The 72,089-nt window shown below is 39.0% G+C and overlaps 1 protein-coding gene across 1 annotated transcript; it reads left to right on the plus strand.

The window, feature by feature from the left end:
- The first annotated feature begins 2,742 nt into the window (after positions 1–2,742).
- Positions 2,743–43,784, plus strand: ADGRA3 (adhesion G protein-coupled receptor A3). Its single transcript, XM_054391553.1, has 19 exons — positions 2,743–3,020; positions 13,752–13,823; positions 15,964–16,035; positions 17,362–17,433; positions 18,309–18,380; positions 19,981–20,141; positions 20,937–21,150; positions 22,092–22,256; positions 27,792–27,993; positions 28,810–28,959; positions 31,552–31,713; positions 32,002–32,205; positions 33,282–33,495; positions 34,198–34,406; positions 38,923–39,047; positions 39,572–39,695; positions 40,782–40,927; positions 42,282–42,377; positions 42,542–43,784. Exons 1-19 carry the CDS (start codon positions 2,743–2,745, stop codon positions 43,782–43,784), a joined length of 3,981 nt encoding a protein of 1,326 aa, XP_054247528.1.
- Positions 43,785–72,089: the final 28,305 nt, after the last annotated feature.

Below are 72,089 nucleotides of genomic sequence, written 5' to 3' on the forward strand. Positions count from 1 at the left end.
AACAGCTTGCTTCCCCTTTTGCAGCTATACCAGCTGCTCTAATAAAAGACACTGCCTTCCTCTACAAACTTTGTCTTTCTTGAAGTTAGATAGGATCATGGAATCACAGAGTACTTTGCTACCTAGGTGGGAGGCTCCACCTTCCTTCACACCTTCCTCCACACCTTCCTCCAGCTCTTTTAACTTTTCCCTTAACTGATTTAACTAACAACCTGTTTGAAAACAGGTGAAGAACAGTAGGCCCTGGATTGAGATTCAATGGAGAAAATGGAGGAAAACAGAGAGCTACGATAGTCTATAATCAGAAGCACCAAAACCAAAAGTTCACCACCTGAAACATCATCTTTAGACCATATGGAACTCTCAATAATACAGCTGAAGACTGATGGGGTCAAAACGCACACCATTCCCACAAATACAAGACAAGGGAGAGGAGCAAGTAGCTTCAGAAAACCATGGGAATGTTCCCTTCAGTAGCACTGAAGTGCAATCTTGATTAGCTATGCTGAAACTGTGGTGATGCCAAGCCAAAATTCTGCTGGGATCAATGGTTTAAACTAGCATAAACTGGCTCTGCTGCCAGATGAGGCAGCTGTATGCTCCATCTCCATGTTAATCCTTAAGGCAGCACAAATATTTTGTGTAGTTGGGCAGCAAACTGCATCATGTTATAGATGTAGCTGAAGGTTGTAGGAAGAAAGTAGCAAAAGAAACAAACTGTTTAACCCAGCACTACCTCTGGATGAAAAAAAAAAAAAAACAACAACCTTGGGCTGTGGCTTGATGTAGTCAAACAAGCTTTACATCTCCTGGCGCCAGATCAGAAATGATGGGGCTCCACAATGCAAAGCACTGATCTAATACAAACTTACTCTGCAGTTTGAATTTGTTTAAAACAAAGCCCAAACCAGAAGAATTAACTTTACACTGATGAGTTTTATGCTAATAAGATCTCTCTTCTCTTGCAGTTGGCACAACAGCAGCATGAGAGGACAAAGACATTGTCAACTGTGCATTTTGTGTCCTGACCTAATTTAGTTCAAGTGTAATAAGTGGCCTTGCATCTCATCCAGATCAGGTTGGTCCTGCTGAATGACGCAGGGACACACAAACCTAATATTAAAGTTCAGGGACCTGTATTATCTTTGCATTCTGGTCAACAATTTCAATATGCAGGACAGATTCCATCTTCATTTGTAAGAGGCCACACAGATGAGGAGAGAAAACACAATGGTGGGTAAAGGGTATCTACAAGATGCCCAGGTAATTGTGATGCTATTTTTGTAACCTTGTTCCGCTTGCCCTAATCCACAATTCCTCGTTTACCTATACTAGTCATTAGGTTACATTAAAAACTGGGTCACAACCTGATTGTTGGACATTATTCAAGGTTAAAAACTTTGTAAGACTCATTTTGGCATCTGTTATTGCCAATGTCTAAAATGGCACTGCTGTGTAGCGGCAGGTATTCTGTAGGATGTTATTTGCCAGTGCTCTTCTGTAAGGGTGGGCATTGTGAGTTCTTGATTAGGGACCAGAACTTCCTATGTGTTCTACAAAGCCTCTCTTAAATTTTTTACAGGACATGCTGCCAGTTCTTGTAATTTGATTGCAAGTTAGGTAACAGCTATTTTATTATTCTCACACCTACTACTGACAAAGAACGTATTGAGGATTTCAGCTGTCATTGGCACAAAGGCATTTGTGCCTGGCTGTCCTGACTGCAGAGAAATGTGAAAACATGACCTAACTATGCCCAGAAAAGCAGTCCCAATCCTGCAATGAAAAGACACTTTGTAGGCTGGTGGGGTTTGTATTATTTTTACATTTGAGATTGATGATACTCAAATAACTTTTTACCATCCTTTGCCTCTTTGGTTGTCAAGTAGGAATAACAGGGTTACCTCACTTTACAGGGATGACTTGAGAATAAATGCCACAGAAGCGCAAGATACTTGATGTTAAGAGTACTGGAAGGCATGCAACACTTTGGCAGGCGATTATCCTTTCTCCATGCTGCATGAAAGGCAACAGTTCATCCTGCAGCGCCAGGGATTTGAAACTGGGAACAAGAGGCAAGGCACGGAGTCAGTGGAAAGGGAAACCATTCCTGTGAGAGGCACAGGGCCCGTGAAGCACCAAGGAGTGCTCTTGGTTCTACAGAATGCTGGGGGGACCCAAACACACTAGCTATCACGGGCCTGGGCCAACAGCTCCCACTGAAGAAGGCCGGAGAAGAAAAGCCCCAACAGCTCGCGGTGTCGCTGCTGCAGGAAGCGGCTTTTAACCCTCCAACACTCTCAAAATCCTCCTGCCAGGGCTTTGCACTTCCCCGGCGCGGCCCCCCGGCCAGAGACGCGCAAGCGCGGGAGCGGCTACTGCTCGTGTGGCGCTTGCGCAGTGGGCCTGAGGCCCTGCGGGCGCGCTCGTTGCCTCGGGGCTCCGGCACCGGCGGAAGGCGGCGCTGCTGCCACCGCGCGTAGCTTGCCCGGTCCCGACACAAAGACGAAGGCGGCTGTGGCGGCCGCGGCCACGGCTCCTGCGTGTCCGCAGCTCCCACCACCACCTCCGCGGCACCACATGGCGGCAGCGCTGCGGCCGTGCCTGGCGCCGCCCCCTCGGAGTTAGGCCAGGGCGAACCGCGGTTGCTCTCCTGCTCGGTCCTCTCTTGCCTGGCCCGGCCAACCCCATTTTCCCCGCCGCCTGCGGGAGGAGCGGAGCGGGGCCCTGCACAGCCCCGCCATGCTGACCCCGGGTCGCCGTGCGCTCTGCCGCCAACCGCACTGCCGCCGTCGTCGCCCGGCAGGGCTCCTGCCCACGCTCCTGCTCCTGACGGCGCTAGGTGGTGGCGGGGGTGCCGCGCTGCCCCCGGGCTGTAAGTACGACGGTCGCCCCAAGAGCGCTGGCAAAGCAGCGGCGGCGGCGGCCGACGGCCCGGTGGAGGTGAAGGTAGTTTGCAGCAACCTGGAGCTCGCTCAGGTCCTGCCTTCTGAGGCGCTGCCTAACCGGACGGTCACCCTGTGAGTACCGTCCCCGTGGCGGGGGGAAGGGGGGGTGGCCTTGTGCGACGTGGACGGGGTAAGGGAGAATGCCTGCCTGAGGTAAAATGGGGTCAGACGGGGGCTGGAGGGGGGACATCGTGGTTGACCACCTCCACTGCTGGGGAAAGTCCAAGGAGCGCATATTTTGGCTCTGCTTTTCCTGCTTCCCCGTAGTTTCCCGGGATGGTGATTTTAGGTGGCGGGGAAGGAACCGTGCCGTTACCGTCGGGTCGGGACCGCCCCGAGGAGCTCCCGCGGAGCAGCATCCCCGGGCATCACCCACCCGGCCTTGCACTTTCTTTTCTCTTTGGGTTTCTTCCCATCAAAATGTTCAGGCCGGTCGGAAAGCTTAAGTGTTCGTTTATTAACAGCAGTTCTACAGTTTAATTTTAAAAGCTTCCCAAACTTTATTATTTTTTGATGTCAGGAGAAACTCTGCTTCGTTCTTTGCAGCAGTTTTAACAACTGAGTGCTAGCAGAGAGCTAGAGTTGCTTTCAGGCTCTCCCTGTGAGCTGCTGGTGGGCCCGAAGTTTCTGGTAGCAAACAACAACTTCTTTAGTACAGCTCCCGATAAAACCAGTTGAAGGGATTTATTTTGGTTCCTCTTTGGAAAAAAAGGTCAGTATACTTCCATGTAGCAGTAGGCGTGCTCTTTTATGTGGGGACAATCCTAGCTCATCCATTTGAATAACAAGTTTCAAACAGGATGTGCAACTTACTCCAAAGTAAGAAATATATTGCTGTATACTTAGACATGAGTGTGCGCATGTTAAGAAAAGATTTGCAAGTTGTTTTTCTTCATGAGACATTAACTAGTCACTCTAGCAAAGAAGCTCGTAGAATTATAGAATGGTTTAGGTTGGAAGGGAGCTTTAAAGACGTCAGCAGTGCTGGACTTCATTGGTGAGTAGTCCTCAAAATGTAACCCTGTCCCATCCTTACCAAGCCTTGAAGTGCTACTGTGGTAAGACTCAAGTGCAGCCAAGTCGCATACAAGAAAATCGATGAAAAGAAACTGAACTATTTGGTCCAGCTTATGATACTTACCTACTTAATTGGAAATTACAAGTTTGAAGGATCTACCAGTAGTCCAAATTTAATAAGCACAGTTCTGTCATGAGAACAATAACCAGTCTGCTGCTTTTGTGTACTTTGACAGCTCAAACATTAAGGAAGGGCTTACTCCAGAAAGTCTTAGTGAGGTGTTGACCCAGTCAGTGGCAGATGCATGGATGTGGACCTGTGAGAAAAGGGAAGGGGTTTGCACCTGACAATCAGCAAGGGTTGAGAGAGTATTTCTAAATTTCCTGTGAAAAGTGACCATGTGAAGTTTCTGAAGTAGAAAGAAAAGCTGAAAGTAGAACATGATGGCTGTTTGATCAACATATCCATTTTAGTCTTTCTTAGCCTCAAATGCTTTGCAACTGATTGTTAAAGAGATAGTAGTATCCATTAAAATTTTGATAAAAGTAGATGTTAGAATGGTTGATAGGCTGAAGTTGACTGTAGATGACTTTTGATTCCAAAAACTTGGAGTCACAGCTCTAATGGCTGTGAAAGACAAGCAGGTATCAAAACCAGTTGTGAATGGCCCTTTCTTCAATGACAGAAGAATTTGGAAGAATTATTCATCTTGATATTCATATACTTTCAGAGCCACAAAGATGATTAAGAGAGTGGAACATCTCCCTTATGAGGAAAGGCTGAGGGAGCTTGGGCTCTTCAGCTTGGAGGAGACTGAGGAGTGACCTCATTCATGTTTCTAAATATGTGAATAGTGAGTGTTGGGAGGACAGAGCCAGGCTCTGCTCAGTGATGTCCAATGATAGACAAGGGGCAGTGGGTGCAAGCTGGACCATAGGAGGTTCCATTTAACATAAAGAAAAACTTTTTCGCTGGAACAAGCTGCCAAGACAGGTTATGGAGTCTCCTTTACTGGAGACATTCAAAACCCACCTGGATGTGTTCCTGTGTGACCTACTCTAGGTGATTTTAGATATGTCAGGGAGGTTGGACTTATATGATCTTTCAGGATCCCTTCCAGTCCCTAACATTCTGTGATTCTGTGTGTTTTTCATTGTCTAGAGTGTATCTAGAGCGTATCTGCACACACTAGGTATTTTTTTTTTGTTAATTGTAGTGTCATAACTGTTGATACAAGCAATGAGAACACTTCAAAGTTTTACTTAAATATAAGCCAAAGATTATTAAACCAATGCTTTGCTGTTTCCAAGACAGTGTATGCAATAACTGTTGTGGTTCAGGATCTTTTAAGTTTGTTGTCTGTTGAGATTGGGTTTTTTTTTACTGAATCCATGTTAACCTGGTTAGAAAGTTTTGGTGATTTATGGTGTTTGATGCCAAGTGCCATTCCACTAACACATTGATTAGTAGTAGCTTGATTAATTGTTATCTAATCTTTTGCCAAAATTACCTTTAGTTTTTTCCAAGCTGATACTGAGTTGTACCACTTGGTGGAGAATGGAAGGTTGTTTGATTAGTCTCAAACTGCCCTGAGTTATCTTGAATCTTGATTCTTGTGGGATTCTTCTATTAAGATAAGTACTGGTTCTACTCTGTCTTCTTGGATTAGTGGATCACTGCAGAGATAAGTAGCTGAAAATAGATCACTGTTGTATGGATCAGCTGCATTTTAATTCAGTAAATTTTCTTCTATGTTCTCCCTTATTTTGCACAAGCCTATTTTAAGTATGAGGACCTGTGTAGTTTTATATAACATTTTGAGATCTAAAGAAACTAGAAATTACTCAAATGAAGTGATTGTATTATTTTGGAAATCCTGGTTCCATCCTTATCACCAATCAAACTCAGCCTTTCAGTAGATTGGCTGCTGTGTATTTAGCATTTGCAGTTTCTTGTTTTCCTAGTGAAACATTTTTGATAACAAAAGTCTCTAAAAAGTGAGGAAATGAGAGAATTAGTGGAAATTAAGACAAATGAGTAGCATTTGAGGACGCTGGCCAGGTTCTTTCATTCTTGCACACTGTTGTAGTTAGTGGTTAACAATGATTTTTGTAAACTGGGCAAGGTTATGTAATTTTCAAAATGCCTTGGCCTTTGTTTGCTGCAAAACATCTTATTGCTCTAGTCATTCAAGTTTGTATTATTTAGAATCTTTAGTTACAATTCAGAAAAAAAACTCGATTTAGATTGTGAAGAGACTAAGTTTGTTTATGATTTGAAAAAGGAAAGTGAATGCTGAAAGAAGAGAGGTGTCTATGGGACAATAAGTAATGTGTAGAATTTCTGGTAGTATTGCACACTGAGATTCCAATCCAGATAGAATTAGCTCGTACTTTACTGAGCCATTGGGTCAAATTCCAAGCTGAAATTAAGCTTAGTTATAGCTAAGGAAGGGACTTTTTTGTAGCCTTATGTAGTAAAGACTGATTTGGATGCAAATGAAGGGTGTGCAAATGAACACCATAGATGGCTTGTAGTTTAACCAGCCAGATGAGATGCTTTTGCTGTGAAGATAACTGGATTAATGTAACTTGGTGCTTTGTCTGGCATGCTCGGTATTTCAGTAGATACTCTAGACATTGCCATAATTCACATTTTAGTAAGGAATGCCCTGCACTCTTGTAATAGAGTAAGATATCCATTGCTGTTGTGTTTCTTGATGCAAGATGAAATGGTGATGTCATAACTTCTTAGGTATTAGCAATTACTTCATTCTTTGGAAGAGAATATGTAATCCAACTGAAGACAAGCCTGTGAAGTTGTAATCCTTGTTATTTGTTGAGAATTTTAGTTAGCTGTTAAATATGTATCCCATGGGAATCCAAATAAACAGAGAAAAAAAGCATGTGCATTTATTTGGTGGTGTGTTTCTGAACAGGGAGCCTGTCTGATCTGCAACTACTTTACTTACTCACCTATCTCTATAGGAACGTTTGAGTAACAGTGTTTGCACTTGCAAGTGTTAGAATTTACAAGTCAGAGCATAAGCCTGGATTTGTATTCAGAACTGTTCAAAGATATGCTTAATTGGGTTGCTGTAGGGAAACACTTTAAAATGTCATAGTTTTTATCCAGTACCTAAATATCATCTCAAACTACATCCATTAAGCAGCCAAAAGGCATATTTATTTGGCCTTCTAAAATTCCACCCAGCCTTTATGTTTGTAACACAAATGGGTAAATTCTGAAAAGCTTCAAAGCAAAAGGTCACTCATATTGCAAGGAGTTGCAGTGTGTGATTCCATTGTAATTACATAAATTGTGTGGTTACACCAGTAATCTCCTCCTTACAGATAAAGGACCCTTCAGAGTCCTGATACTTTTATGTACCTTTGGGTATTGCAAGAAAATTTTGAGGTTGCAATTTGAAGGTTTTCTGAATTGCAGTATTTTTTTCTATGTAATCACTTCACTTTGGAGGATGTAGTGTTACATTGCCACTAAAGTTCCACTGGGATGGCCTGGCAAGATTCAGAAGTGTTCTCTTCCTTCTGTTAGTGTTGCAAGAATGGCTTTAGGGTACATGATGTGGGTTGTAATATTGGGAATAGTCTTCATGCAGTAATGATAATGTATACTGATTTTTTTTAATAAAGTATTTTCTTCTGCATAAGCATTTTGAAATTGTTTTAGGTACCTTTCACAATGATATTGTTGTACTTTTGATTAAGTGTGAAGTAATTAGAAATATGGTATCTGTATGATGTATAAAACAGTAGGCAGTTGTTGTAAGCCTGGTGCTCAGATTTTGAATGGGAGCTATGTATTGATTCGTCCTGAGTTAAAAATAAGGGTGGCGTGCAGAGAGAAATTCTGCAAAATTCTGGAGAGCAAATTTAAGTTTTTGTAATGAAGACAATTTTTTTTTTAAATTTTCCAAGCCACAGTCTTAATATAGAGTTGCCCAATGCCTCTAATCCCATGAAGATATCCATATAAAAAGTGTCCTTTATGTGTTCATTAGCCCTTCAGTGAGTATTAAATATTCAATGTGCTATGCTGTATATAGCCTCAGGAAGAGAGATTTTCATCTTAAGGAGTAATACTTCTTTTATCGATTGGTAGTACTGGTTTTGTTTCAGCTTGGCAGAACTGCAGAATGTTTAACTCTTGCCATTGAAAGTTAATGCCAGGAGTTAAACAGACGTAGCATTTGTGCTGCAGTGATGAAGAATGAACAACCACGTTAAGTCCTGTTTGCTTGCAGTTTGTTCAAAGGCTATTTATGTAATTTAAAACAAATATGGAGCTGCATTCTGATTCTCAGAATTTAATGGTTCCCATATGTGCTTTGCATGGGCCAGATATGTTGCAGGTTCATGGATTTGTTACTACTGCTTTATTTAGTCCTCATCTTTACCATGATAGCCATCATAATTTTTGAATCTGTACAGTTTAAATGCATTCTTTGTACCAGTAGTTAATCTGTGAAGATGAAAAAGAGTTGACCATCCCTAGGATGGTGACTCTACCACCTCCCTGGGCAGCCTGTTCCAATGCCTGAGCACTCTTTCAGTAAAGAAATTTTTCCTAATATCCAGTCTAAACCTCCCCTGCTGCAGCTTGAGGCCATTTCCTCTTGTTCTATCACTAGTTACTTGAGAGAAGAGACCAACACCCACCTCACTACAACCTTCTTTCAGGCAATTGTAGAGAGAGTAATATCTCAAACTCTTGTTTTAGGACAACAGCCTCAGATGTCAACAGAAATTTAAATTAATTCATAAAATCCTGTGCTGATAAGCTCACTTATGCATAAGCTAATGTTACATCTCTCTGGTGGAGAAGGAAGGTCTCCTTCTACCCTTCTTTCCTTCTGATGGAGGGATGGGCAGGGTAGGGGAAAGGCTATCTCCCTCTCCAAGCATGGAAAGTTTCATCCACATCCAGCTGCCTGTAAAACTGTAGCCTGAACTGGAGTCTGGTGTGTTTGTAGCTTCACCTTCCAGTCTCTCACTATGTGGGTGTGTTTTTTTTCCCTCTGTTGCTGCTGTACTAGCGTTCGTCTGGCTCTGTGCCTAGTCAGTTCAGGGAGCTAAACTATCCAAAAATCCTTCTGTAGGATTAGGATATAAATTTTTGTGAAAATGTATCCTCGTGTGCCAGCAGTTGACGGCAAGTCCTTGCTAATGTGTCTAGACAAAGCACTTTCTAGAGAGCACATACACCCGATGGGAAATGTAAATACATGTGAGACTGGGTGTGACAGCATGTGCTGTAATTAATGCTGTGACACAGAATGGATTGGCTGTAACAGTTTAGGAGAGCCTCGCTAGGCATCTGTGTGAGCAGTGTTTCCTGTGAAGTGAGTTACTCTTGCATTTATGTATGTATGGAGGTTGGAAGGGTGGAGTAAGCTTCCACTACACTGCAAGTCTGTGAGAATCCCAAGAAGTGTACCTCTGGTGGGTAAGAAGTGGGAAACTCAGGAGGGAGCAGAAGAGAAGGGAGTAGGAGAGGAGCGTTCCTGCAGAAAAAGTCAATCATATCTTAAACAAATGCAAGAAGCTACAGATAAGAAGAGAGAAGGAGAAAACTGGGAGGAGGCTTCCCAGAATGCAGTGGTCAGACAGGTTGGGTTACACGTGCTTTTGGTTAGCTTTGGGAATGGCAATTCAGTGTGAGTGCTGGAACTAAGTGAATGCTACTGTGTCCTCTTAATTTTCTCTTAAGCAAGCTTTTCAACCTGGCATTCCCAGTTAAAAATGGAATGGTATAAATAGACACATTTTTAATTCTGTAATTTCATTGCTTCTCAGTGGTTTAGTTTACAATCTTAATATTGTTTAATGTGCATGGTTATGAAATTACACAGGAAATCTTCTGTGTTGCAGACTTCTATTTTCTAATGTTTCATTGCAAAGATTCCTCAGTTCTAACAGCTTTGTTAAGTTGGAAAATGCTGTCTCCTTTTGTTACAGGCTTTGGAAAGACTCCTATAGGATTCCTTGTATCTAGCTTAGAGAGTGTTTTCATTTTAGGGTTACTTTTAAGCAAACACTGTTCATGTTCTGCTCAGTCCATTACGTTTTCATTGACACTAGTAACTCACTAGAAGGCAAAATACTAACTGTTGAAAAATACTGGGTTTATATCCTTGTTAAATCACAGCTTCTACAAGATAAACGTCGAAAAATGTATTTCTTTTTGCAAGTTCACAGCTTTCAGCAGAAAGCATTTTTCTTGGTTGTACAGATGGCTATTTTAGTCCAATTTTTGCTGGTGGCCGCTTTCCCAGTCCTTAGAGTATACAGCCATCATCATGAAATGATCTGATTTATTTTCTATTTCCTGGCTCTCTGTTTGAGTCTCCTAAAACGTGTTCTGGAAGCTACCTGAGCATTCAGCTGAAAGTTACACTCTCCCAGTCTTCATACAGGCTTCTTGGAGGCCATTTTGACTATTTTGTAATAGTGCTGAAGGATGTGTGTGTATTTTTATAGCATCCTATGAAAGAATCCATTTGTGAAGTTTAGAGATGCATTCTAAATTCCTTCTGAGTTGGCTGCTCTCGTACTGATGGTTGTTTTATAGCTGACAAACCAAAATTTTTTTCATAGAACAATTTTTTTCCCTCTTTGTGCTTATCACCTTATTCTAATGGTATAAAAAAATAAAGCCTTTTTTTTTTTTCTTGCTCTGTCAGAAATGAAAAGACTGATTACTGGACCTTTAGTATCTATTGCTAAAACTTTGTGCTACAAAGGACAGACTCTGGGTTTGACTGCATGTTTTGCATGCTGGCAACTGGGCATCTATTGCTAAAGGTCTCGCCAGTAAGTTAGAGCAAGATTTGAGTTTCTTTGCAGACTTTTGCCAAATTTTTCTGCCACTTTATGGAGAAAAATGGAAACTGGGCTTTCAGATCCAAGCCATACTCATTAAAGGAACATTTTAGCAAGTTCTTGGAATGGGTAAAAAGCAAGAATGGTTTTGGTTTGGGGGGTTTTGTGTTATTTGGGTTGGTTTTGGGTTTTGTGTTTTATTTTGTTTGAGTTTTATGTACATTATTTCAGGTCGCCTCTTTCTCTCTGCAGCCATTCTGCTCAAAGGAGAGCAGTGTCTTGCAATATTGTCCGTAATGCTTTCTAGAACCTACTTTTAAGTTGCCTTTTCTTCCAAGTCTTTTGTGTTAATTCCTGTACCTGTATATTTGCATGTGGTAGTTTCACATTTTATTTTCTGTTATGTAAGAGCTTGAAATACAAAATTTATTTGTTCCAAGCAGGTACTGATTAAAAGAAAAAAAAATCTGATCTGGAGCTTGTAAGACACAGGGCTGTGGAAACCCCTTCATGAAACACCTGGATGCATTTTTTTATTTTGCAAAGGCACTTGTGAAAGAAGAGTTGAATATGATGGGGATGAGTAGCTCTCTGCCACTTTCCCTTTAAACTTCTCAATAATGGAAAAGTTTGTGTATTTTCAGAATTACTTGCCTCTTAGGAAAAATTATGATCTTAAACTAGTAGCTTAGAATTATTATTGATCACAAATAACTTTCTGTGACTAAGTGGTACGTAATAGTCCATCATTTCACTGTACATTAATGCACAGAAATTGTGAAAGTGACTATAAAATGTCTACTTTGAGGTGAATGCTTTATCGTGCTTTTGTCATCTTATGCCACATCCCTTAACAGTTCAAATAATGTATAGACTAAATATATTTATAACAAATTTTAAACTGCATTTTTTAAAGGATTACACTTACAACGGTTTGAAGTGTGAGGAAATGTCTTAGATTATATGGAGTGTTGTAAAAATCTATCATTTATTGTACTAAACCTTTATGGTTGAGCAACTAACAGCCTCTGCAGAGAAAATACTAAATCAGACTGACTATAATTTGTACATCACACTCTAGAGAGAAATTTGCTTAGTGCAGAGATATTCAAAGGCTTCTACTTTAGGCTTATTATTTTATAGGCAGTGTCAGAAAACTAATTTTTCTTTTTCTTTTTAACAGAACTGTAATTTTTATTTAGTTTAAATTTAGTTCAGTCAGTTATAGCTACTTTTGAAGTGGTTTCTGCTCTGTTTTGAATAGCTCCTTTCTCTGGAAAAAAGTACAGATAAAATCAATAACTCCTAAGATTGACTTGGATGTTTTGTGAACCTCATGGGTTTGAGGTTTTTTGTTTGTTTTTGTTTTGTTTTCTTATTTTATTTTTCATATTTTATAAGTCTGAAATTGATCTGTGTTTTTTCTCACTGCTGTTATGCTTTACGTTCGTTTTGCATTAACTATTAATGTGGCTTTTTATAAGGTCTTTCATTCATTTCTTTATGTATTATTATTCTATGTTCTTGCATACATCTCTGAAGCCAGGAAGGATATTGACATAAAGGTGTCCTTTGCTCTGGGTAGATTTGAAGAATGAATTCTGTACCTACCTTTTCAACAAATAATACTTACTGTTTAGGTTGAAACTTCTTTCTTTGTGAGTAAAAATGAAAGTAGTTTCAAACACTTACATTTTGCTAGTTTCAATTTGTACATCAGTTTTAAAAAAAAATGTGTTTCATTTGTTTGGTCCTCTACAGCCAAAGGGCAGTTTTCCATCTTTCCTTCCTGTAAGGTAGCTTAATGTATTTGACTCCAGAACTGTATCTTCACAAGAGCAAATTTCTTAGCTGACATTATAGCTGCATATTACAGGCATTATAGGTGCATACAACAGCAAATTCTCAGTATATTTTTAGGTATTTTTGTCTCATCTTTTCCACCATTCCTCTGATCACTTTTCACCTGGGATTAGCTGATGCTGCAGTGTAATATGTTGATTATGCTTTGCATGTGATATAAATTAATCTCTTGGAAGAAGTCTTGAGTAAATTTGTGGTTTAATCTTAGTTGCCGTGGAGCATTGGGCACCAGGGATGGCTTGAGATGAGCTGGTGTGACTGTAAGGGGTAAGGGTATGGAATGAGTTCACCTCCTTTTAGTATCAGAACTATTATTTTGGTTGAATGATTTAATCCTAAATTCAAAAGTTTTGAAAACTTCCATCTATCAGACTGGAAATGAAAAGATTTTCAAACAATTTGTTCATCTGTCTTGATTCTCTGTCTGTGAGATTGAGAGAAAGAGTCAGAGATTGACTCAAAGCCAGAATTTTGAGACAAAAAACTGCCTGCCCTGTGTTTGTCTAAGCCATTGAGGGCTTGAGGCAATCTTTGAGCGACCTGGAGAAAAAAAAACCTACTTACTGTCTATATGGTTGTGTCAGAAAGTCAGTATTTGTATTTTAGCTTTATTTTATTCATGATATATTTTGAAACAGTAATCCTTGTCATTAGCTAATAAATTTTACACATCAGAGCAACGAGCTGTGTGTAATTTATGGCTATTGGATATCTGAAAGATGTAGTAGACGGGAAAGAAATCTTTGAGTGGCAGTTGTAAATGTAGAAGTAGTTATCCAACTTGAAGATGACATTGGTGTAAATGAAGAAGTGGAGAGACATGTTGCATCTGCAGAGTGCATTTGATAGAGGACCTGTCTGAAATTGAAGTGACTGTCACAGAAGTTGTGGAACAAGCTGACAGGCTGAATAAATTTCCAGGACAAGATGGTGTGCACTGGATAGCTTTTAGAACTTGGCCATGAAAAAGTCAAATGATGAGTGTCAAAAGTCTTGCTCAAAATTAACTTGATTTTTGAGGACTGGAGGGGGTGGGAAAAGTTATAATATGCTGTTCTTGTCTATTTGTGTTTACAGAATTCTGAGTAACAATAAAATAACAGAGTTGAAGAACGGTTCTTTCACTGGATTACACCTTCTTGAGAGATTGTAAGCATTTCTTTCACTTTCCATTTTAGAAACTAAGTGATAGACTTTGTTTCATTAATAATTCTGAGAACTAACTGCCTTGTTTAAGAGAGGTGTTCCTTGTTTTGTTGTATTCTTTTGTGATTGAAGAGTTAACGTAGTTAAGCATTCTTTCATGAATATGAATGTCATGTAACAGCATAAAGGGATAATCTCACCTGCAGGTGAAATTAGGGCAGTTTCGGTGGGAAGCTCACTGGAATGCTATGATGACTGGGTTTGCTTTGTTACTATTGGTTTCATGATAAGAAAACTCAGGTTGTAAAGATAATTATTTCTTTAATTTCTTATCAAGCGTCAAAAGGTCAAACAATTGTAAAGTGTGTTTGTAAGGGAAGCAGATGTATTGGAGCCTCTAAAAGAGGCTGGATTCATTGTAAGTTTGTTGACATTTATTTTAAGTTTTGCAGCTTACTTTACAACTTTGGTGTGTGTTGAATGGGGAGGGGGCAGGAAATGGGGGTGAGTCTGAGGGAGTAATTCTTGGACACCTTTTGCTTCCTGTTTTCACTTTCCCTCTCAGATGATATATCACCTATGGGATAAGCAGCATTGTAGCTTCTCTTACAGTCAGCTTTTTTCCAGCTGGTAGAAGGTCAGGATTGGCAGGTTGATCTACCTGAGAGCAAGCAGAAACTTCAGAGATAAGGATTTTTCTAGGCCATTTGACTGGGAAGGAAGCCAGTTTCATAATCATCTCGCAACATCTAGGAAGAGTTCCAAACAACTTTTGGCTTCAAGGGATTAAAAGTATTTTATTTTTCCTCTAAAACTTGAGGGCTGCAGTCCAGATCACCTGGCCTAAATAAATTAAAACACTTCCACTATTCTATCCCCCACATGCCAGAAGAAAGATTTGTCTTCTGTCCTGGCAGATGAGCTTTATTGTGGAAAGAAGGCATTGTGCCAAAGCAGCAAGGTTTTCAGCAGTGATGGCATTCTAGATCTTTACGTGTTATTTTGACATCCTTGCTTAGGTAATAAAGGCATCTGCTGACAGATTTGCTGTAACTTGTTACAATTTCAGACAGGAAGTACTTGAAACTCTAATTAGTTTGAGATGTAATTTACATTTGCTCTATGAATCCAAATCCAATTTTCTTTAAAGAACTGAAAAAACAACAGAAACCATTTAAAAATGCATACATTTTTCTGCTTTATATGTTCTTGTAACTTGTAATAATTTTTCAGACTTAAATGAATAGTCAGTAGAGAAAAAAAGAAGCCACAGTAACTATTTTAAATGAGAACATTATATTCAATAGTTTGAAATTCTATTCCTTAATCACAGAATGGTAGGGGTTGGAATGGACCTCAAGATCTGGTCAGCTCCCCAGTTAGTAGCATAGTAGTAAAAATCTTGGATGAATAAGAAGGTGGAAATAATTTTAGCATTCATGCGTTGATAAAGTTTGTTTAAAACTGTGGAGATGCTGGCAGATGCTTTCTGTGACCTTTTGAATTAAGCTGTATCTGCAAAATATCTCAAGTGAGGTGTTGAAACTCCTCTATCACTTGTACAATTAATAAAGCAGTTTAAGGACATAGCTGCTTTACATTTCTTACAGTCTCCTCTTCTGGAAACCTAAGATTTAAAAATCAGTGCTCCAAGGTTTCTTTTTTTTCCACCCTCTTTATTTGGATTCCTTTACTTTTGTGCCAGTAACCTTGGTGGAAACTTACAATGTTGTGACTTTGGTGTATTTTTAGGATCATCTTTTGTTTCTTTTGGTAGGCATTGGGCACTACTGACGTATTTGAAATTGTGTAGGCTGAAGGAGATAGCACTGTGCTAAACAGTATTGTGCTGTGTAGTAAGCAAATGTTAGAACCACAGCAGCTGCAATCTATTCAGGCAAAGTATCTTTGACTTTATATCCTTTCACGTGATAGGAACTGATAGAATGTTTATATTCTAGTTTCTAATTAAAATCCAGACTTGCAAATTTTGAAAGATACTATGTTAGAGAAGGTAGAAATGTGTTGTATGGTGCTTTCGCACAGTTTTCAAACAAGTTTAGGCAAGTTAAGTGTCTCTTCATGAACACGTACCTGTTTTAAAAGGGTAGTTTGTGGTAAATGTCTTCATTTTTCTCCACAGGGACCTTAAGAACAACCTTATTAGTACTATAGATCCAGGAGCTTTTCTGGGGCTTTCATCTCTGAAGAGACTGTAAGTAGTATATCCAGCTAGTCTGTTTAAACAAACAAAAAGCTATTGAGAGTAGAGTCAGTCTTAGGTTCTGGAAGTTTGGACAGCAAAGCTATTATATATTAAAAGTTGAATATGTGTATGATATCTAAATTTATACACACACAGTTATATGTATGTACAAAACAGTCTGCTTTCAGTCGTAGGCCTGAAGAGTATCTACTGCTTGTGACTTGGCAGTCTCACTTCTTTCTACAGACAGTCTTTTGTATTCTTCCTCCCCCCTTTTTGTTTTGTGGTGACTTAAAACATCACTAAGTGAAAGTTCATTCAGAGCTTTGATGCCATCAAATCTTGCTTTGTTAAATTTTAAACTTCTCATGATTTTTTAGTATTTTTTTTCCAAAGGTCATAGTGGAACACAGAGTCCCTTGCTATTAATACTACACTGAAGTTACAGGGCTGTTAATGCTGCTTTATTGAAGGTCATGCCAACATTCCCATAAACACATTTTTTTGGGATTTATGCCTTGGCCGTAAAAATTCTCTTCCAGATGAAACTTGAAAAACAAACCTCAGCATGATGGCCTTTTTTTTGTCTTTTTTCCTTTTTCTGTTATATAGTCTTCAAATTTTCAGAGTATCTAGGACAGCTTTTAACTTGTAGTGATTTTGCTGCCTCTCCATTCCCTCTTTAGTCAGCATACAGCTTTCCTTAAAGTTTTGTAGCATATAAGTTCATTTGTCACTGATCATATGACCTGGCTCACTTAAAAGAAAACTTTTTTGGTAATTGAAGACCCTAAAAACAAAGGTGAAGACCAATTCTGGACTATTGCTACTTGCAGTTTTTATTCTTTAACAGATTTTTGGCAATTTGATTTAAGACCTACATTGGGAAATATATAATATTTAAATATTTATGCAACTAAAAATATAGAAATAGTCTTATTTATGTACAGTAAATGTACTGGTATAGGTGTCTCTGGCACATCAGAAAATTAAGACTTGTAGTGCATGTGATGAATATACTGTACAAACACCCATGCTTATTTCATGGTGATGTAAGCCAAGCCTGTTCTAAGGGGATTTACTGGTAAGGATAGGCTCATTTGGCTGTATGTAGGCAAATCTTTATTATTTTAGAAATGGAATAAAGACTCTTATGTTCACATATGTACACCAAAACCCTAAACCTTTTGGGTTTTACTGAAGAAGACTAAATAGATGTATGATAGAGGTGTGTTACTCACTAATTTTAGTTGAAATACTTTTGTTTACAGACTGTCACTTGCAAATAAAACAGTTTATTCCAATTACTGCTTTTTTTCTTTTTCCTATTTGTAGAGATTTAACTAATAACAGAATAGGCTGCCTGAACGCAGATATATTTAGAGGACTTGTAAATCTTATTAGATTGTAAGTATAATTTGTTGTATATAATTTCACTTCTTAAGTTTTAGTCTCATATATGTTAACATTCTTAGTTCCAGTGGGAGTAGTTTGTTTTCAATGTCCACTTGAAAGCCTTGCAGTGTGGCTGCCATTGTGGTTTGTTACTCAGCAGCAAAAAAAAAAACACCCAAAAAAACACCAAAAAAAAAAAAACACCCCAAAAACAACCCCACTACAAAAAGCAAGAAGGGCATCAGGGGCAGCCAAAACCATACTGCTCAGTGGTCTGTCTGCTCTGCAACCATTTTCCAGTGTGTGTGGGTGGGGGAGTAGCAGACTGTATGAAATATCTTCCCTAGAATAATATTGCAGGGTTATAGAACCTGGTAATATCTGTGTTTTGCTGGCTTTGTTGCACATTCATTGAGTTAAGAAAATAACATGTAAGTTTATGCAGTTTTTTTTCCTTTGCCCTTCTTGTTAGCTTCTTACACAATATTTTCACTGATAGAGGGAAAGGGAATGTGTCATTCTTAAAATATTCTGCTGGATCAAACATGCTTCTTATAATTTGATAATGGCAACACATCAATTCACTGTGAACAAAGATAATTTTAAACTTCTTGAAATGTACATACTTAGTATGTGCTAGTTGTTGCTATAAATTGAAGTGTTTGCTTTCAGTCCTTGTTACCAATATTAAACTTCTTCTGCTAAAACATTTATTTGGAACAGTTTATTTTGGGATTTAAAATGAACTCTCAGACCTGATTACTATTCGTAGTCCTGTGAAGTTTCAGTGTCTTGTAGGTTTCAAAATAACGTTATCCTGAAGAGGGGATTTTTTTTTAATTTCAAATGCTTGACCGTGAGTTCAGATCGCATTTTTAATTTCTTAGGAATCTTTCTGGAAATCTGTTTTCTACACTTACACAGGGAACATTTGATCATCTTGGTTCACTAAAGTCTCTGTAAGTACTTACTGTGTCTAATCTTAATATGCATCATCATTTATATTCTTAACAAAACCCATTTTATCTGCACTTCTTGTACTACAGTTTGGTGTTTTTACTTTTAAATTAATTTTGTAACAGTGCTTTCTTTATCTGAATAAGTACATGGGAATGGTATGTACAGATATTGGTGTGTTTGTACAACTGCCTTCAAAAGCTGCTCGCTATTTTTCACGTAGTTCTGAGAGAACAAAGCTATATCAGCATCTGGGCTTCTGAAGGGTTTATTCTGTGTGCATCAGTTATGTCTTCATATTAAATAAATAACATTTTGCACCTTTTTAACAAAGGTAACAAATACTTTTAAGGAAGACCATAGTGCTTGTAGAACAATATAGTTTTAGTTAACACATAGCAATGACTGCATCTCAACCTCATTTATTTTTTTTTCCTCTCTTAATTTAATGAGAGTTGTAATTGTGTGTAAGGAAGAAAGTAAACGAAAAGAATTATCAGTGCTGGTGATTACCTTGCATTTTGCCCTGGTAGTCATGGCAGCTGGCTCCCTGTACTGGGACTTTCTCAAAAACTCTGACTTTTGTCTTTGATGCCAATTTAATTTCTCGTTTATAAAGGCAAATGTTTCTTTCCCTCCTCTGGCTTCCTTTAATTGTTCCTAAGTTGTTGTTCCTGGTATTTTAATTGTGTACATAAGGGTTGCTGTCCAAGAACATCACGGGTCTGACAAGAGAACCTGGATATCACTGTGGCTATTAAAAATGTGTGTGTCTGGAGGAATTCCTGTGAACAAGACCAAATGAAGTTTCACAGGAATGTTGATACAGTGTTTGAAGTGTTCTGCCTGTGACGTTGTGCTATCCACTAGACATTTGCAAACAGAAAGAAACATTGTTCCCACTGGAGGTAAAAGCCAGTGTAGACACAGTGATATGTTTTTGATTAATTTTTAACTGTTTCTAAACAGATAAAATATTTATGTTCTTTTTCATTTAGCTGACTACAACAGAGTCCTTGGGGGGGGGGGGGAGGAGTTACATCTTTCTAGTAGAAAGTATTAAATTGTACAGAGAAGACTATAAATCAAGGAAAGCCTGCTTTATATGATTTTCATATAGAACAGAATAATACTCATTGAAATTGTCTGAATACTGACTCTGAACAGAGAAGTAGGTGAGAGGCTATTTTTATATTTCTGTTGTTTTTACTGTTAAAGCATTTGATGGCTACAATGAAGCAATGAAATGTGTTCTTCAGTTATGGTGATATGTATTAAAGCAGTTCCTTGGTATTGCTCTCTTAAATGATGTGAACTTCCTCCATGAAAGAAATTACTAGAAATATTTTTTATGCATAAGTATTAGATGTTCCTCATTCATGGACAGGATTCCTTTTGTTGGGGAGGGTGTACTTTTATTCTCAGACCACAGCATGCAGAGGATCAGGAGGGTATCTTCCAATACACAGTCATAGGCAACTCCACTTTATCCTGGATTTTGTCTGCTTGTTGTCTGTTTGTGATGAGGAGAGGCACTGTGCAGAGCTTTCAGACCTTTGAGCATTGCATTTTATCACTCTGAATACCTATTTTGTGTTGCAGAGAATTTCAGACTGATTATCTTCTTTGTGACTGCAACATACTGTGGATGCATCAGTGGTTAAAAGAAAGAAATATAACTGTACGTGAAACTAAATGTGTGTATCCCAAGTCACTGCAGTCACAGACAGTGACTGGTGTCAAGCAGGAGCTTCTAACCTGTGGTAAGCACTCCTGACAACTGGATTTGTAACATATTCCATAATCTGTTGGTATTAGCAAACAGACGTTTCTTGCTTTGTTGTACTTCCCTGAAATTCAGCACTTACATGATTGTGGTGTGGTGAGTTGACCCTGGCTGGGCGTCAGGTGGCCACCAAGTTATTCTGTCACTCTCATTTCTCAACTGGACAGGGAAGAGAAAACACAACAAAAAGCTTCTGGGTCACAGTGAGGGCAGAGGGATCACTCACCACTTATGGTCACAAGTAAAAGAGGTTCAGTTTGAGGAAATTAGTTTGTTGCCAGTCAAAGAGCAGGATAATGAGAAATATAAACAAATCGTTAAAAAATACCTTCCCCCCACACACCTCTCCCTTCTTCCCAGGCTTAACTTTGCCCCCAGTTTTCTGTACCTCTTCCTCACTCCAGCATCACAGAGAGATGGGGAATGAGGGTTGCAGTCAGTTCATCACATGTTTCTTCCAATCCTTTCCTCCTCTGAATAATAAATCTTATGTATTTGTGATTTTGAAACCTTACTAGTGAAATATTCTTAAGAAATAAAATGCATAAACATTTTCATCCCAGTTTGTATTTTTCATAGCATTAAATATCCACATTTTGGTAATATGATGAAAATTTATATTTTTCAATAAAAATGTGTATAAATTTTGCAAGATGGTGCTTACAAAGAGTTGTATCAATAGTTGATACTCAGTGTATTTTTAGCCTCTTTTGCAAAGTATATATAAAACAGGTTGTTGTTATTAATTGTTTTTTTCTCTCTTGTGTTCTAGAACCTCCACTTGAGTTGCCATCGTTCTACATGACTCCGTCTCACCGGCAAGTTGTTTTTGAAGGAGATAGTCTCCCCTTCCAATGTATGGCTTCGTATATTGATCAAGACATGCAAGTCCTGTGGTATCAGGATGGAAAGATAGTGGAAACTAATGAGTCACAGGGTATTTTTGTTGAAAAAAACATGATCCATAACTGCTCACTGATTGCAAGGTGAATCCATAAAGACAAAATGTATTTCCTATTCCTTATTTTCTGCTCTGATTTAGTGACTTTTTCCACAACCACCAGTGAGGCCCGTTCATATCCTTGCTGATTGACTCTACATAGACACAAGCATCCCAAGTAGGGAAGTAATCTGTATCTTCACATATCTATTAAATTACCTGGGTCTGGTCACTGTTGCTAACTACAAAACTTGAGGAGGGGAGGTCTAGGGATTCAATCAGTCAGACTTACCTGCTTAACACAGAGTTAGCTAGAGCAGGTTGCCCAGAACTGTTGTAGTTGTGTTTTAGTTATCTCCAAGGATTACTCAATGCAGTTCATGTAAAATGTTTGTAGTAGGATATTTGTTCTCTTGGAACATTAAAATTATGAAAACAAGGCATTTAAGTTAACTGCTTGTTAATTCTTTCCTCTGCCTTTGGAGCACACGACAGTTGGTGATATTGAAGTTCTCCAGCAGAGTTCTATAAGTGTAATTTATTCTGCCTGCAGCAGAGTTTTTATTCATTCAGGATCTGCAGCATGGTTATATATCCTGTAATTGTATTAGTAAATTAGGGCTTCTAACTTTATCACAACTTGTGCATTTGGAAAGTTATTTTAGTTTTGCCATGCTGGAACAACTGAAAATTTTGTGTTGAAAAGCAGTGGTAACACTTGGGGAATTTGGATTTCTCATCTGTTCTTTCTGAAGTTAAAGAATTTTTTCCCATGGCTGTTCTTTTCCTTTCCTGCCTTGGCAAAACTGAGAGCTAGAATAGTAAATTATTTCTCTGTTAAATAGAGATCATTGATAGCTCTGGATTTGTAAGATCACTTGTATGTAATTCTTTCGTTGCCTTTCTGTACTTTGTTCTTTTGGTAAAAGCTTCCATAAATTTTATTGCATGACTGTTGGATTTTATTTGTGTATTTTATCTTCCCAGTGCACTGACAATCTCAAACATTCAGGCTGGCTCTACAGGAAACTGGGGTTGCCATGTGCAAACAAGACGTGGGAATAACACAAGGACAGTAGACATTGTGGTGTTAGAAAGTTCTGCGCAGTACTGCCCTCCAGAGAGGGTTGTGAACAATAAAGGAGATTTCAGGTTGGTAACCTCCATTGTTTTGGTTTTTATTGTTTGTTTTTGTTGGGGTTTGTTTTGTTGTTTTTTTTAAATCCAGATAAAATTCCATTTGATTTTTTTACCTAAGGTATTATGCTTTAAAGGCACTTATGTGGGTGTTTGTAGATGCTGCATAACAGATTTTTAACTGTTCTACATTAGTATGTGTTGACAGAAGTGCACACTACAGTACCATGCAATGTTAAACTTCAAGCCTGTTAGCTTACTTACCATCTCTACCAAAGATGTCAGTTATGGTGTTTGGAATATGTAACTGAAATTATTAGAATGCAGTACAATGTTATGGATGACCTCTGAGTTAGCTGGACCACATGTTGACGGAAGTTTTTGCACAGATTATCATTCTGTTTTTAAAACCCTCCTACTCTCATGTGACAAAAATCACTGGAAAAGAAACACGTAACATAGGGTTTGGGGTTTTTTGCCTGTGTGAGTGTTAGAATAAATAATATGAATGATGCTTCCTTCTAATGGTTGTTGGGGCTGTAGTGGTAGCTGTAATATTCCATTGTGTTGGGTATTGCAGAGTATCTTATCTTTTGTTCTTACCTCTTCCTCCTGCTTTCCCTTTTCTGATCTTTCTGCTGCTGGTCACTCTAACAACATGTTACTCCTGGAGGTGCCAGCTGTAACAGATAGCTTCTGTATAGATTCTCTGTATGTAAGGTAATTCCCTTTAAAACTACTCTATGTTGTACCTCCCTGTAGTAGCTCCTACTGAGAATTAGTGTTTGTCATAGCATATGTTTTCACTGCTGTTTGCAGAGTTTCTTCATGTTTTAATAACTGCTTTTACCCACTCATTTATTTTCTGTTCTCTTAAGCTGCTTGGCTATGCTGATATTCTGCTTGATCTTTTGTTTACATTTACAAACTTCTTCTCCTTTCCCTGTGTCAGGTAGAGTTCTTTATACCATTGTTGTCTTTCTGTACAGATAGTGTAAGACCATTTTTGTTATTATTTTAAGAAGTGAAAAGTTAAAGTATGTTGCTGGGAAGAGAAGACAAGCTTTCAGATGCAGAAGGCCTTCTGCAGTTTGTATCAAAAATTCAGATTGAATCATAGCTGAGACTATTTGCTATGAGCTCATCTTTATATTCATCTGGAGGAGGCTAAGGGGAGACCTCATCATGGTCTGCAACTACATGAAGGGAGGTTGGAGCAAGGAGGGGGGGCAGCCTCTTCTCCTTGGTGTCAAGTGACAGGACTAGAGGAAATGGTTTCAAGCTGTACCAGTAGAGGTTTAGGCTGGGTATTAGTAAATACTTCTTCACTGAAAGGGTTCTCAAACACTGGAATGGTCTGCCCAGGGCAACGGTGGTGTCACTGTCCCTGGCGATGTTCAAGTGGTGTGTGGACTCTAGTGCTTAGGGACATGGTTTAGTGTTGACCCTTCAGTGCTGGGTTGAGGGTTGGGCTGGATGATCTTTGAGGTCTCTTCCAACTGGGTGTGTTCTGTGAAGCACAGCTAATAGGAACTATTAGCAAGGGATATAGATGTTTAGGTCACTTGCTGCACAAAGGCAATTTGGAACTACTGAAAAGCTTTGCTTTCACATTGTAAGGAATTATTTATATAAAGAAGGCTTGTACATGTCCTGTTTTTTACCACTGTGGTGGTTTCAACTGCAGGAATGAGCAGTACATTAGAAAATAAGAACTTCCTGCCTAAGATAAAAGGTGAAGCAAGTCAAACAGATGCATGCTGTATTCATCAAAGAACACATCTATTTAAATCACTTATGCATTTTTTTAATGATACAAGTGTGAATCGTTCTTCTTTGATTTGCCATTAGAGGTGAAAACAGATGGTAAAGGCTTATTTCAAAGTGTTTTCCATTAAATTAACCTGTGCTGTTCAGTGACTGTTCAGTGTAATAGGATTTATCCCCTCTGGAATTCAGCAGAAAGAAATAAGATTTCAGGAAATGTTCAGCTTATCAAAAAGTTCACTGTGTCTGGGTTTACTATAACAGACTTCCATTTGTAGTTTAGGTGGAGTAATAATAAAGAGTAATTTTTCACCTTTGAGACCATATGGAAATAAGGCTTTGACTAGTGAGAAAATGGTTCTGAGCAGATGGCTGTAAATGATCCTAGGTGAATTTGAGTTTATAGTTTTTAGTTGGAACTGGTTAGTCATTTTAGTTCGGAAGCTGTTTCAAAACTGGCATCTAGATTTTTATCCCTTCAGAGATCGGATAGCAAAGTGTAGTGAGAGTGGATGTCTGTCTTCAGTGTCTTTGGCTCAGTAATAGTAGTCTAGCATGAGTTAATAAAGATGAGGCAAAAAGTGGCATTATCATGCAATCTATCTTTTTTAAAACTTACATATTCCTTTAAGTCTTATTCAGATAATATCCCTGATGAAATGGAAAATACAGTTTGCATTTTAAAAGGTAACCTAACGCTTCTGCTTCAGTAAATCCTTTAACTGTTTAGAAGAATTTTATGCTGGTAATGATTAAATTCTTTCTTAAATATAAGAATTATCCTTTTGAAAACTGGTACTCCTTGGGTGTAATTAATCTTAAAACTGTAATTGTCGTGCTGACCTTTGAGAATTACTAAGATATAATAAGAAAAAATATTAAACTACCTGTAATCTAATGAAATTATTATATAAAAACTCATTGCAGCCGAAGGTTATTGTTGGTTTAAAGAAATGAATGCTTTCAAAACAGGATTTTTATGCATGAAGGAAAGGATTTTTTTTTATAATCTCATGGTCTGTATTTTCTTTTCTGAAATGAAATTACAGTACTTAAATGTAAACGAACCATCTTTTCCTCCACAGCTGTCTACTCTTATGTATATGTGATAAATTTTGAGTACCTAATTATAAACAGTGAAATAAGAGTGTTAATAGAGTCCAAATTTCTGCTAGCAGTTGGGAAAACTATGAAAGAGTCAAGCTTAGGCTGACAAGAAATTAAAAATGCAGCTAAACTTGTGTAGCCTTTGTTTGCATGATGAGAATTTCATGTCATTAGTCACCTTTTGGGCCTCCTGGAGGGATGTCCTCTCTGGTGTCATGGAAAGTGGAGAGTGCCTCGTGAGCTCATCTCATACAGGTATTGGGAGGAAACAGTTCCTGGCTGAGAATGGTCTGAGTTAACATTCACTTAGCAAAACCAAGGAATAAGGGAAGTGTAGTTACAGCTGGAATCAGTTCCTGTATGTCACTTACCACTGGGCTGCAAAGAAACTTGTACTTGCTCAAGGGCTGTTGTGAATGGGAGAGGAATGAGTCACTGATACCCATGAAATGCTTCTTTTAGTGGTGCTGCACATTTGTGTTGGCTTTGTGTATGTGAAATGATGGCAGAAAGCTGTCAGTTGTACATTGCCTGCCTTTTATGTCTGGTTTAGTGGAAAGCTTCCTAAATCATTAGCTGCATAGTATATTAATGAAACATTTCTGCAGATCTCTAAATGTGTTACAAAGGTAGTACAGACTGAGTGTCTGGCATTGCTGGTATTCTTTTGCGTAGATTATGGTAGAAGATACTAAAATGTTATGTAGGAAGATGAGTGAAAACTAAACGCATTAGGAATAAAGGGACAGTAACAAAAGGGAAAGCAGTGGATAAAAAAACAGGGGAAGTGAACAGGGAGGCAAGGCAAATAATCTTGTGACAATCTAATATCCTTTCAAGTAGTGTTAAACACTGAAACTCTCACTGTTCTTTCCATTTGACAGCTACAGACGTTCCAGAACATCTATATAGCTTAGAAATTATACCTGCTTAAAATATATAGTAATTAAAGGTCTCCTGAAAAACTTGGTTTTCCCTTGAGCCCTAGTGTTTTGCTCTGCCTTTTCTGTTTCTAGTTTGTTAGTGCTAGGTGTGAATAGTGAGGGAAAGAATGGCACATGCTGTATTTCAGTGAAAATATTTGTCTTGGAGGGTGTGTTGTACAACAGCTGTCAGGACTGCAGAACTTAGATTATCCTGTAAGGTGGTGCATTTAGTCAAAATTGAGCCAACCACATTTTAACTTAAAATGCTTTGGAAAAAATCAACTTTTGGAAAACTCTCTGTAAAGACAGAGACAGATATCCCTTTCAAAAGGGCATCTTTCATGTGGAAACTTAAAATAAATTCTGTGTTGATGGAATTGGTTTGGAAATGACATTTTGGCACTCTGGTGTCAGTGTTTCTGGAAACCTGACTGCATTCTGGAAGCTGAGGTTTGGGTGTATTATGCAAGGTATTTGTGGGCCTGCATGTCTTCTAACAGCTGTGCCAGCTGATTTATTAGTTGTCCTCATCTGCTTGTTTTCTTTTTGGCTTCATTGCAGAAGGCTTCTTATGTACCCATCAGCAGTGGGAGCGCAGAAGTAGCTCATCTCTGTACTCTGATTGGACTTTAATTTGCCCATACTGAAATTTCCAAGACTTAGATGAGTTTACATGTGCAGTATCCCCTTATCCCTTCCTCCCTACCCAGCAGATACATAGCTTGCTCTGCCCATGATCAGAACTGGCCTGACATGATCTGAAGTGATGCCTTTGTTAGCTTGCTAGAGTGAGTGTAATGTTGCACTAAGGTCATACTGGGACTGCAGCAATTCACAAAAGCTGTTGTCATTTCTAGAAGCAGGGGCAGGCAGAGTAGTTGACATTCCTTGTCCCTGTCCTCTCTTCTCAGCATTGCAGCTTAATGCAGGCCGTGGTTTCCTTCTATTCTTTGTTGCATTGAATCAGTTCCTATCTCGTGAATGACCAGAGTGTGCTAAAGGTGTATTGCAATTTATTTTTCTCTGTGTATTTATTCTTTATTTGATTTTTATCTGTATATACATGTTTATATAGACAAAATATGCAGTAAAGTTAGGAGAAAGTTGAGGGAATATTAGAAGTTTTCTTAAGAAATGCTTGCTTCCATGTATCTCAAGTACAAGGAATTTTTTTCTACTTTGTAAAATTATGAACACTTTCTTTTTCCCATTATTTTATGTTTGCTATTGCTTTTGGTTGCAAAATTGGTCAAACTGTTACTACTGCTACTGTTTCTTAGTTACTGTAGTCTTGTGTTCATATCTGCAGTTTAGCTTTGATATGAATGCAGTGATTTTAATGTTAGGTTGATGCATGTGAACAGGACAAATAGAAAGCTGGCAGGGCTTTCTGCTATGCCTTTAAATGCTTTTATAGTGATAATGGGATTTTGGTTTTTCATAAAGTAAGCAAGATTTTTATTAAAAAATTGTAAACTGATTTTAGTGATTTTTATAAGCACCTTATTCTCCCCACCTGCAACCTCATGAAAAAAAAGAGAGCATGCTAGCTTTAGAACTCATTTTGTTAATAGTACACAAATATGAACAGCTTGAAAATACTGAAGGGAAGCCAAGGTGGCCCTTTAAATAGTTTAGAGATGCTTAGTTTTGAGTGTCTCTTTATTTCATGTTGTAGTGCTTAATCCTTTTATTTACTTGTCATGTAAATTTGTCTAATTTTTTTTTTTTTTTGCTTTTGACTCCCCAGGTGGCCTAGAACATTGGCAGGCATCACAGCATACCTGCTGTGTACCCGTTATTCTGCTGGCAGTGGGATATATCCTGGCAACTCACAAGATGAGAGAAGAGCCTGGCGCAGATGTGACAGGGGAGGGTACTGGGCGGAAGAGGATTACTCCAGGTGCCAATATGCAAATGATGTGACTCGAGTTCTTTATATGTTCAATCAGGTAATCTGTGCATTTCTGTAAAAGCAAATTCTTTAATGAAAAGAAAAACTCAAAAGTCTGTTTCTACTTGCAAGTTTGTGTGGAGAGGTTGGTTTATTTTGATCTTTAAGTGCTCTCCATACTGAAAGGGCAAGGAAAGTTGTTTTCTTTTGGCGCACTTGCTTAAAGCATAAGAGAATGGTACTTACTATGATTGTTTTTTGTCAACTGGATGCTCTGTCCTGCCCATGTGCAGGCTGAAGGCAGGCTGAAGCTGGAATGGAAAACATCTAGTCTCATTATGAGAGTGGGCAGTTAGATTCTGCTCTGCCTCTGTTGCTATAACATAGACTCAGTGTGGCTGATGAAAGTTAAATGGTGAAAGTAGTGAGAATTAACTAGGCTTCTCTAATCTGGTAATACTCCCCAAGATACAAAGAGTATTCCACATTTTAAATGTAGCTATTACACATTCTTTTTTCCACTCCAGCCTTCTTATGAGGCTTATTTAGGTAATGCACTGTTTCCCAAACTGTTCTGTAGTGATGTACCCAACCTTGTGCATATAGACAGTGTATTTTCTTGGTGTGACACTTCTTTCCCATCTAGGAAAACAGGACCAACACCCTGGTGCCTGGCTGCATGTAAAAATGCAGCTTCTCTGGCTTGTAGAAAATGTTTTTGCTAACACATAAGGTGGTCATAAACCACTATGATCCATGTGGGGATTGCTATCCTCTTTGGGAAAAATGCTTTCTTTGTTAATTGCTGAAGTATTGCATCTCTCCAGTACTTAATCTTTCTTCCTCAGAATGCTTGTGTTTCTTCTCTGTGTAGATGCCTCTCAACCTTACTAATGCAGTGGCAACGGCAAGACAGCTCTTGGCTTACACTGTTGAAGCAGCAAACTTTTCTGATAAGATGGATGTTATTTTCGTGGCTGAAATGATAGAGAAATTTGGAAGATTTGCCGAAAAATATAAAGAGGTAACTGGATAATTTGCCATGACTTGAAATATAATCAAAGTGTTTGTCCTTAAGTACTCTGAGCAGTGAAACCTTCTCAACATTAGATGCAGCACTGAGTTAGTGGATTATCAGATTCTATTCCGTGTTTTTGTTTGTTTAGTAGGTCCCTGAAGTTGCTGACCCATGGTCACAGACTTTGCATTCGCGCTGAGATGATCCAGCATTCACTGGACCTGTAATGTGAGTAACACCTCTGGTCAGCACTGGAGCAGGGAGATAGGTACAGTAAGTCTTTTTTTATTTAATATGGAGTGGGTCACGCAGGTTTTCATTGGTACGTTCTTATCTAAAAAGACAAATAATGAAAGCCTCAGAGATCCTCTCAATAATGAATAAAACAAGACTTACCTTCTCCCCTCCTACCATGTTAGGCTGTCTTTATTCAATATTGAGCTGTATCTCTAAGGTTTTCAGTATTCCTATATCTTGCAGGATATAAGATAAGACATTAAAATAAAATCTTAGAGAACGCTCATTGCTGGGGAGAAAAATGTAAGTAGTCGAATAGTCCCACCAGTGGTTAGGAACTCTCTGTTTCACTGCTGAACAGAGGTTATATTGATCTCACTGTACAGTGCATGTTGGGTAGTTGGAGACCACAATGCCTCAATTTTAAACTTGCGCAAAAAAAAAATTGAAAGAAAAAAAGAAGCCAAATTTCCCCATCTACCCTCAGCAAACCATAAGTGCTGGTTGTAAATTCTTTGCAGAACTCCTTGGAGAATTTTCAGGCTAAATCCTTTTTACAACCATAGCTTGGATTTTTTTGTGTGTGTATTTTGGAAATACACAAGCAGTCCATTAAATGAGTGGTTTCACAGCCAGTTGAAGACAGAAACATGTTTTAGATTGCTGCATAATTTGTTACATTTTAAGGATATTATTTTCTCAGCTGTGATTTGTTGTCTATAGAGTGACACAATCTGGCCTTACTTTGCTATGTTTGAAGGTAATAGATGATATGTAAAAAATCTAAGTTAAATACATAGATAGTTTTGGTCTTAGTGTATCTTTTTATCTTAAGTCTTTGATAATGAAGCTAATCTTTGATTTGCCAATATATTCAAGGAACATGTCTGCAGTTGCATTTAATAATTTCTAGTTAATAAGATTTTGTTATTTCTTATTAGGGTATTACTCTATAAACTTTTTCTTGACACTGTATTCACTTATTGTCAGTTCTGTGTTTTGTTACAGTGGCTATTCTGAAAGGTAAACACTATGCATTATGAAAAGCTTCATTTAATAGCTTTTTCAAGTCAGAAGAAAAATTGAAGGCGAATGTTCCCAAAGTTCTTCACTGAGTCTCTTAAATTAGAATGCAATTGGTAGAACTTAAAGATACGTTGATAAGCAGAGCACAAAATAATGTGTAGTATTTTTAAAGTGTGAAACAACTTGAGTATTGTAAAATTATCAGTTGTTTTGTGATACGTTACCAGTTTTCAAGTAGCAGCAAGTCATAATAAGGGACTTCAATTAATGTAACTTTGATTTATTCTTGAGATTTTAATGGAAAGGGCTACAGCCTGAAAATGCTATTTGAGGCTCTGTGTTAGCTGTGGGAATGTTTACTGATTGGAGCATCTGTCCCTGAAAGAGACAGTTCTTAAAACACTAAATTCTTTATTCCCATTCTGTGTTCTCTCCTTATTAGTAATATTCTGCAAAGAAATTGGGAAGCCTGGGTGGTAAAGAGCAGGTCTTCCCCGCTTTGTCTCTCTTTACACAGAAAATTCCAATTGCTAAATTTAAGCACCAAGTTGCATTTTAGTCAATTCAACTAGAAAATACATCCAAGATCACTTTTGGGCCAGTATCTGTCTGTGCTGCTTTAATGTTGTGGATATTTGCTGTAGGTCAATGTTGTTGATGTAGATGCTCATTGATTTTGGCAAAGTTCTGGCCTAAATGAGTGAATCCCCTTTACAGTTTGTTGTATGGAAGGCAGGGTAGAGAGTGTGAGCATGAACTTAAAAGAGTGTAACTGGTGGTTTGAAAGCAGATTAGTACCTATGGGTATTTGCTGTCTTTTCTCATGCATAACCTACAGCTTAAAACAGTTCATGCAGAATCGAAAGCAAGCAAAGAATCAAAGACAAGACAGACATATCAAAAAAGAGAAGCAGAAGGACTCTGTGCTACTTTTTGCTTCTATTACTGTTTCCATGTTATCTAATACTGTAGTATTGTTGATTTATAGCATATTTCAAATGTAAATTTTATTATAAGTTGTCCTTTTAAATAATTAGTGCAGTGGAATGTGGAGTATTACACAGTGCTGTACTGAAATACCTCTATTTCTTGTGGGTTTGTTTTCCAAGTACAATGTAAACAGATAAAGTATAATGGCTTAACAGCTTTCTTGGATGGAGGTAAACCTCTGAGTCAAAGTATTTCAGTATCTCAACATGACAAGTGGTGATTGAAGCAGGAACAACCAATTCCCTTTTGCTTTTTGTGCTGGCAAGTCTTTTTGTATTTTCTGATAATCCTACTTGATGAACGCCTTCAAAGATATAAAACGTCTTATTTTTTCTCCCCTCTTAGCTTGGTGACGTGATGGTGGATATAGCAAGTAACATTATGCTGGCTGATGAACGTGTTCTGTGGATGGCACAAAGGGAAGCCAAGGCCTGCACTAGAATTGTGCAGTGCCTACAGAAAATTGCTATGTATCGGCTTGCAAATGGAGCTCAAGTTTATTCTACTGTAAGTATAAATTTATTTATTTAGAAGACATTTTGCTGGCTCTTGAGTTTCAATAGCTTTTTATTTTTCTTAATGGATGTTGGCATTATCTGAAATGCCTGCTATTTCTGTAGGGAGAAGAGAAATACTCTGAACAGATTGATCCCTGCCAGATAAACAGAAACAGTTTTCTGTGTGGTTTTTCCTGTTTTGGCAGAGAATCCGTGTAAGATTATTTATTATTCTTCCTGTAGAGTGTAAAATTATTTAATTTTGATTTTTTTGTTGTTGTTACTGTCTTTGTCACAGTATTCTCCAAATATTGCTCTTGAGGCTTATGTAATAAAGGCTGCTGGTTTCACTGGGATGACATGCACCGTGTTTCAGAAGGTGGCTGCAGCAGACCGTACAGGACTCAGTGATTATGGGAGAAGAGATCCAGATGGAAATCTAGATAAACAATTAAGCTTTAAGTGCAACGTTTCAAATACACTGTCAAGTCTGGCTTTAAAGGTTGGATACTCATTGTTTCCCTACTGACTTTACAATAATACCTTAAATAGGAACCGTTTTGAAAGCAGGTTTATATGATTAATTTTTAATGTTAAAGTAGCATTTTCATGTAATCCAGGATGACTGTGACAAAAGATAATTAAAGTGGCAAATAATAATAGAGTTTGATTGTAGAATAATTTTTAATGGACACAATTGTTAATGAGTAGGTGTGGTTTCTTATATTAAAATATCTTTAGTTGAAAGATGCTTTCAGACCTTTTCATAAGTATGGAAATTGAAATGCTCCCTAGTTCATAATCTTATTTAGCTTTATTTGCTGTGTTTTCCCCTTCATTACATAATAAATTGGATATTAACAGTCTTCTTCAATATCTGAAATGTTCTGCTCAAAGTGGTACTGTAATTAAGCCAGAAGTAGAAAAATGGACCTGAAAGGTTAATTTTGAATGTGCATGTACACAGACACACATAGCTATATATACCCACAGATACAGATATGTGAGTTGGTAAAGAAGGGGAAAACTTCCTCATATTCTATAAAAGTACTTTTTAAGTTAAGTTTAACGCCAGTTTAATTTTGTTACTTAATATCCTTGAATGCCAATGCAGGGCAAAATTATATTTATTTCATTCTATGAAGTTGCATGCAGCCTTCCTTACCCAACTATAATTTATATACAAGTTACACAAACCTGGTTGCATCCAGCATTTAATTTTGAATGGTGTGAATGCACAACTGCAGCATTTCTTTGGCTGTTTGTCTTGGCTCCTGGTCTAATCTGGAAAACTCTTCTAACAGTTTATTGGTACCATCTTCAACTTTGCTCCCTGTAACGAGTCAGGTAATTATAGAATGAGAACTTTTAACACTTAAATAAAAAAAAAGACTTTACTAACCTGATTGAACTATTTTATCATGGATTACTTAGAAACGTTGTCAAGCAGGTTTGCCACCATACCTAGTCTGCTAAATGCATTAATCTCTGACATTGTTCAGCTGAAGGAGTTGCTAATTTGATCTCTAAATAATTTAATCTTCCCTTTAAAACTTTAAAAATGCTATTTATTTCTAGAACACAATTATAGAGGCTTCTATCCAGTTGCCAGCAACCCTTTTCACCCAAAAGCAAAAAAGAGAAATCAGACCAGCAGATGAATCTGTCTACAAACTTCAGCTTATTGCATTTCGCAATGGAAAGCTCTTTCCAGCAACTGGAAATTCAACACATCTGGCTGATGATGGGAAGCGTCGTACAGTTGTGACACCAGTTATTGTGGCTAAAATAGGTTTGTCTTTTATTGTTACTTTTTAAGATGTTTGAGAAACATTTTTGACTCATTTGTTTCAACTAGTGTATACCTAATTGTGGTAGGTGCAACTGCCTCCCTGCCCCCCGCCAAAAAACACAAAGGGCTGAGGTTTGCTAGAAGCTGATAAAGATCAGCTTGAGCCTTCACATTAGCTGATGTCTCCAGGCCCAAAGTTCCTTTCTTGCTTGGAGGAGACCCGGCATTCCACTAATTAAGAGATTGACCAAGGTACGCAACTGGGACCTGCTGTGGAGTCTTGCTATGGAGAGTTGGGGCTCTCCACACAGCAAGCAGCTGGGCAGTCAGATCATCTTGTCTTAGACAGGGACCTCATCTAAGGAGTCCCCTGTGCCATGTCTGTTCCTCTCCCTCCCTTGGTGAGTGTATATATATTTTGGGTACCTGTGGGGAGACTTTCCTTTTCTGTGTGAGTGCCCAATTTGGTTCATGTCTCCCTAGACAGTTTAAGTGGTCATGCAGCAGGATACTCCCAAGTGACATCTGAGTTTAATTGTGTTGTGTCGGAAGGAGAGCAGATTAATTGCAGTAAATCCACAGCTTTCAGGTGGCTGCTGCTGTCTGTTTTGTGAGTGCCTCCATGACAGTAATAAAAAGGCTTTAGCATCTATGTGTTACACGTTGAGAAACTGATGTTCAAACACCTTTCTTTTGTAACAGATGGTTTAAACCTACCCAGTCACCACGTCCCCATCAACGTGACACTGCGGCGCATTGCGCATGGAGCAGATGCTGTGGCAGCTCAGTGGGACTTCGATCTCCTGAACGGACAGGGGGGATGGAAATCTGATGGCTGTCGCATTCTGCTGTCCGATGAAAATATCACCACCATTCAGTGCTACTCCCTCAGCAACTATGCAGTTTTAATGGTATGACACTTAGAATTATATGTCTCTTTCTGGAACTTTAAAATATTCAAAATACAATTCTAGGGGGTTTTTTAGACATTAAAGAAAGAGAGCATTCCCACATTCCACTTTACCTAAAATTAGACATAAATAAGTCCTCCACTTTTTGTCAATATAAATGTTGATTTAAGATGAGGTTTAAGTGGAAGTCTGTTGTGCTGAATATACTAGGCACACAAGAATTTTCATATGAAAAGTACTATATTATAGGAAGCCATTTTAATGAGCTACTTAATCAAATGGACCTTTATGAAATTGAGTCTAATAATGACAGCATAAAATAAAGGTAACAGTTGAAAAAAAAAAAAACACAAACAAAACTTGTCTGCTCTGTTAGATTATATTTCTTAGTTGTGTCTGACAGCAGTGTTTTCCTAGGTGTTTTGGTTTTGCTGTGATTCATAACCAGAGATAACTTGCAAAGAAACAGCTATCTCTTCAGTCACCAGTATATAGGTCTGCTACCAGAAGACATCAATTAAAAAGGAAAAAATAAACCCGCCACCAAATCAAAACATGTAATATCCAAAACCTTTTTGAATTATAGCTTAAGTAGTATCTGAGTTCCAGTCTTAGCATATTGACGTCAATAAATGCTTAACCAGTTCTAAAATGTAGTCATAGTTGAGGAAGGGAGCACAGCACCTTCTTTTAGTGCTCTACAGTTATGAAGTAGGATTTCTTCTTTGTCTGTTCCCAGAGCTCTTCAGAATCTGGCCTGGGGAGCTTCCTGTTTTATAGATGGTGGCTGCTGCAACTGAATTTTTCAAAAATCTTCCTAGAGAACTAAATAGTAGAATATCAGTAAACTAAACATAAATAAAATTAAGATTTACACACAAGCTTTTTTAAATGAGTTCAAAGACAGCAACTTTTCACTTTACCTCTGCAGGTAGTTTTAAATGACTTCAAAACTCTTATAATCTTGTAGTTCCCTTCAAAATCCTTTTTGAAAACATAACGGCTTTTTCAAAAATGGCATTAAACCTCATTTATATGTATAGTATGCATATAAGAGGAGAGTACACTAAACTGGTCACATTTCTGCCATCTGGAGGAAGAAGAATGAAGAGCATATTCAGTCTGCTGCTGTAAATGACTATTTCTAAATTAATAAATGGTAAGATTATGTCAATATCCGACTGTGAGTTGTGTAGAGAGCTATTGATAATCAGAGACCAAAAAGCTAGAGCCCAGGGCAGCTTTCTGCCATTCTGTGCTTGCTCCAAACTGGTATTCCTTAAATACTTGTCTGCTTCCCAGAAATGTTAGGCTGTAGAGACTGGAGAGGAGGTGTTAGGTAAAGGAGGACAGAGTAGATCACTCACTGCAAAAAGCTCTGTATGTCTGAGTAGCCTATCCATGTATTAATTAAAAAAGCCACACTGGTCTGTTCCATTTGTAAAGTCTCATAGTGTTGTGAAAGTCTGGCTTCTGGTCCCAGGCTCACAGGAAATTTTTTTGTGTGTGATTTGAGAAGCCTGGCTTTTAATTCAGCAGTTGTCATTAACTTCAAATACATGAACAGTAGTGGCAGGAGGGACCTGAATGCAGTATTCCATCATCCTGGCTGGACTGCAAATGACTTCACCAGAGTTATTTCCCTTCTTTTTTATTCTACTTTATTTTAGTACAGATGTGTGTAGAAGTAAGCAGGTTGTATTGTACTAACTTACCTTTGTGTGTTTCAGAACACGATGTGAAGTTCTCTTTTATAAAGAAACCCCTGAGTGCCTTGTGTTCTCATCTAGTGTTTTAGGAAGACAGTTACAAAATTTTGCTTTTATTTGTAAATCACTCTTAAGCACTGTTCAATTACAGAAAAGAACCAGGAGGCTCAACTGAAATCTCATTATTACAGACATATACAAAAGGACAAAACCCAGAAATGGTTGTTGAGAAGTTCTGCTAGTTGGCTGTAAACACCTCAATGTTCTTAATGTAATTGTTACTTTTATCTTACTGACAGTCTTTTTTATTATTGTTTATAATTAGTTCAGCTCAGAAATAAGATTATTAGCTCACCTCTCTCCTTTTAGTAAGCCTGATTAAAATATCAGTTGAATAGGTAAGAATTCCATTGATTTAGTGGCTATCAGAGGCCTTTGCTAGCAGGGGCAGGCATACAGAGTTTGCTCAGACATCATAGAAGGTTATTGTAAATATTGTGATTTTTGTAGCCCTTCTCTTAAGTTCACACCAATGCATGCATGACATCTTGTTAGCTGTCAGCACTCTGGAAGCAGCAACAGGAATTCCCCTACAGTTTCTGTTCTCTGATGCTCACTGGTTATGTGTGACAACACATTCGCTCAAGCTTGTAACGGCAACGAGTTCCTAGGGATCTCCAGCTGGAGATCAACAAGGCCATGGGTACTGTTGAAATCAGATGACACCGGCTGCCTGAGGCATAATAGCTCAGGATCTTTCTCAGAGTGTTTTTTCCAGGTGCCAAGGAAAACCAAATAGATAAATATCAAGCTGCAATCTGATTAAATTAGTTCAGAATGAGCTTGGTGAGTTGATTAGGAATAATAAATTTATGTTCAGATAAAAGAACAATTGAGGGAGGAATGAAGAGACTGCTGAGTCTAATTTAATTGGTAAGCCTAAATTCAAAAACTCTTCCATTGTCCATGAAATCAGATTGTCTTAACCTTACAGACAAATTTTATATCACTGTGATTTTTCTCAAAACAAACTGAAGCTTCCTCCTAATATTCTACTGTTCTTTGTGAATGCCAAATTTATTATCCTTTCCCTTTACACACTTTTGAACTTCGCCAACTCTAGGGGTTTAAGAGTGGCTGTCACTCTGAATTCTAGGTGAGAGAATTTTCTGTCTTCTGAAAATTTGATTTTTTTTTTTTTCACTAATTTTAGTTATTGAGATGTGGTTGGGTTTTTTGTTGTTTTTGTTTTTTTCTGGGACTGAAGTGGTTTTCTTGGTTGGTGTTTTGGGGCAGCAGGGGAGGGGTTTTTTTGGTGGTTTTGTTTGTTTGTTTCCTCTCAGTGTTGGAAATGGAACCTTGGTGAATTGTAACAGCATCCAAACAAAATTATTTCTTTTTGCTGTTTTTAGTAGTAAATGAAAATGTCATTCCTTAGATGTTATTTGAAGTTGTGGTATGCTTTAACAGCCCAAGATTCCATTTTATCCTTGCTCCTTGTGTAGTGGGTTCAGAAAACTGAAACGATGCTAAAGAGCTATTGAATTCTGTTTGGCTTACCAGCTATCTGTTCTAGTTAAGCAGTGATCATAGAATGTGTCTGGAATGACATCTGGGTGTCATTTGGTCCAATTACTTGCTCTAAGTTTGTTCAGCTTTGCAGTCAGATGACAATTGGTCTGGCTCATATTCAGTCAAGCTTTGGGTATCTCCAAGGACAGAGATTACACAGTGTCTTTGGGCTGTATATGACCACTTTCTCCAGAACTTTTTTCCTGTATCTAATCAGAATTTTCCATGTTGCTGGTAATGGCCCTTGCCTCTCATCATTTCATGGTTCATGTCCAAGAAGTGTTTGACTTGGTCTTCCTTATACCATCCCAGTAGGTGGCTCAATATAGTAATGAGATTTCTCTCATCTTCCTTTTTTCCCAGAAGATGAACAGCCCTAGCTTTTCCAGCCTCAGACATTGTGTGCTTCAGCCTGCTATTTGTCCCTCTGATTTTTTAGACTTGCTGCATCCACTAGTCAATGCCTTTCTTGTAACAGAGAGCCTCAAAATGAAGACAGTTCTGCAGAGGTGTTCTTGCAGGGCTGAAGAGAAGGGAATAATCAGTTCACCTGCTTGCTGTGGCTTTGCTGTGACCTTGGGCTGCAGACTACAGTGCTGTAAGCACTTTTGTCTACCATTACCCTTAAGTGTTTTTTTGGTTACTGTCAGTTCAGCCCAGTGCTCAGCCTGTATTATTGCATGCATAAGGTTATTCCATCCCAGATGCAGATCTTTTCACATTTGCTTTACTAATTTTTGTGGTGTTTTATCAACCCGTTTCTCTGGCTCAATAACATCCCTCTGAATATCCTCCTATCTATTATTGATCAGTCTCCCCAGTCTACAACATCATCTGCAAACTTGCTGAGGTCACTTTCTGTAATGTTCTTTGGGTTGTTACAGAAAATAATCATAACTGAAATACATAGTTGTTCTCAATGCTATACCTAAAATAAGTCTTTTAAGAAGAAAGTGGTGTGTGTCTGTAAGCTGCTGACTTGTCTGTACGTTCAAGCATGTGAAGTGTAAGTGTTCTGTGAGATGTGTGGTCAGCCAGAATAGAAGGTAACTCTGAAAGCAAGCCAGGAACATCAAATAATAAATAACTGGAAGGTTGAGGCTGTGGCAGAAGGGAAGGGATTTCCTAGAAGGTTCCTGTTGCTGTTTAATTTTTTTATTTCCTTTGCCATTTCCCCAGCCTCTGCAAAATGAAGAGATAAGGTGGACTAATGTTACTTTTGGTTTTGTTGCCAGGACTTGACAGGAGATGAATTGTATACACAGCCAGCTGATCTTTTGCATCCAGTAATTTATGCCACTGCCATGGTTTTGCTAATGTGCCTGCTGATGATCATAGTCAGTTACATATACCACCACAGGTAGGAATCAGAATTACTAGACTAAAAAAATTACTTTCATAGTGCTTCTTTTCTGTTAAAAACACAAGATAGTAATCTGCATTTTTTTTTCTCCGGTAAAATTTGTTAATGAAAGCTAACAGTTAAGCAGGAACCCATGTGATCTGTTCTTGAGGATGACAATTTAGCTTTCATAACCATGCATCTAAGCATCATGAAGCAAAAGTGAAGAATTAAAAAGAGACCACTCCAAGAACGATGGTAGAATTTAACAAACTGTTCAGCCTTTTGCATTTCTGTGGATGAGAGATCATGAAGCCTAACATTTTTGAATCAGACCTCAAATAGTTATATAAAGCTAGCTAATAGGGAGGGTGTTTTTAATTTTTTGTGATGAAGACCAGAGATTACATTTGATTACAAAGTATGTGGTAGTCAATCATTAACAGTAATTGTGTCTCATTTATCACAAGTGTATTTTGTTAGTTTCTGAAAGGCAGTAATGCAGCTGTGTTTTATGTTGTCTAATTTGTTTCTTTTAACAGTGTGATCAGGATCAGTGTAAAAAGCTGGCATATGCTAGTTAACCTGAGCTTTCATATTTTCCTGACATGTGTGATGTTTATTGGAGGCATAACTCAGACCAGGAATGCCAGCATTTGCCAAGCAGTAAGTAAACAAGCAGAACATGCAGACACTTGAAAAAAATTAGTTACCAGTTTGATACTCCTGTGTATGTATTCCCCCTTGCCTCCCACAGAAATATTCTACAGGCATTTTCTCTTGCATTTTCATCCATGCATGAAAATAAAACTTTAGTGCATAGAATCATGGAATTATTGAGGCTGGAATAGACCAGAGATCATCACATCCAGCCTGTGACCTAACACCACCAGACTGACCAGACCGTGTCACCACATCCAGTCTTTCCTTAAATGCTTCCAGGGATGGCAACTCCACCACCTCACTGGGCAGTTCATATTTCATAAATGCAGGAGAATTTTTTTTTTTTCTCCCAAAAAATGCTATCACAAAACCAGTTATACTTGTTAATTATATTATTGAGACTCCCTTTAGTATGAAATTGTTCCAGATCACACAGGAATGCATCCATGCAAGTTTTGACTGTCTCCAGAGAGGGATACTCCACAACCCCCATGGGCAGCCTATTCCAGTGTTCTGTCATCCTCACAGTGAAAAAATTTTTACATGAAACATGCTTGGGGTGGTTCAACATTTGAAGTACGATGCTTTTTTTTCTTTTTCTTTTTTCTTTTTTTTTTTTCCAGTAGTGAAATTTGCTGGTGAGTGTTAACTGTGTATGTTTTTGCCACCTGGTACATAGTTGCTAGAATATCAGTAGCTTGCTGTTCTCTTACTTATTTTTCACAAGACTTTGTGAAGTTTGTTTCTTAAAATACAGTATTTCCTGAAGTGCCTGATTGATAGGTGTTTGGCCAGCTGTGTTTTTCTTCTACTAGAGACATCTGCAGCTATGTAGCTTCTCCAGACTCATCTGATAGGAAGATGGGTTTGCAGAAATTATTTTACATTTTTGGAAGCTGCACTGACTTGACATTTAGAACAGTCATAATAAAATAAGAGGAATTTTTTTTTTCTTCTCTTGAATGGAGCTTTTGAAAAGTCAGCCTTTATGCAAGTCATATGTTAGATGATCACTTTCTTAACTTGGTAGGAAGGAAATGTTTGGAGGTTGATCTTTAGCTTTGTTTTGTTTTGGTTTTGTTTTTTAAGGTTGGGATAATTCTTCATTATTCCACTCTTGCAACAGTACTGTGGCTGGGAGTGACATCTCGGAATATTTACAAGCAAGTAACCAAAAAAACAAAAAGATGTCAAGATCCTGATGAGCCACCTCCTCCACCCAGACCAATGTTGAGGTGAGCCTGTTTAATTCTGCAACTCATGGTTTCCCAGCTTGTTACACTCACAGTCTGACCACAAAATGTAACAGGTCACTACTGTTTTTTCACAAGTGCCTTTTATAGAAGATTTTCTTTTCACGCCTATAAAATCCGTTCCAGATTTTTCTGTCCCTCAACATTATGTTAAGGAGGATGAGCTGAAGGACGAGGGGTTTTTAGCATATTACTGTTGCAATGCTGTGGTCCAGATTTGTAAATTAAGAAATAAGCAGCATTTCAGCACCACCACTGGGGCTTTGGTATTAGAATTTTAGGTAGCAACACTTCACACTAAATTATCATAGAAGCAGGAAGGTGGAGAGCTGTGTTATCACACAATTGTCAAACACTGCCACTTAAATAGTTTAATATGCTTTCCAAAGATTGCTTACAAATAACTTGAAAAATAGCTATCACTTATTATCAAATGAAAGTAGTGTTCTTTGTGAAGCTGTCTTCCTAGAACTTTTGTTTCTGAAATCAGGCAGAGTAATTATTTGTGAAATTCACCCCATGTGAAATAGTTTAACAGAAAAAATGAAGATACTTTGTGCGTGTAGCTTACTCAGCCTCTGGGTGTTAATTAGAAATTGTTAGGCTGAAATCTTCCACAAGGTGGCAGAAGTTGATTACCTTTGATTAGTTATAGGCAAATAGTTATCTTGATCTTTATAAAGTACACAGCCTGCAGCAACTTGGAGATGCTTATCTGATTCTCATCAACTGAAACCTGCAGTACTTGCATCCAAGCATATGTAAACATTTAATTGATAAATTAGAAGATTTATATTTATTCCACATAAGTGCTAACATGTTTGTGTCTATGTAGAACTGAGCTTGAGGCTGATAATTTTACTGTAACATTTTACAAATAAGACACAAAAAACCCACACCAGATGTTAAAAAGGCTACTTAGTGTCTTGCTGGAAGGCATACCGTTGGTGATGGACATGATATCCTACAATGAATACAACAGATTGGCTATTTCTTCAAACAACCTGACATACCACTATTTTCCTTCAAAGTTTCCATATTCTCTTCCAGCAATGTACAACTTCCAGCTGTCAGCTCTTGCTTCTTCCTTCCAACAGTGTATGCCTGCATTCAGTGCCTGTGAGGGAGGAGGTTTACAGCAGCAGAAAAAAAATTGCAGTGAGGAAGATTTAGAAAAAAATGGTTATTGCCAAAGTGCAAACCTGATTCACCCTGTTTATATTCTTAAAGAAAATGCTTATTTCAAGATCCTGGAAAGCTCTCATTGCTTCATGGTGACTGAATAATACCTGTTGGCATTAAGCAGACACTGATCACCTGCCTTTATTGTTTTTAGGTTCTACCTTATTGGTGGAGGAATCCCTGTCATAGTTTGTGGAATAACAGCAGCAGCAAACATCCGAAACTATGGCAGCAGACCCAATGCTCCTTAGTAAGTACAGTGCAGCTGAGAGCCCTGCCATAAGATTGCATTGGGCTTGCTTTTGCAAGCACTTGTAATGAATTCTGATCCTTCCAGAAAAACTTCATTTTAAAGTACCATTAAATAATGTCTTCGTACAAATCACTTATTTTGCTTCTTTGTTTCTTTTCCAGTTGCTGGATGACTTGGGAACCTAGCTTGGGAGCATTTTATGGACCAGCTAGCTTTATTGTTTTCATAAACTGTATGTATTTTCTCAGCATATTCATACAACTGAAACGACACCCTGAGCGGAAGTACGAACTTAAGGAACCCGTTGAGGAGCAGCAGCGCCTGGCCACCAGTGAACACGGGGAGCTGGCTCATCAAGATTCATTGTCAGTGTCACTGGTTTCCACGTCTGCCTTGGAGAACGAGCACAGCTTTCAAGCACAGCTGCTGGGAGTGGGCCTTACTTTGCTTCTGTATGTTGCTCTGTGGATCTTTGGTGCTCTGTCGGTTTCCTTCTACTATCCCCTGGACTTGATCTTCAGCTGCTTTTTTGGGGCAACGTGTTTAAGCCTCAGTGCCTTCCTCATGATGCATCACTGCATTAACAGGGAAGATGTCAGGCACGCTTGGATAACAACCTGCTGCCCCGGCAGGAGTACGTATTCGGTGCAAGTCAACGTTCAGCCCTCCAGCTCCAGTGGGACCAACGGAGAGGCCCCCAAGTGCACCAACAGTAGCGCAGAATCTTCGTGCACCAACAAAAGCGCATCCAGCCTCAAAAATTCTTCTCAAGGATGCAAACTAACCAACCTGCAAGCAGCAGCAGCTCAGTGCCACCCTACTTCTCTGCCACTGAACACGGGTCCCCAACTTGATAACAGTCTCACTGAACACTCGGTGGACAACGATATCAAAATGCATGTAGCTCCCCTGGAGGTGCAGTTCCGGTCCAACGGCCACCCGAGCCGGCACCATAAGAACAGGAGCAAGGGACACCGTGCTAGCAGGCTCGCAGTGCTGAGGGAGTATGCATATGATGTCCCCACAAGTGTGGAAGGCAGTGTGCAGAACGGCTTGCCCAAAAGCCGCCAGGGCAACAGCGAAGGACATTCAAGGAGCCGCAGAGCCTATCTGGCCTACAGAGAACGCCAGTACAACCAGTCCCAACAGGACAGCAGCGATGCCTGCAGCACGCTTCCAAAAAGCAGCAGAAATGCTGAAAAAACAATAGCTGCCAACAACAAGAAAGATATTCTAAGGAAACCAATAGCTGTTGAACTTGAAAACCAACAGAAATCTTATGGCTTAAATTTAGCCATTCAGAATGGACCACTTAAAAGCAGTGGACAGGACGGACCCTTGCTTACTGCAGACAGTACTGGTAATATTAGAACTGGGTTATGGAAACACGAAACTACTGTGTAGCATGGGAATTCGTGGCAGGATGAATCCCTCTGAACTGTGATTACACATTCCCTTAAAGCTAGTAACACTTCTAAAGACTGTTTACAAACTAGGTACTTCATGCAGGGAGGGAGCCAAGATAATCTGCCAAGCAAAAGATTTGTATGCATTATTATCTTTGAAAAGCTTGGGATTTTTGTGAATTTTTCTTTTTTCTTTTGAAGTGTCAATCTTGAGGGAAGCCAAACCATACTTTGTACATTTGTATTTTTTACCTGTTACCCTGCAGATGTGTCCACAACACATTTCAAATTTGTATTTAATTGTATAATAAATAGTATTTTCCCCAGCAGCCCAATGTTGCACTTTTTTGGTGAGTTTTAGAATGGTTATTGCACTGAACATCACTTTGATTTTACTACTTAAATACCTGAGACTTAAAGAGTTTCAGTTACTAAAGAAAATGTTTGGTGTCTGAAAAAGACAAAGCAAATAGCTCCAGTAATTGCATAAGGCCTAAAAATTTGCTTGAAATGAAGAAGCTATGTTTAGGACAAATTTTTAGTGTGTAGGCAACTTATTCCAAAATCATTGTCTTGTACTTGCTGCATAATTTACTTACCTTTTCAGACAGCTGTGGCTTCTTTTAATGCGGTTGAACACAGCTTTAGTGTATTTGGTAATGGTTTTAGACAATGCTCTTATTTTTGCCCTCTAATCATGTGACTGGGATGGGGTTTTCTAATTAGTTTTAATCGTTTGTAATTGAACATTATGAATGCTCCCAGGCAATAGGTGCTAATTCAGAGAGGTCTTCCATACCTGTCAGTGAAAACTCAATGTGGCAGAACACACAGGTGTTTTGGTAGGTGGTAATGGGATGATCTGTTAAGATGAGTGTGCAAAATCAGGATCTTCAGGTTCAGTGTCACTGTACAAAGTGGATCTTGGGAAAGCGTTTTGAGTTGCAAGTTCACTTTTACTCTCCTGTGACAATTTGCAGAATAATCTTCTCTAGTACTATACAGCACCTGTGTTCAAAAAAAAAGTTTCAGTAGAGCTATGTTAATAATATGGTTATTAATTTTTAAAGGCATGTGAATTCCTGCAGTAGAAATAGCTAAAACATGCACAATCCTCACAGTGAAGAAGTTCCTCCTCATGTTGAGGTGGAACCTCCTGTGCTGTAGTTTATATCCATTACCCTTGCTCTAGCACAGGGTGCAACTGAACAGAGCCTGTCCTCTCCCTCTTGACACCCAGCTCTCAGATATTTAGAAATATTTATTAAATCCTCTCTCAGTCTTCTCCAGACTAAACAGCCCCAGGGCTCTCAGCCTTTCCTCATAGGGCAGTGCTCCAGTCCCTTCAGCATCCTTGTAGCCCTCTGTTGGACTCTCTCAAGTAGATCCCTGTCCCTCTTGAACTGGGAGCAATATTCCAGATGAGGTCTCACCAGGGCAGAGTTAGAGGGGGAGGAGAACCTCCCTCAATCTGCTGGACACACTACTTAATGAACCCCAGTTGTCTATACACCTCTGTGTAAACAAAATCATATTTTCTGTAATCCTGCTGCTGAGACAAATTCGAGGCTCTAAGTGCAGAGTGATGCTTGGGGTTTTACAACCATTTCCAGTACTAATACTGGTGAGAACAGCCCTTTTTGAGATAACTTTGCTTTCTTTTACAAAAAACCCCAACCAACTGAAAAAAAAAATAGTTACTAGTTACTGCTGGTCACTACAGTGCTAAAAGTCAGTATGCTTGTCCAGTCATAATAATGACAAAAGCAGTCTTTGAGAAGCTGAGAGTTTGGAAGAAGATGTCTATAAGTGCTACCTGGTTTGTGGCTAAAACAGTTTTGGTGAGAGCAAGAACAGGCAGTGAGATGGGAACACAAAATGTGTTGGTAAGAACACTTAGCTGAGGATGCAACTGGTGAAATGGAAACTTGAAGGACAAGTTTCCTCCTTAGGGAAGGAGGCATCCCTGGTAACATCCAGAGCTGCTGAGCAAGATATTTAAAATTAGAATAAATACTTGGATGTAACAGGCTTCAAATCATTAACAGGCTTATCCTGAAAGACGCTAGACATGCAACTTCTGCAGGCTTTCAGAGGAGCTGCAATACATGAACTCATCAATTCTCTTGACACACAACACCTAACCTGATCAGACCACAGTTTAATCTTTAGTTCTGATGAGCTGGAGATGTACTACTCTTAAAAGTTTTCCAGTAAAACTGTACTTGAATTTAATTATAGCTTGATAGCTACAAGGCAGGTAGTGTTTGCAGGGGAGAAGAGTTTGATGTGAAATGACTAGCTGAAAGACCATCTTTATTAAAAGCAGTTGTATATGAAAAAATGCCTTTTCTCATGCCATTACAGTCTCAAGATTTGATAAACAAGAATGGAGGTGCAGTCACCAGGAGCTTGTTCTTGCCATCTGTGGATAACAACCAGCAAATTGCCCTGAGGTGTTCTACCATGCTGGAGTGATATACAGTTAGTCAGTACCTCTCAACTGAAGGATTATCTGGGTGGGGGGAATCATCACCAGTATATTAACACATTCCTGATGATGACTTGCATTATCCTATCCTATGTAGTAAGGCCATCTGGTTATCCCATAGCTGAAGTTTTCTCTGAACCTGGTGGACAGTACAAATGAGCTTTAAAAATGCCTAGTAGGGAGTTAGATCAGTTTCATTTTATCAGAGAAAGATATCTTCCCATCTAACATCAAGTCAGCTCCACAATAGTAGCTGCAGGTGGAGTAAGTAGTGACAGCTTTGTTTCTCCAGCAGATGGCTCGAGAGCTTGCCTGTCACCTTCTTTTATGTAAGTTGCTTTCATCAAATGTTTTAGCTCTGAGCCACATGGCATTTATTAAAGACAGCAGCCCAGCCAGGGTGATTTCCCCTGCCATGTTTTATTTGCCACCTTAGATTTAGTCTTCTGGATTCCAAAATAGGAAAGGCTGACATCTGATATCTTGATCATTAGGTCTGTTTTCATGAATCCTGAGTAACTTCTCTATATAAGGAAAGTTTGAGGAATCAGAGGAGAATTTCCTAATCACCCCCAGTATTTCTGAAAAAGGTGATGGTAAGAGTTTTCACCCAATGCTTACCAAAAATAAACAAAAAGCAAACAAAGCCTCCAAACAACCCCCAACCAAAAAAAGAAGCAAACCACCCCACAAACAAACAAACCCCACAAACAAAATCAAAATGGAAACTGGCAAACAATCAAGAAGTCTTCCCAGACAACACAACCAAATGTTTCTGATACAGCTCCCTAAAGGAACAAGAGCAAGATTTTAGTGCAGCTTAATAGGTTAAAATGTTTTCACTGTGGCAAAGATGAAATTGCTCCTTGCACTGAGATGCCCATAGAGTGCCCAGTGTCTAGACATGGTGATAATGCTGGAGTTTAATTACTGATTCAGCCCTTACCAGCTTGTTTTTGAAGCTGTTGTCTGAAAAAAAGGCAGGCAGACCCAAGAGTGTCAGGAAAAAATTGCTGGGAGGGAGGTTACATGCTAGAAATACCACAGCAATTAATGGCCAAAGCCATCTGAGTGCTCATCTGTGTTCCCACAACAATGTGATTATCACAGTTCTAGGACTGGAGTAAAATCGCTCCTTTCCTGCTGTCAAACAGCTAACACTCAACTTAGAGGCACCTGTTTGAGTTCCCACCCCCCTCTCCATGAAGTTAACAACAGGTAGCAGCTGTTAACTCAGCAAGTTGGTAGCTCAGCTTGTCAGACATATGCCAAATATCTTTCTTCTCCTAACAAGATCCATCTCATTTTCTTGTTTCATAAAATGCTTTTCCCAAAGATGTGTGCTGCAATGAGAAAACCCCAAAAAAGCTCACCCCAAGTCCCCTGTGCTTCCTTTCCCTCAGGAATACTGGCTTCTGCTGCAGGGTGGCTTTCATTTAACTGGGAAGCATTTTTTTTTTAAAGGGTTATTCAATATTATTAAAATTAAGGCAGAGAATATTGATTTCTGCAAGGCCATAGAATTTCTTCTGGGAGACAACAACTGTTCACCTGTGTAAAGACAAAGAGCTCTGTGGTCACATAAAGGTGGTGAGACACTGGAACAGGTTGCCCAGGGAGGTGGTGGAAGCCTCATCCCTGGAGGTTTTTAAGGCCAGGCTGGATGTGGCTGTGAGCAACCTGATCTAGAGTGAGGTGTCCCTGCCCATGGCAGGAGGGATGGAACTGGATGATCCTTGGGGTCCCTTCCAACCCTGACAATTCTATGATTCTCTCATCATCAGTGTGGATCAGAAATGTGAAAGAATGCCTGGGGATGCTTCTAAGAGCTGCTGTTAATTCCTGTTAATTTCCTTAGGATTTCTGCTTTTCAGCAAGTATCAACTTAGCCTTGTCTTCAAGAGAATACCAAATCATCAAGTGGAATGCACATGAGAGCACTTAAGAAAATAAAAAGCCCAGCCCTTTGATTTCTGAAAGCTCATGACAGGTTCTAAATTTATGCCTTCTTGACAGCATAACTAATTTCACAAAGGCTGCTTAATATAGCTCTATTAAAAAAATGAAGACACACACAAACCTCCTTAAAGGAAATTATTCTTTTCAAAGTGTGCCTGCTAAAGAGATGCAAGTTACTGCTGGGCTGTGTTTTTTTACATTGGGGTAAGTTTTGATTTCTTACAGAGTGGGTGTCACAAAGTAGATGCCTCTTAATGCTCACGTCACCCCCTGTGCATGGCCATTTCCATGGCATGTTCTGTACAGAGGAAATCAAATCTGGGGTGATGCCAGGCAGGAGTTTTGGAAGGGAGCTGCTGGTACCATGTGCCTTGTGATAAAGAGGTCCTGACTCCTTGCTTTGGTGGCTGTAGTATTTCAGTGAATTGATGCTCTCACACCAGCCATGATCAGATCCAGCATTGTCAGGCAGAGCTACCTGCCAACTGTTATTGCTCACCCTGAATATCTGTAAGCAATTAACAAAATGCAAAGCAGATCAGAAGTTCCCAGTAAACATTTAAAAGGAGTCCTGCCAACTAGAATTTGACTCAGAGGACAGCTGCTTCGATGGGTAGCATTTTAAAGAAAGACAAGGAGTTCCTCTCCTGGGGCATGTCCCCATCACAAAATGGGATATAGTGTTCAGAATTCCAAGGTAGTTCCAGCCACCGTGGTATATCCACATAATGAGAGGAGGGCAGTGTTGTTTAGAGCTGCTCTCTGGGGACTTCAGCACGGCAGGGCTACACCAGCATGATTCTGGGCTTCGGTTGTCAAGTCCTTCCTCCAAGTAAGACCAAGTAGCACCACTCCAGCACTGTTTTGCCATGCCACCAGTGTCCTACCCTGCAGGAGTATCACATTCAGTACTTCATCCTTTTATTTCAATGACCTGCGTTAGGCAGGCACTTCTCAAGAGTAACTCCCATTAAAGAGTGAGTTGATGACCTTTGAGACTAGCTATCTGAGCTATCACAAATTAATAAAGCATTTCAAAATGTTCCATGAGAAAGGACCAGCTGTAGTATATTCAGAGAGGTTACTAGGCCACAGCAGGCTCAAAGGTGTATTCACAGCCAGGGGCACAATCAAAGTTGTGGATATGGCAAAGCGTCTCTGTCTAAAAAGTGCTGCTAAAAGTGCCCCAAAAGCCCAAAGAAGAGCCATTTACCTAAGCATAATGCTTGCAACAAGCAGTAGCATCAAGCAAAGCACTGTCCCTCTCTGGAAGAGAGGAAGGAGTGTGCTGGAGATGACCTGTGGTTGTCTGTAAGCCAATTATCACAGAGATTGCCTGCAAGCTTCCAAAGCAATTTCTCACTTGAAAGAGGTAAAGTCTGTCTTCATCCTTTCTGGCTGTTAAACTGCTCTCATAATGTTTTGTATCATAAAGCTCCCTTCTTTTTTAGAAAAGCTGACATTAAAAAAGATCAATCTGGGACACATTACTTTTAGATAAATATCTGCCTTCACCTCTCTCAGTCTGTATAGAACACTCTTGCCTTACCCTGGTAATTTCAGTTTTTCACACACAAGTGTTTGCTAGGCAAGTTCATCTTACACTCAGGCAAGTTTGTATTCAAAACACCCACACCTTTATACCAGACAATGACTCCCTCAGGTTGCACCAATTATCTCCTCTGTGCACTCTGCTCCATTATATGATCCACCTGAGCACACTTCTTCCTCTTGCATCACACTTACATAGACAGTAGGAGGTCAGTGCATTAAATTTAATGACACTAATTTTTGTATTCTTGTTTTTTTCTGCAGCCATTTACATAGACAAATAAATAACTGTCTGTGATTAACCCCTATCTGGGACTGGGTGATAGAGTAACTCTAGCTGTTAATCTATCACCTGATGACCAGCAGAGAATGGGAATCAGGAAAAGAGAAGAGCCACAGCCTGAAATGAAAACAGATTTAATGAAACAACCAAACTGGTGTCAATGTCTATACAAAGATATACTCAGCCCAGCAAAAGTGCAGCAGCCACAATATCCAGGAAAACAGTCTTCAGGAGCAGAAGAGGGAAGAGGAAGAAGAGAGAAAAGAGCTCTCACAGGAGACTTACCTCTCTTCAGCAAACTTCCTCCTTCATACTGAATGTGATGCTCATGGTCTGGGATACGCAATCAGCCAGCTCAGGTTCACCTGTCCTGGCTGACTCAGACTCTAATTTCAATGTGTATGAAATCACAGTCAAGATAAAGAGATGACCACAGTTAATGCATTGACATAAAGTGGAGAGAGGGAGAAAGGAGTCACAAACTTGTCACTATAGGCAAAGTACTTGGGCTGAGAGATGCTGAAACCCCTGTTCCCCCAGGCTGGCAGACGTGAAGCTGCAGACCTGGAGAGAGCAGCTACAGAACCAGGTGAGTGCTCTTATTCCACTGAGCCTCTGAAACAGATCATAAGCATTTTGGTTTGGTTCTGTGGAAGCTGATTTTCAATTTTCTCTGCAGTGATTTCAATTGCATTTCTGTAGATATAGTGAAACAAAATACTCTGTTCCCCTATTCAGTGCATTTTTTCTCTCTCTGTCTTTTTCCTAATCTCCATTTCAAAATGCAGAGTTCTCAAAGTTTAAAATTTTAGGATGCATTTTTAGACAAAAACAAACAAACAAACCACCTAACATTTCAATACTGAAATCTCTTTCTCATAATTTAGGCTTTAGGTAGACATGCTTCCAAGTCAAATTCTATTGTGCAACTCAACTTCAAACCTTCTTCTTAAAGTCAATTTTGCTGAATTCAAACACTTGTCATGATGATGAACCTCTGAGTAATGGTTAAATCTGCAGTCTGCAGCTGTTAATTTCAGCAAAGAAATGCAGAAAATATAATGTCAAAAATACAGAGAAATGATCTGAAATGAGTGCTTGTTCTGTTCATTGCTTTCACAAGACTCCTACACAATAAATTCTTGGTACGTGTGAAGAAGTTGTCTTTAGCATATGTCATTCAGTAGCCTTTAAGAGCTGCCTCATGATCAGTAACTGAAGAGACTGAAAGCTCATGCCAGCTATTTTAGCACAGCAAATTTCTAGCTGCTTTACTTATGATGGGATTAACAGAAGAATCAGAGAAGACCAGCTTCACTCACCACAATTACAGTTCTGGAACAGTGACAGAGCGCTGTTTGTCCCACCACACATGAATGATGCAGGAGGTATGGAGATATCCTTCACTGTCAGTCCTTGCAGTATAGTCAGTAGAGACAATGGCCAGTGGAAATCAATTTAAAAAACAAACAACAAACCTGAAGCTGATACCAAGGAAGGGTAGAGAGAAGGAGCAGGCACTTTCAGTCTACACTGTGAGACAGTTGGTGACAGTCACCAACACTTGGGGCACTTGATTTTTGGCTGCTCTTGCTTGCAATGTTTTCAACAAGGATAACTTAGTCTTTGGGAATCTTGTTTATTGCTAAGGGGAAACTGTAGCAATTATTTAAATCAAATAAAATCGAACAGGTTTGTTGGAACAGGGAGGGATGAAGTGTTTGCTGCTTTTGTTTTTTTGTGAAGGCAAGGAGGTGAAATGTGTGCTTGGGCAGGGAGTGTGAAGAAGTGGAAACAGTTTTAGAATTATGAGTTGGTGTAGCTCTAAGACTAGTACATACACCAGCACTAGCAGTCTGATCTCCCCAATTCAGTTCAAAATCCATCTGCTTTTGTCTCTCTCTGAGCAGAAACAAGTCAGTCTCAGGAAGCACTAGTCAAGAGCAAATTTGGTGTTAGGAGAAGCAAAATACAAATCCTTAATTTGTAGTAAGAAGACTAAAATTAAAGGCAGATCTTATCTAGAGAATATTGGCCTCTGTTGGTTAATAAAGAACATACTGCACTGAGGAAAAGGCATTGAGCAGAGTTATTCAGGTGTGCAGCCCAACCTTGTAGAACTGTTAGTGTTGGAATTTTGTTAGATGAACACTCTTCACTCCCAGATAAATGAAATATTTCCTCGACTGGCTTATACTTTGCTGGTTTAAAAAGGAAAACAAAAAAAAAATCACTCAGAAATTTCTTTTCCTTTTCTTTTTACCTTGCAAAGAATCCACAACCAGAGCATTAACAGGCAAGGTATGTCCTGGCATATAAGTTGGATGTAAACAAAAAAAGTCATCAGACTTATGTAGCTTTTGAAGTAGATGCTGTATAATGAACACATTTGAAATTAAACCCATTATTGCCTCAGAAACAGAGATGATTATGTCCCCTGATTGTTCCAGGCATTACAAAGTGCACAAGACAATCACATGTAATTAGTATAAATTGAACATCCTGAACTGCCTGGAGCCTAAATTGAGAAAATGGAGAACAAGACCAAGGATCTATAAAATGTTAATGTTTTCCTGAATAGAATGTTGCATTTATGTTGTATGCTTCAGTTTTAATTCCAGAACTTATCAGGGGTCTGTCTCCCACTGGCTAACACATACTGTTAGCCCAGCTCTGAACACAGGCAACGCAACATGACTTCAGATTTGCTTTTGAAATGTGGTATTCTGTTCACACAGGACGAAATGTACCCAGCATGTGTGTGTGGTGTTTACAGCTGCCTTTTCAGACTGATATGGTAAGGGTGGAGTACAGATACAATTCACAGATTTTCAATCACCTGTACTGAAATGAAGCATTATTTTGCTGCAGCAATGGGACTTCACCTTTATTTCAAAGTATCACTTCCTCACCACTCTTGTATATTCCTGCAAGAGGAATGAGCCATCCTCATTAGTACTGTGGTATAATAATTTTAGATAACCTTTATTCAGTAATTGTTTCTTCTGTTACAGTTTAAATTATATTGATTGTTCCATCTAAAGATTAAAAGTAATATTTCCCTCATTATTCTTAGTTACCATTTTCCAGCTGGATGTATGAAACAATTAGCACACAAATCCGATGGGATGGTGTCCAGACATAGAACTTTGAGGAGGTAGTGGAGGAGGAAAAAAAAAACTATAAGGAGGTGTGTTCTAAAGATGTTTCAGCTGCTGTAATTAAGTGATGGCAGCTTTAGGGTCTAGAAGATTCTCAGTCAGTCCTAACCTTGCCAGAAAAGGTTTAATACATTTTTTGGAATACCAGAAGGAAAACTGAGCACTCTGTTGCAAAACTCTTTAGATCTGTTGCTTCAGTGTTTTTAGATGTCATTCACTGCTGCTGTTCTTTGTGAGGTGTTTTAAATTACCTGTAATGAGCTTGACATGAAAGAAGAAGCTTTCACCATGGCTGAAAGAGGGAACAGTTTTGTGGTATCCTTTGGAGCTTTTGACATCCATTGAGTTGATTCATAGATGTAGCTGTGTTCCTCACACAGAAATTCCATGAGCCTGAATAACACAGTCAATTTCTTTTGGAAAATTTGAATTCTAGACAGTAAAAGCATTAAGTAAGTCACATGTTCCCTACCAGTATAGTAAGATTAGTGTACATTGCCACTGCCTGCATTAAACCAGCACAGAAATCCATTACTGAGAGGACAATGATTTCTGGTCTCAGCAACAAGGAGCTTGATTAACAGAGCACATGCTGTAATTTTAAAAAGTCTCAAAGGATAGTCCAGAGATTTCTGTACTGGAACCTGATTAAACATTTTATCATTTTTATGGATTTCAAATACTATTTAGAGATCGCAGATGGGAAAATCAGTTTCAGTTAAAAAGTGATGAGATTGTTTTATGACATTATCTTTGGTTAGTCATTAAAGTTTATTAAAGATAGCATAAGCTACATTATTCCTCCTCTATTTTCAATTTATAGTGGATGTGCCAGCAGAATACACTACAGCAGGAAATGTTATTTAAAGTAAGCTGGCTGTAAATGGATAAAGCCAATGCAGAAATGAGTACGAATCCTGCTTGCTGCTTCACATGTCTGTCTCCCTTCACACTTCTCTAGGAGCAGGATTTGATAATATAGTTCCACAGATGAACTTAGTTCCTTGAAGGTAACTAACAAACTTTGACTGCTTCTACCAACTAATCTATGATTAATACAAGTTCACTTTCTGCAACTGCTGTAGTACTGCACACAGTACAACCCCCAAATTCCTAAGTTTTTTCCTTTGCCTTGTTGGGATCCACACAGATGAGACATTTTCCCACATAATCTTAGCTACCTCATCCTACAGGACTCCCCAGATATGAATCATAGAATCAGTCAGGGTTGGAATGGACCACAAGGATCATCTAGTTCCAACCCCCCTGCCATGGGCAGGGACACCTAACACTAGATCTACCATACTGGAACAAATCCCACAAGACCCTGTTCATCCTATTTAAAAATTGACCTTGGACACAATGGAGTTCAATGAGTGATTGTATAAAGCACTTGAGATGTGCCAAAACTTTTGCATTCCCTCATGCCAGTATCAAAGCAGATATACACTCATGGTTCCCTGGTACACAGCTGCTTCAGCTCCCCTCTGCTGAAACTATTGAACTTTGAAAAGCAAAACTCAATTAAAAAGGCTAAAAAAGAAATTTAAAAACCCCTGGCCCTGGTTCAGAGCAACAGGAATTTTGTACCCTAGGTTTCAGTTTCTGATTCAGCAAACCAAACAAAACCACTGATTTTTGTTCTTATTAACAGTAGTTGTTCTGGGTGTTGAGGGTTTTTTGGGCTTTACATGTAGATCACTCTAAAGCTTCTTCTCAAATAATTTTTTCCAGTTCTTGCACAGTATTGAGTCAACTCAGAGCTGTGTGCTGTGGGATAGGTATTTAAGGTATGACAATGAAAGCCTTAATTACAGTAGATTCTTTTTAGCATGAAGAAGGGTCAGGGTGGAGGTTTTGGATTGAGGCTTAAATACCCCAAGCTTAAATATCCAAACACCCAAACAGAATGTTTGTAATCAGGTCTGTTAACTCTATTTAAATTAATTTCTGCCTTACAATACAGTTTTGTTCTCTATTTGTAAGCCTTTAACTTTTACCATCTAGGCAAAGAGAGACCTTGTTCCTTTCCACCCTTAAGAGCTAACAGACAGCTCCTCACCAGGTCATTTCCATCAACTAGATTAGTCTGAGAGGGCTCTGGTGTTTCTTTTGCTCATTTTATTTACTTACATTATATCTTTTCTTTACTTACATTGTATCTTCATTCCCAGATGCTTTCTGAACAGATAGAAAGCTCAGCATTGTCCACTATGCAGCCCCTGCGAGGAATGCTTCATTTCCTCACCCAGATATGCCAATCACTGCCTTTATCCAGCCCTGCTTTTTCAATTGCCTCCTGGGTACCTGTCATTAACACTTCCATACCTGAAGACCACTATTCTTGAGCATCCCTTTTGCCCCCCTCAGGGTAGCTCACACTAAGCTCTCTCTACACAGCTTAGGCTGGGATGACAATTGCTTATTTTAGCTATTGTGAAATAGAGAAGAATTTCTCCCTCTTTAGAAGGCAATTAGCTCAGCACATACATTGCAGATGAGGAAAATTGTCCTTAATAATGACTGTCATCTGGGAAAAGTCATTAATTAGAGCCAATAAGGGTAGAGACACAAGGTTCAGAGGACAGACACACAACTTAAGCTGGTTTTGACACTAGCTGTTTCCTATTAATTCCTCAGCTTGCTGCTTCCAGAGGAGAATAGGGTAGGTAAGAGGATATATGGTGTTAAAATTATTTAAGCAAGTTTTGCAACAGGATTTGTCAGTCTTCTTCTAAGTCCAGCAGTTCTCTTTTGCATTAAGTAGCAGAAAGAAAATGGGGGGGAGGGAGAAGGGAGGAGGGGAAGGAGGGGATGGGGAAAGGAAGAAAAAAAAGGAAAAAAGAGCCAATTTCACTTGCTGTGATGTTTTAATCTCTGTAATTTAACACAAAAAACTGTCTCTTAAGAATATAATTACAAACTGATGCAGAACTACTATTTTTCCAAACTTTTTGGATAGAAGAAGCTTTACAGGCAGTAGTGATACTCAAGAACCAGTTATTACACCTTTGAGAAAGGCCCACTGAGAAGGACTTTACATTTCGGTTGTCTGTTCTCATATGAGTTACATTATGTCAGAAGTCATCCCTTCTGGATCATTAAGGTTGCCTGAATTGGGATGCTCTTACCCATGATTTTTTTCATATGTGTCAATTTAGCATTTGGATAGTCAGAAGGAGGCATAATCTGAGCATCTGTGGTATAACAGAGGAGGAATATCATATACTTGATCAAACTTCTATAACAAGCCACAACAGGAATGATTCAGACAATTTCTGGTAGTAATGAAGTAGCAGGAAATTAATTCCCAAATTAACTCAGGTATCCACAGCCACAAGGGATGTTTTCAGCCTCAGACAGTAGTCTCATCTATCAATTTTCCATATTTACATATTTATTACCCTTCAGAAAAGTGATGGAATCAAGGGCAAGAAGCAGAACTCCATCTTCCATTTTATGAAACAGAACTTACTTAACTTTCATTGCCCTTCCTGGATCATTAAAAAGGTAAAATTTCTTCTTGATTTACTTCCTCAGTGGAAAAAAAAAAATCATTCTTAACCCCCCAAATTGTGCTGAATAAGTCTGTAGCTAACTGAAGTATGTTGAACTAGGCAAGTATCCAGTCAAATCAATGAGGCAAGGGTGACAGAAGTTCTGGATAGCATCATGTCCTTCTCAGAAAAATGTTTTAACACATTTCCAAACAAAAAATGTGAGCCAAAAAAGTAAGCACCCATCTGGTATGTATCTGCAGTTCTGCAGCAGAATCACTTGCCAAAGGACCAAGTTATGTTTTGCTTGATGGGAAGCATGAAGCACCCCAGCAAACTTTTACATCCTTCCCTATCCCTCCACTCACTCAATTAGACATCTGTGGTGATATAGTACATCAAAGTAGCCAGAGGTAAAAACAGTGTTTGGAAACACAAGCCAGGGCACATAGTTCTCACAATGAGAGTTCAAGGGTTCTCAGTAATCAGTCAGATCTGCCAAAGTAGTTTTCTCTTTACGCCTGCAAAAAATCATATCTCCCAGCACATAAAGTCAGCTGAGCACACCAAATGGACTACTGCACTGCACTCTGAATTCTGGACTCCCATTAACAGTAAGGACTCTGCCTGATTGCCTCGTTTCTCCCAGCTCATTCCCACAGCTCTTGTGCTGTGGGACCCTCCTTTTCTCTCCAGAACTCCATCTGCTCCATCATACAGGTCTTTGATTTGCCATCTGTTATTACATGAAAGGAGGCTGTGCATGCTGCTCTTCGTTGGAAGGACTCTTAACAGAAACCCTGCAGCTGGTGCTGGAGATGTTCCCGAAGCATGCTGGTGCCTCTTCCTTCCAACCTGGGCTTTCTCACTCAAATTCCATTTTGCAGCTTCAGTATCCAAAGCAGCCTTGACTCCAGTCATCCAGCACCTCCCACCCTGTTGGTAAACACCTGGTGTGTTTAGAGTACCGCAGCAGTTTCTGTGTCTTTCCCTTCTTGGTGAATCAGCTGAAAATGGAGGTGCAGCTATTCCTTCCTCTGGAACAGTGAACAGACACTGCTCTGAGTGACTAAACTGTCAGTATGTGAAAAGCAACCTGCAGTAGTGAGCAGCACCAGAGTCGGTGGTATGGGGAGGCATTTCTCAATGTTCCCAAAGCTAATTAAGCTTTTCTGAAAGTCTACATAATACATTCTGATCAGCTTGCTATGTGAGGTGAGTCTCTGCAGGTGCAAAGAGAAACATCTCTCACTGGACCCTCAGCCCTGTTTTGGATGTACAAAACTAAGAGGTAGGTCTTCATCATTCCTGATAACTTACAGAGCTTGTGCTTTAGCACACAAACCATTAATTTACTGTCACTGTATGGAAGTTTGTGCTGTGATTCACTGGCAATGACAGATAACATTTCAGCTGTGTGACCTATCAGATCCCATCTTCAGCATGTTTCTCAACAGGCAGGTTAGCCTCTTGTTTTCACAGATACCAAACCAGAGCAGCTACACAAGATGGATTTAAATATAGACAGGAAATAAGATCAGAGTAACAAGCAAAGAGAGATATTGGTGAATTAAATTACTACACTTTGCAATTTATAAACTAGTATGGCGTTTCAAATGTAGCCATCCCCAAAGAGAGACTGTAATTTAGACCTCATGTCAACACATTCAAACAGCACAAGGAAGGGAGAACAGTGCCTCATGGCTAATTTGAGATATTTTAAGTACCTGCCATACACATTGGCTGATGAGGTCTGAAACTGCATCTACAATACATCCTGTGATTACATGCAAACATTTTAATACCAGGGCCAGAGTGCATTTCCAGGGCACTTGCCACTCTCCTCTTTCTCTCTGTTCAATTTGTCTCTCTCTGGGAAATTTAATGGTTTGTGCTCTTTTGTACTCCTCCTATAACAGATCTATGATTTGTTGTTTTATGGAGAAATATACAAAGAATTTAGTCAAATGTTATTTCTGGTGCATATGTCATTCTGTAAGCTACACATATTCAACAACACATTTGCTGTTAGAGCCTACAATAATGATAGAAGGCATATGAGAAGCTTTTGACCTTTATGCTTAAAAATCCACCAGTGACAGAAGGGTTTTGATTAAGTGAAAAATGTCATAAAGCCATCAGTTTTATATTCAAGGGCAGAAAGTTCCCTGCCTCAACAGAAAAATTCTTGCAGTTAAGACTTGGACTCAGGAGGTCTTTTGCTCTGGGTACAGTAGTAGCAGAGCATTCCTGTTTGATCACTGTACAAGGCACAGGGGTAATTCTCAGAAGCAATTAGCCTTTGCATTGTCTAGGGTCAGATGTAGAACTGAGAATTCATGCTCATCCACAACTTGAAAAAGGATCTTCATCAACAGGCAGGAGTAAAGCACAGACAAGATTTGGGTGCTTGCTAGGTATGCCAACAGGAGGTTTTTTTGTGCCACTTGTGAAAGGCAGCTGAGCTGCAAGAAAAGCTGAACTCTAGTGAAATGCTTATTTCATACATTTGTAAATGGAGATTAAAATCTGATTCCCATGCCAGCTGTTAACCTCTCTCAGCTGCACAGCTCCTTGTTTTCTAGTGCAAAGAAAATGTTCTAATAGGTTGCTCATTGATAAGCAATTTAAAGTGTCAGATTCTTCTGTTCTATACCATCTTCCTTGCATCCCTTAGTATTCAACTTAAGTTTGAATGGAACTTTGTAAAATTGTACTCTGTACCAAGCAAACCTCTTCCTTTTGTGTAGTCAATAAGTTTCTTTGACATTTTAAACACCCATTTTTCCCATTGAAGCCATAAGAGTCAAGAAAGTGCAAGCTGAGGGCAAGTTCTCTCATAATGATCAATTCTATTGAAGCACTGTTCAGATCTATTTTTCAAGTTATCCTCAGGCATAGATATTCATAAGATCAGTCTGCCCTGCAGACTCTTTGTGTTAGCTGATAAGGAAGAAGGGAGGGGGAAAAAGTCACAGTAGGGTTGCCACATCCCAGGTAAAGTCTGTGGATTGGTGGTTACAGAGCAGCTTACCTCTAAAATGTGGGCCGGGATTCATGGAGCTCATGAGCATGGATTCATGCCCATGGAGCTCACACAAGCCATTGGCTCAAAAATAAATAAATTACCTTACATCAAATGCTGTTTGTTCACCCACAGCACAGATGACTCTGAGGTACAGCACTACAAATTAAATATTAGCCATAGAGGGGTGTAAAAGGGATGGGGCAGCCTCCTAAACAAGACATAAATTTGGATAAAAGAAGCATTCAGTTAAAATGGGTAACTTAACTCATTAGAAGAGGTTTATTCCACAGCTACTTCATCCAGCAGAATCCAAGATAATTACCACTCTTCAAATGCCAGTGCTCATCCTCTGTGTTTCAGTGCAAAGCTAGCCTTTTGCTTTCATGTCTAGATCTCTGCTAGAGGTCTGGCTCTGAAAAGCCATTAATTTTAGATACAGATTTTTAGTCTCTCTCCTTTAGCATGAAAGTGAGCTTTAGTAACTCCCTTGCATGCTTCTTTCCCTTCCTCAGCGTGAAGTATGTTATTAACAAGATCACACAAGCAACTCCTATCCTGCCCATTCCTGTCTATTAAGCTCTTCCCAAACACAAGTGTTTTCAGAAACACATTGTTAAAAGAACTGTAATTGTTGTCTTTCTTTGAATAACTGTCCCAAAAGATTAGGTCTTTCCTTTAAGGAAAAACCCACCTGAGCTGTCCTGATCAGACACAATCTCCTTACCACCAGGTACAGTTACCACATTGTAGTTTGCTGTTCTGCAGTTGTGCATCCCTCCCCATTTGTGCTTAAATAACTTTATGACTGAGTTTGTAATTAATCCCAACCTCATCCTTGTGGTTTCTACCTACCCATCCTTCCCCAGGTAGCTCTCACCTCTGGTTTTTGTTCCCTCTTGTTATCTATGCACATGACAGGGAAGTGCTGACTTTTCTCCCCTTTCTAGTTTTATCAACTTCCAGGTAAGCAATTTTTTTTTTTTTTTTAATAACAGCCTTCTCATTCAGTCTCCTCTTCCTAACAGTATCCTATCTAGACTAAATAGGCTGCTTCTGTAAATACTTAATATTTGCATAAGACAATTCACTGGGAGAGCTACATCCATAGTTGCCTCCACAGAGGCATCTCAAGAGCCACCTAACCTCACATACCTGTAAGTGTACTCTCTCTACACCATATCCCAGAGAACTGCCATGGTAATGTCAGTTTTAAGCTCAAATACAAACCCAAGATGTGTCCTGCTTCTTCTCTAGGCCTAAGTTTCTATTCAATACATCTGCAAGGGAAAAAATCCATCATGATATCTTTCTGCTGTATCACAAAGGTTCCTTCAAATGCAGGGGTCACTGCAGGTAATAAAGTCAAAAGACAAGAAATATTTGCCAGAGACTGGTTAAGCTTTTAAAACTTCAGTGCTTAAAAAAAAAAAAAAAAAAAAAAAAAAAAGTTAAATTATGGTCAAAATTATGGTCAAAATTAGAACAACTAAGCAATCATAAAACATATTTTGCCATTAATGTAATTGCTTTCAGCTATATTTCTTGGACATTTTCTATTTGACAGAAAGAAGGGGGAAATCCTGCCAATTTGCTTTATGCAAGTGGTGAACTTGATGAACTCAGCCAATTACTTGATAGCCTTGATCTATTTGTACCAGAGGAGAAATGAATCACAAATTTTTATCTGGAATGAATTATCAGAGGAAAAGATAAAATGTTGACATTAATCTTCATCATGGTAAATAGTGTAGACATCACTTCCTGCTATTAGATTGTGCCCCAGGTTATAGAGACACTCTCCAAGACATTGTTCACTACAAATCACTTCAAATGGAAGTGTTTTACAATTTTGTTCATTGTTCACGGCAGCCTTGTCTCTCAGAACACCTCAGAATCTCATGGCATATGAGGAGGTCTAGACAGACTGTATGCACAATGTACCTAGGAACTTCCATCATCATCCTCCTCCAACCATCCACAAGCCATTTACTGCCTGGTTTCCTCTCTCCAGGCTCACCAGTGTAGTGAAGCAGCACAATGAGCTGAATAGCTAGTCTTGAGACCTCCCAAACCACAGAGGGGCTAGATAGCTCTTACACACATCCCTCTTCAAATCTTCTTTCAAAAACAGGCCAAGTCCTGTAACACAAAACATTTCTTCCTTATTCCTCACCAGATGGTTTTCAGCCCCCTCAGCTGCTTCTTTATCTGGTGTCTGACTCTCAGAGTTCATCTCACAGCAGCTAACCAAGAAGAGTCTCCTATCTCTGTACTCATCTAGCACAGGCAGCACCTTGTTTGCGTTTCTGCCTTAAGTTGTCATCTAGAAGCAGCCAATTCCAGCTCTTGCCTGTTAATTACAAAAGACACCTCTCTAGTTCTTTCTGTAGTTCAGTGAGTTGGCACTTGGTATCTTTAAGAATTCAGAGCCCATTTCCCCTGCCAATTCCTGACTTAAAATTTTCTATATTTCCTCCTTTGCTGCTAAGCATTTTTTACCACTCTGCACAACAGTCTGCTTTCAAAATCAGCTTCCTAAATGAAGAGAAAGTTTGCTGCCCTTCTCTGCCATCCTTGCTTTGTTTTCACCACATGCTGATTTAGAAGTGCTCAGGCATTTTCCCAGCCGCACTTCCTACAACCAGCTCTAAGACTTCTGCAAGTTCCCTGCCTTGTCCTTATTCTTAGCAATCTGCTGCATTTTCTTGCATGGTATCTTGGTGACCACATTCCCTTTCACAACCATTTCCTGCTTCCAGTTTCCTGCTTCTTAAACACTTACTGACAAAGTTTCTCTTCATAGCTGCTAACTTTCCCTGACTTGTCATCATCCAAACCCATTGTAAGAAGACCAAAACCATCTTCAATAATTTGCACCTCATTTGATCATTGTATTCAACACAGCTGGCTCAGTTCCATCTTCAAAGCATAGTCTGCCAGCCCTTATTTCACCTATTTTTGTTTAGGATCAGAGCGTGTTCTTCTTAAATCATGCACTGGTTACATGCAGCTGCAGAACAGGGCTGATGAATCTAGAGCCCTTAAGAGGCAGACAACCCTGCTACAGACAGGCAGATTCTACTTTGATTAGGATGAGAACTGTCAGAGCACATCCCTGGTGTTTGTATCTAAGGGAAACAAATTTGTATAAATCAAAGTGGCCATGAGCATTAATCAAATAAAATATACTCTGATTATAAAAGAGAGTTTGATAGCAGACCTCCAGTTGCAGTTCTGACACAGAAATAGTTGGTTAATTTTTGAGTGTCTCTGGTTTGAGCTGCTTAAGTTCATGTTTCCCCAAGCAACAGCATCAATGTTTTCAAAGTTAGTGCCCTGTGCTGATAGTCAGAAGCCCACCTTCTGCTCCTGATTATTCTGATTAGTGCTAGAGGCAGCACAGCTTTCTTCATGGGGCTCTGTCAGAATTGATTTTTTTTAAAAAACAATTCCCTTAATAGGATGAAATGTCACCATCCTGGAAATAAATGTGACACAAAGTTTTCAAGATCTGGAAAGATTTACATTTGACCTTTCAAAGAACAGAGGAGTTCCAAGAAAATGACTTCTCTCAGTGGCAGGCCTTTGGGTGCTCTGAGCAATAAAATCATCAGAGCCATTTTAAACTCCACTTTTTTTGCAGGAGGAAAGTTCTGTCTCATAGCCTCATTAACCAGACCTATCTTTCTGTGACTCCTCATATATGCACTACTGGTCACAGCCTCAGCTGATCCAACTCAACATGTTTCTGTAGGCTCCATGCTTGATCAGTTTGCACCACTTGCAACGTCCTTTAAAAAAAATATTAAAAATTCTGTACTCAGAGTGCTTAATTTTATTTTCAGTGATAAGAAACAAAAAAATTTACCTTATACACTGTTCTATCCACATGTGGAGAGAACACTGAGACTGGCCAGCTACATATACTACCCACTTACATTCTGTCAGCTGCTCATGGTCCAAAATCCACTGTACAGCCACCATCTGTTAATCATCAACTCTGTGGCCAAAGAGCAGTTTATAAATTTAGAAATACTGAAAAACACAGTTGCTCTTGGAAATGCCAAGAAAGGGTTTTAGAGACGCTTATCAGCATTCTAAACAAATATTCACTGGTTTGCACTTGTTTGCCTTTTTAATAAAATCTGCTCCACAACACATTTCAGTAAATAAGAAATTCATTGATCACGTGGCATAGGAACAAGCTGCTGCTTTAGTCGATTAATTCAATATTTTTTTCTGTTGCCAGTAAAAGCCAGAGAACATCCCAAGACTGGACATCCCAAGACTGGGTATGTCACCCAAGACTGGGTATGTCACCCTTTCTTTGAGATGCAGGAGAAAAGGGAAGTGGAAGATTTGATTGCCCCCTCTTAATTCTTAATACTTAGCAGCATGCTAATGGTTCCATAGAGTCACCTGCAGCAACATCAAATCTGCCATTATCATCTCCTCATAATCAGACTGTTGTTACTTTCTGCTTAAACCATGACAATAAAATGCAGCTTAATAAAGTATCTCCCTGCCAAAGCTTTTCTTTTTTCTTTTTTTTTTTTTTTTTCTGGAAAACTGTTATTCCCCTGCTATAGAGAATAATAGCCAGCTCTGTACTTTGCTCCAGCAGGCCCTCGTACATACAAAACATCAATATTTAATCACAGCCTAGAGTAGCTTACAACATAATGCTTCTAAATTTTCCAGATATTAAAGTATTTATATCAGACTAACAGAGTGCTCAGGTTCACAGAACAGGTAGTGCTCCAGAACTCCTTTCTCTGTCCAACACCACTCATGCTTTCCCAGCACTTTCTGTCTGGGAAGGAATTTGGTTTTCTTCCTCATACTCAGAGAAGAATGTATGGTAGAGATACATAGATATAAGCAGTTATAAAAATGTACCTACCACTAATAGATGTTGCTTCTGAATGTCATAATATAAAAACATTGAATATTATATATACTATTTATTATACAATATATTATTTCAGCATCATTATTGCTGCTAGATGTAGCAGATGGTAAGGAAACAGAGTCTAGTTTGTTACACAGCTTACAAACATCTGTACCACCACCAGCTCCTGCTGGTAGAGTTCTGCTGGACTGAAATCTCACCTAACACCTATATATATATAATATAAGGTTATATTTTTTATATATAAGGTTTTATATATATATATATATTCTTATATATAAGAACATAAGGTTATATTCTTTATTTTTCATACTACCACCAGTCATGGCAATACTTCTGAGCTGTTAGTTCAGCCTCATTGATAAGACATTTGGGTTTTTTGGTAGTGAAGCCTTTCTCAGATTGATAAATGGTGAGAAATTAACAGTTTTTAAATTCCCTTTAAACTTAGCTTCATTATCACACATCAGAGCACAGAGGCTCCATCCTTTATGTCCAGTAGCATTCTCCTTTGCAGTGCACACCAATATCAGAGTTCTTATCAATAAACCATAGGCACTGTGTTATCTGGTAAATAAATGATTAAAAAAAGAAGAAAAAAAGAATTAGAAATGCTAAAAATAGTAATATTGTTTCTTTTACTACAAAACCCATTTAACCCCCAGTTTTCTGGTTTTCTGCCTATAAATGGGCACTGATTTCACCTCTCACAGGGATACAAAGCTTAATCAATGGATGCAGTACTCTGCTGGTGTTAGCACTTTCATGAGTCAGTAAAGCCTCACCAGCTTTCCCAAACCCTGGAATTTGGGCTTGATAGTTCAGTCTTGAAATGGTATGGGGAAAAAAATTGATGAATTTAAGCCATCCATTTATACTTTAGATATTTTTGACTCTCAGGAAAAGCTCCTTCAGCTTTTATGAAAAGAAATGGTTAGAGAATGAGATAATAATGTCTGTCTAAATATGCACTAATATTAACCTCTGTCCTGTCAGTAAGACAGTATGGAGGCAGATTAGTTCTTACATTTAATTATATTTTTACTCTGCTGAAGTTTTATCTTTTTTTCCTGCTTTTGCACCTCATTAGTCATGATCAAAGTGTATACCTCTTAATAGTGCCTTAATGTGTTGCTTTGATCACATTCTCTGAATAATTTGAAAGTCTGTTAAGTGAATTGCAACAGAGCCTGCTGCATCTGAAGTTTTGGGAACCATTTTCCTGGGGCCATTTTACTCTGACAAATTTTAGGTATTTAATTGAAGTTCCTGGGAGCCTCGTTGCTTGAAACTTCTAACTGACAGGATAAGAAACCTCCACTGGAAAGTGAATCAAGTATCTCCAGAAGGTAACTTTGTCCTTCTGTGAACCAAATCTCTCTCCGGTGGTTTCCATGGACTAGAAAAGCAGACAGTCAATCAGGATCTGAACTTAAGAAACCTATTTAAGTTCCTAGAAATAACTAGGATAACTTTGGTCTGTGTTTTATGAACTTTCCTATGATCCTTGTCCCTGTCTTATTCACAAAAGGCTATTCTAATGATTCTCAGATATAGACATAGCATTAAATGCAGCAAGGCCAATGATTGAGTATCACATGCTCAGAAATCAGTAACTAAGAACCCTCATAAGAATTGTTTCAAAGTTCTCATTAGTTAGAGGCTGCCTTATATCCTCCTCTGATAGCTGAGAGGAAAATAATTCCTAAGAATTTTTCCAGGATTCTTCACTACCTTGGAGCCATTATTTCAAGAGATGCCATCCATCTTATTGCTCTCAATAGTCAAGATATTGGGTATCAGGTGAATTAAGACACAGTAGTCATTCATTTACAAAATAGAAAAGGCAAAAATCTTTGCACAATACCAGATGAAGTTCAGTGCTCAGGTTAAATTCTGTCACACTGCTGCATGCAAAGCCATGCCACATACTTCAGCAGAGGCAACTTAATGCTGCCATGCAGGCAGTGGAGGGAAAGAAGGGAATGTGGCCTCTGAATCAACATTTTTTTGTGTACCCAGAAAACAATTTCTTGGATATTCTCTGCTTAACTCACCTCAGAGGCCTCTGGGGCTGAAAACATCCAGAATTGGGGTTAGCGACTTTGCCAAGAAGCTGCAGAAGCACAAGTGCAGGAGAAATAAATTTCTAGCAGCACTGTGTGTCTGCTGACTCCATGGGATAACTGGAAAAAGCCTGGAGAGATGACAGGCTGTAAAAGTTCTCTCCACAAAGTGATCCCTTTTGCATAACCGTAGGTAGTGCCTAAAAAAGTAATAAGTGGTCAAAATAAAAACCAGCTCAAGTATGAGGCTCAGATAGAACTTTGGCTGATGCCTTTCTGGGGTTCTGTTCCACTGGTGCTTGAGCAAGTTTTCCCCCCTAACTCTTGGAACCTGCTCCCTAAGCTGCAGCTCTGTACTGTGCAGAGTGACTTCATTCTCCCATCAGGATGGGGGTTGTGTTTCTTTCCTACTCAGTGAACACCAGTTTCTGAGTTAATTTGTGTAGCTGCCCAGGCACTCACAGTTAGCACTTTCATTCTCTGCCAGTTGTTTAGTCACATTTAATCATGGTGAAAGGTACAGAAAACCTTTTTGTAAAATCTTTCAGCTTTCAGAAACGCATCTTGACAATTGTGTTTGGCTTCACAATTTATTGTGTTCATTTACCTACCCCTGGCAACGAATCCTAACTCTTATTACCATGCAAAACCCAGCTGCCTCTTATTCAGCTGATACGAGCTCCAAGCCTTTAACACTTTACAAAGGCAAAGGGTGATGTTTCCTAGAGTATTAGGACCTGGTCTAACTCTTGGTCTTCTTGAGTGAAATCCTCCATTCCAATCATTGAGCCTTGCTCCTGACTATAGAAGAGTTAAGTCTTGCCCCTAACTGAAGATCCAACCTAGCTCTTGAAAACCCAACCATGTTTTGTTAACCATTAGGCTTCAAATTAATTAAATTCCCTAGATTTTTGGTTTGTTTTGTTTTTTGTTGTTGTTAGTGTCATGTCAACATAGACCAGGAAGAACTGAGAGGGTGTGCTATGGATTCTAGCACAGGAGGCAAAAATATAGTCAGTTCAGGAATTATTTTACTATTGTATTTGATTATCCTGGATGAAGGAAAGGTAGAATCTCCCCCCCAAAAAAGTTAGTGAATCAATTCTCTTTCTGCTGACCTAGCCAGGATGTACAAGCAGATGTCTTCCCCTTTCTTGGCACACCATGTTTGGCAAGGCTGTGGCACTGTACTCAGAGAAGGCAGGAATCAGAGCAAAGGCAAACTGTCAGCAGAAAAGTTGAAGTTTTACAGCAGAGAAAGAGGAGGACTGCTGCAACAGATTATAACCTGCTGAGTGCAGTGTGGGCTGGCTGGAACAGAGGTGAGAGCAGGATGCAGAGAAGCTGTGAGCTGCAGGAACCCTGTGGAAGGAGGAGTTGAAGACTGCCTTCAACATGCTGTAGCTGGATGCTGGCAGATCCCCTTGTCATAGAAGCTGAGATAAGACAGAGGAAAGCCTCAAAGCTTGTGGGACACAGGGCTAGGGGCTAGCCCAGGCTTTTAAAGAAGTAACAAAAATAATGCTTTGGGCAGTAAGTTAACCCTGACCAAGAAATGAAATTGCTCTCCTACAAGCCGTTATAGTCAGATCTGCTGCAGTTTTAGCACTGTCTTTTAAAAAGTTCTGCCCCCTGAACCCATGTGTGTGCTTAAAGCTGTGCATGCTGAGAGTGTGTGTGGGTGTGTGTCACCAAACAGGACAAAAGAGAAGCTGATCCTGAAAATCAGAGCTTTAAAAGAAGGGGACAGGCCCTTCTTCCAAACTGTCCTTACCCTGTACTAAGCTTTCCCCAAAGAACACAGGAGACAGGGATTTTACTCCAAATTGTCATGGAGCCTCTGTACCACAGATAGGTGCAACTCCCCACTCTGTCTTGCTGTACTGAATACCCCAAAATAGTTTGGGCTATGCCAAGGGCAAGCTGTTGTCTAGTTCAAATCATTCTCCCAGGCTTAAATCTTTCCCAGCATGAACAACCTGATGGTAAAGAGGATGCTTGGATAATATAGTACCTGTACACCAGCTGCCTTCTTGACAATGAACTTAGAGCATGAATTATGCTGATTCCCCAGGCTCACAGTTTTCTGACTGTTACATGTATATCTAAGAGAAAGGATAATGATTATGCAAATTTGTGTTTAATTTTGGATATCTAAATTTGCACTGTATCTCCATGTATTTAAAATACAAGGAAGCATCAACTCAACGTCCCAGTTCAGGTCCATCATGTGTTAAAATATTCACCTGTATGGACAGTTAAAGTGGCATAACACTTCTTGACAATAATCCTCCAGAGAGGAAATGTAACAGAACAGGGAATTTATCTCACACACAAACAAGTATGAAATTCTGTAAGATACTAAATCAAATCAGCAGCAGAGGTGACTGTTTGTCATTAAGAAACTGAAGCTTAGGTGAAGTACTTTGAAAAGATGTATAATGAGATGACATAAATATCTGACAAAATTCAGTGGGCTCAGGTGTGCTTTGCACTGAACTTGCTGTTCTTAATACAGGAGATGTGAGCATTTGTAAATGTATTCAAAGTTTCAGCAGCTTACCGACAGGTAAACAAATAAAAATAGCTCATTGATTTACACACATGTCAGGGCTTTTAAAACGTGGGATTTGAGTAGCAGGGTGAGAGAACAGTTTCTGCAGTAGCTACCATTCATTAGGCTTTATTTTCTTCCCCCTAGCTAGTTAATTATCTTGTTAAAGAGCCTGCTGGTAAGTTTTGAAGGAGTACCAAGTCTAGGCACATCCATTAGAGCTATTGGGAAACAGTGACATCACTGAAGTCTGCATTGCAACAGTATGAAATAAGGCAACCATTAATTCAGATCTAAATTAATATATACCTGCTGAGGAACTTGCTCCCTTCAGCACTGGGTTGAGGGTTGGACTGGATGATTTTTGAGATCTCTTCCACCTGAATGTATTCTGTCTCTTATATACTAAAAGGCTGTTGTGGCATCAGACAGTATAAGCACCACCTCTGAACTGTTAGCCATGTTATTGATTTGTGCTATCACAGACCCTCAAAGGTATCTGCTGGTGGCCACACCTGTCAGAAATACAAGCAGAGAGACTTTGTACTTTGCTTAATTCAATCCTGAAGTCTTACATAAAACCCCTGACCTGTCAACTAATGCTCAAAATGCCCTTTATTTACCAGTGTAGAGCTGCTTGCTTTAAATTACTCAAGTTGGTTTTCACTCAGAAACCAGGAAAAGGGCATCTGTTCTTCAAGGTGAACAATGATGCAGCTTAATGATACGAGAAGGTTCTCATCTGTGCTTAATGAATCTTTTGTTTTCCTGCCTCTGGCATAGTTTCAGTAAAAAGCACAGAAAAACTCTATAGTTTGAGAATCTGGGTGCTCTCCTAGGACACAGGAGACACAGTTTTCAATTTCCTCTGGCAGAGGATGGAAACATAAGCTTCCTCCTTCCTTGATATGTGCTTCCTGTATTCATTTACAGTACAAATCAGCATTCTTTGCTTTTCCCAAGAAAGTGAGTTAACTCATGTTCAGGTTACAGCATCTGGGTCTGGACTGGACAGATCTATTTCTCTGCAATGTAAAACACACCATGCAGAAGACGGGATTTTCAGAGCAATTGTGGCTACTGTAAGCACATGCCTGCTGAGTAAGTTGAATTTGTAGATTTATATTTGTTTATCTGCATGACGAACAGAGGAGAATACTGAGTTACACTGATGGGGTTGGTATTTAGCAATGTGATGGGTCCTGGAGTTGGCTCATGCTACTGGGAAGGTTGGCATGACCTTCATGACGACAAAATATGTGCCAAGTGTAACAGTAAAGCATGTGTTAAAGAAACAGAGACTGCAACTGAAACTCAGCTCTTCAAGGACAACAGGCTGGTTTTGAGCTCAGTGCTCTTAAGTTCCTGGTGTTAAGGATTTCAAAACCATGAGCATCACTTCCATACAGCTGCAGTCTAACAGCTACCCTGGGTAACTGTTAAATCAATAACCCTGGAATTTTTCAAGTCCTGTCTTGGCTGAAAAAGTAGTCCTACTTCATATGGAAAGTTGGGCTAGAAGTTTCTTCTAGCCAACACCTCTACAAGATGAATGTATTTTTATTGATATTTCATGGGCTAAAATCTTTTCACTGCTGAATTCAATGGCAAGTCTTTCAGTGATTAACCAAGCACAAGATTTCTTTCTGACAAAAATGTGTCTTCTGCTGTCAAAATGGACTTCCCAAGAATCTAAAGTACATGCACTTGTTTTTATATTTGAGTGTCCTGGCTGTGAGTGGAAGTCATGATGTACAACTGGGTTTTTTTGCTGATTGAAGAAAAGTAGATGTCTAAAGAAAATTCAAAGGGATGAAAATATTTCTTATTATTTCATTTGATAATTTAATTTTAATTCCATTTGACTTAATTATCTACTCAATCTTCCACAAATTTAATGCTGATAGTAGTTACAATTAAATTCTAATATATCAGCATAAAACCACTGTAGTCAGCTGCAGTACAAAATCTGCTAGTGGAGACAGGTATCATATCAGCTCTGATTTTCTGTGTTGCATTATGTCTCTCTTCATTAGTAAAAGGATATGACTTTGTAGCTGATAAGGGGTTTTAATTGAATTTTAGCATTTTTTCTTAGCATTCATTTCTGGCACATTCACTCTTTTTATCATTATACAAATTGATGTGAAATTAAACCATGCCCCGAGGACAGAAAAAGGATGAATCAATAATATTGATATTTTATGCAGGACCTGGAGCAAAGGATTTTAATGGAATTAAAGATACATTCAGTAAGGTTAGTGCAGAAAACATGGCCAGTATGAATGTTAAAATCAAAAGGTTGTAAAGGTGGCTGTGAATAGGACATATAGGACATTCTAATCATTGTTTCCTAAAGAGATGTTTACCTTTATAAAGTAAATGTAGACATGCTTTTGCTGTTCTGCCATGTAGCCACAAACTCACAGATTTTAAGGTCAGGTAGAAGCCTTCTGTATCACATAGTCATCACAGTTATATTTTAATGCCACTGCCATGAAGCCAAGAGTTTGTGTATTAGCTGTGGCTGGCTGTCAGAGTGGGATCCTTCTCAGCCATCTTTCCAAATGTTTTGATGCTATGGAATGACCAATGCACACTTTAGCTACAAATCCACAGCACAGCCCCACACCACTGCCACCAAGAAAATGAACTCCACGCCAGACCCAGCATACCCATCCGCTTGAAAAGACAGAAGAGATTCCCTTCAGAAAATCGTGGTAGTAAGAGAGTGGTAGATAGGAAGGACTGTGTGTCGGGCTGACAAGCAGCACTTAGTGTAGCTCTATCAGCATCATGGC

The sequence above is a fragment of the Indicator indicator genome, chromosome 23 (assembly GCF_027791375.1).
Source record: "Indicator indicator isolate 239-I01 chromosome 23, UM_Iind_1.1, whole genome shotgun sequence".
Classification (NCBI taxonomy): domain Eukaryota; kingdom Metazoa; phylum Chordata; class Aves; order Piciformes; family Indicatoridae; genus Indicator; species Indicator indicator.

Excerpts from the sequence above, each read along its gene's own strand:
- ADGRA3 (XM_054391553.1), top strand. The coding sequence starts at position 2,743 with ATGCTGACCCCGGGTCGCCGTGCGCTCTGCCGCCAACCGCACTGCCGC. Across the intron at positions 13,824-15,963 it reads TTACACCTTCTTGAGAGATT|GGACCTTAAGAACAACCTTA; the intron begins GTAAGCATTTCT and ends TTTTCTCCACAG. Across the intron at positions 39,696-40,781 it reads ATGCCAGCATTTGCCAAGCA|GTTGGGATAATTCTTCATTA; the intron begins GTAAGTAAACAA and ends TTGTTTTTTAAG.